Source organism: Aplidium turbinatum, chromosome 3 (genome assembly GCF_918807975.1).
Source record: "Aplidium turbinatum chromosome 3, kaAplTurb1.1, whole genome shotgun sequence".
Taxonomy (NCBI): domain Eukaryota; kingdom Metazoa; phylum Chordata; class Ascidiacea; order Aplousobranchia; family Polyclinidae; genus Aplidium; species Aplidium turbinatum.
The window spans coordinates 37,542,256-37,614,344 of record NC_137474.1 but is presented as its reverse complement, the minus strand read 5'-3'; the positions used below and the strand labels follow the sequence as shown (position 1 = coordinate 37,614,344).

General features: G+C 36.8%; 2 protein-coding genes across 2 annotated transcripts; both read left to right on the top strand.

The window, feature by feature from the left end:
* The first annotated feature begins 21,005 nt into the window (after positions 1-21,005).
* Positions 21,006-30,079, top strand: LOC145767236 (uncharacterized). The gene is made up of 3 exons (XM_082579025.1): positions 21,006-21,112; positions 22,024-22,194; positions 27,801-30,079. Exons 1-3 carry the CDS (start codon positions 21,063-21,065, stop codon positions 28,399-28,401), a joined length of 822 nt encoding a protein of 273 aa, XP_082435151.1. The 5' UTR covers positions 21,006-21,062; the 3' UTR covers positions 28,402-30,079.
* A 1,673-nt stretch (positions 30,080-31,752) lies between these two features.
* Positions 31,753-67,508, top strand: LOC145766773 (uncharacterized). The gene is made up of 21 exons (XM_082578479.1): positions 31,753-31,895; positions 33,091-33,192; positions 34,395-34,456; positions 35,833-35,937; positions 37,283-37,362; positions 39,898-39,977; positions 41,660-41,839; positions 42,423-42,541; positions 44,874-44,979; positions 46,973-47,007; positions 50,283-50,374; positions 51,479-51,587; positions 52,546-52,728; positions 53,033-53,149; positions 57,221-57,429; positions 58,736-58,851; positions 60,430-60,637; positions 62,098-62,199; positions 64,024-64,111; positions 65,384-65,471; positions 65,922-67,508. The coding sequence occupies exons 1-21, from the start codon at positions 31,865-31,867 to the stop codon at positions 65,972-65,974; spliced, it is 2,265 nt and encodes a 754-aa protein (XP_082434605.1). The 5' UTR covers positions 31,753-31,864; the 3' UTR covers positions 65,975-67,508.
* Positions 67,509-72,089: the final 4,581 nt, after the last annotated feature.

The following is a 72,089-nucleotide window of genomic DNA, read 5'->3' as shown; positions in this document are numbered from 1 at the left end:
ATGCTTCGACTTGACTTTAACGGCGTTTCGCTCCAATTATTCTTCCAAAGAGAAGAAATTGAAATGGTGGAACACAAGAACCATTACTGTACCAAGTTAGTGGTCTTACAGAAAAAAATTGCTTAACCATTTTTACTTTTTAACGTTATCCATCCAAGGTTTCTTAAGCTGGTAGGACTGAGTGCCGAACAGGGGCGAGTTTAACTTATGGGGGGCCCGGGGCACTTTTAAATCGGGGGGGCTCCCGTGCGAAAAACTTTACAAGGTAACTTGAAAGTCACCCACACCGTTGCTAATGTCTTTACGCCAAGCTCAGTCGCAATCTTGTGATTAAAAATTAACCTTGAAAGAAAAAGGAGGCATTTTGAAGAAACTTCAAAGGCTGAGAGAAAATAATAACACAAAATCACATTTTTCCTTATCGGAGGGCCCTTCAAAAAGGAGACTCGGGGCAACTGCACGCTCTGCCCCTCTCTAAATCCCGGCCTGGTGGCGAACCTTACTCTGTGTTGTTAATGTTTTTTCGGACTTTATTGAGAGATCATTCCAGGCAAACAGACCTCTTCGTTTAGTGGAGTAAGTTTTGTTTAGATTGAAAGCGGACATGGCTAGCAGACAATATTTTGTACATGTTAGCAGTGGCGTAGCAACGCAATATGCCGCCCTTGGGTTTTTGCACGAAACGCCGCCCCTACTCCACCGGAAAAAATTAGGCTAACTTAAAAAAATTGCAACTTAAATCTTGTTCTGGAATCTGCAGCACACTAGTTAAAAACAATAACCATAATTGCAAATTTGCTGAGTTAAGCTAAGTGATCTATTTCAGACCTGAAACTTTAAACCTTTCACTAACCTAACCCATCTTCACACTTGAAGGTGGACGAATCCCGTCTATCTACCACAGACAGATAGTAGGCCTAAAAAGGTGGCAGTTGACTCGATGACCTCACGGTCCATTCCTGCCTCCTCCTGAAAGTGAAATAAACGTAAAACTAATCTGAACTTAACTACCGTACCAAACCAAAATTGACTGAACAATGCCATAGCTTACAAATTACAATTACACGACATTCTATCATTACTTCAACAGCATGAGTAGGCTATCATTAAACAGTCACAAATACCACATGGTGAGGCATAATCTAAAAAAGTTGAAAATTAGTTTATAGGCATAACTTGTTTAATTTTTTAGTTTCACTTAGATCAGTGTTAACTTAGGTGGTTAGTCTGAGTCTCTCCGAGAATAAATTAATGTGACTGTCTTTGTTCGTTTAAACTTCAAAACGTTATCACATTTTGCCGCCCCCTGGATTTATCCACAAGATCCAATGGGTAGTTACGCCACTGCATGTTAGTTGGCCTGTACATTTATTGAATGGACAGAATTTACAAAGATGCATGTTTTAGTGCAAAGGGTTCACTTTACAAAAGAATAAGTTTCATCCAAATGCAAAACAAAATCATTCTTTAACGGAAAATTACTCAGCGTCATCCTTGCATAAAAAAAAATCACATTTGATAGCTGCAGTTTATCGTATTGTTTTAGATTCACCCAGTTGCTCAAAAAGATGTACAGTATATGTAAAATTTTGAAGTTATGCTATTTATTTTCGTAAAAATACCTGGTTATCATCTTGATCAAAATTTCACGACTTGTTTTTAATTAAAATTTTTTCCTTAATGATGTTAATAAGCTAAAGTGATATCTTTTTGCAGCTGCCATCAAGGCCATTGGCATTTGGACGTAGTCGAGATCGATATTGTAAGCTTAAAGTGGATATCTGTGGATTTTCCACACACCAGCATCGAAGCCCTTGCCGATGGATCGTATTTCCCTTCAGAAGCTGGCGCGCTTATCGCAGCTGTAAGCGTGTCGCGAGGATATCAATGTGGCAGTCAGGTCCTTTCTGCATCTATGATAGTGCATAAAGCTCTTGATCTAACAACGCATCATAACCATCCGGAAGATTGGCAGATAAATATCCATTTCTATGCTATCGAAGTGCAACCATTTTTAGTGACTGGAAGCACCATCAAAGATCCTATTCTGTGCAAGTAAGTTTGTTTTCAACAACGTTTAGAAAAATTGATTTGCATTAAACTACTGTAGCATTTAAAATTTTTAAACAAAGTGACAGAAATGTTAATTCATATTTGAATAATTGTATCTTTAATAAACGTTACAACGTATGACATAATCTTATTGTAAAACCACAATATTTAATCATAGTGTAGTGGACTATTTTAGACAAGCATGAATGCTAAGACGAATATTTGTTCCTTGTTGTTCTTTTAGTGTGGTAGCCGTTAACTTGTGATGTCTTTTTTTTGTGAGCATTGTTTCTGTGTGCATGTTTGTAGATGCATAACATCTTCACAAAAAGATATACTATTTTAGAAACGCTTTGTTTAATTTGAAGTGCTTGCTGATGCCAGGCGCTGCTTGTTTTTTATACAGCCATGATCACAAGCGTAGCTGTTAGACCACTTAGTTTCTTTAGCTGTGTAGTTTAATTAAAAGTCAAATTTATTTTACGATTTTTCATTTTATGTATATTGCAGATTTAATTCTTGATGAGGACACACGTACGTGTCGAAAACGTTTGAGTTTATTTTAATTATGTTATATTTTTGTGTGTAATAAAGTATGTTAAACCCGCTAAGGTTACTATGTTTTATTTCTCTATGGTTTAATTAATCTATCATTTAAAAAGTTTTGGATTAAATTTAACAATTAGCTTTTGTGTGTTTTCTAGAGATGTTACCGTCTTTGTGGTATGTGTTGTCGTGCTCCCTCTCGTGTACTTTGCGATCTTCATCATTATTTATCAGATCAAAGATCGTTATGGAGGTTTTTCTTATTTCAACCGGAAGATGTTTACAGAGGATCTACACAGATGCTGCAATCCTTGCAATAAGTGCTCTGAAAGTTCCAAGTTGAACAGAGCACCTTCTGATTGCAAACCATTCATGTCTCCCATCAAATCTAGTGCAGTAACAATTTAATAAGCGTCTTTGGTAACTTTACTTAATTATACATTTCAAAGAAAGCGGACAATGCACAATAACTAGCACATGTTTGATTGAATGATCCAACACGGTATGATGCAGCTTTGATATGCTGTAGTGCTCATACGAGGGTCCAAAGCAGGGCTTTTCAAACTTTTTTATTGTGCAACCCGATTTCAGAAAATAATATCTCAACCCATGGTTTGGGATGCCTCGATCCAGAAGGTAATTTTGGACTGTGGCCTGAGATGATTGTAAGGGCCAGGATTGTTTCTATGGAGGTCTTTGGAATACTACTGTTGTTTTTATATATGTTTGGGTTAGGGGACGTGGGTCTCTTATTAGTATCTAGCCCGTTATCCTCTCAACGACTCTGCTTATTTCTAACACACGTGTTCTAATCCTTTATTTTTAGTTGGTGGACTCTAATTGTGTTCACTTTTTGTAGCTAAAACTGCAGTGTCTGGGAGAAAGTGTTTATAAATATATTTTATCTCTTTTTTAGTGTTTCTTTTTGTTGATATTATTTACTTAATATACTTTACATACTGCGTACAAAGCAATGAATCGAAAATAGAATCTATTACAAATGCTTGAAACTTACACATTAATTAAGCTTTTTCTTAGCACTTCTAATTTGGAATAGTGTGACTTCTAATGTGTTTGCTTTGTGTGTTAATTGCTGTGATAGCATGTTTCCACTAATCGGAAAAACGCATTAGTGCTTTATGATTTTATGAAAATATGCCATTTTTATGGTCAGCATTGCTTCAGTGTTAAGCTTAGACTAGTTTTTGTCACATTGAACCCTTGCTAGTTTTATCATTTATTTTTAGTTTAGTGAACACCTGTTTAAGAAGAAAACATGTTTAGTTTGAAATCGGCGTTTTAAGGAAGTACCACGAGGAAAAAGTAGATAAACTTAGTTCTAAGAACTATTTTAAAGAAATCTCAATGTACCGGTAGATGTAAAATCAGCTATTTTTCGTTACTTGTAAATGGCTAACATGAGTAATGTGCATGGCCGAAAACGTTCGTAGTTTATAGTGTGTGTTCACTTTAATGTATTATGTTAAATGCCGTGTGGTTGCGTGGTTTCATCGGTCTATGGTTGAAGAAAGTCACATCTTTACCAAAATTGTATTCTAAAGAACGACTGTACTATATTAAATACTAAAGAAAAAGAACTAGGCTTGTCTATTACTTTGTGCTGTACTTGCTTAAAACGCTGACTTCAAAGTATTTATGTTTTCTTTTTTAACACGTGTTTACTTAACTAAAAGTAATACGTTTAACGTAAAGGTAAACTACAAAGAGTTCAATGTGGCAAGACAAGAAAGAGTTTATTCAACGTTGTAGACCAGCAATCAGATGTGGACGAGAAACATACATGTAATTAGCACGCTGAGAAGCGTGAAACAGGCTGTTAAGGTTTTTAGTGAGTAGTAACTGAATTTTATGTAATTACTACGTTGTATGTTTGTAGTTAAAGTATCTTAGCTACTGTAATTTGAAAACAATTAACAAGACATTAGGCTAACTAATTACTAATCGGGTACTGAATATTTTTTGTGTATCATTACACTGTCAATAAAAATAGTCATCTGAAGAAATTATACTGTAAATCATGTAGGCTATCATAACTGTATCATTTTTCAAACGTAATTATAAAATTGGAGAAAACAAAAAATTGAGCCATCTAGCGGTAGAGATGTATAGATTTGCCTTCCGCTAGAAAGTTAACATAACCTGTTGAATAAACAACTTCTAGTGGGCACGCGAGGTTAGCGATACTATTGCAAACTGGTAAAACTTTTATCAGCTCTAATACTTTTCCGTATGCTTATAAAACAAAAGACTTATATTTAATAGTGCTGCAGGTAAACATAAAAATCTTCAGAGCTCTATTGACCACAGTAAAGGAACACCATTAAACGATTCTTACAGATTTAAAGTTAGTAATAGCCTAATACAATAACGTTTTGGTAGGTCACATAGCTTACTATGCTGGTACCCTCAGCCTCAGAAGTATATAAATTTATGTTTAGACTAATCTTTGTTTTGTCGGAGAAGCGAATGGTGTGGTAAACCACCACGACTACAATATACAGTACACTATAATTATCCAACAATTTAAACAAGTATTTTTGACCAAGGCAAGACTCTAACTTTCAATTAAACCTTTCATGAATCAGTTATGTTCTTCTTTACTGTAAGGAACCGACCGTCAGTAATACTGCCCACTGCACTCGACGCTTTCCTGCTACCATATAAGTGCATTGCATCTACTTCTTTCACTTTCCTCCTCGTGACATAAAGGATACAACTTATCACTTTTCAGCCCTGTCATGAGGCCTTTATGAATGCTATGCACTTATTCCAGCCAGCAAAATGGGAATTTTCTGAATTGATTTTGCGTTTGGAAACTTTCAAGTAATGTATAAAGTTGACTAGTCTTGTTGCTATAACGGTGAGTTGACATTCTTGCTTAACTGAAGCATCTCTAATTTTAAAATGCAGTATCAGTTCAGCTTGCTTTTATTTCAGACTTTTTGTTTATTGTAGCCGAATAACAAAAGCAATCTATTGTATATATCGAAACCTGACTAATATGCTTGCTTGATCAGCGCTAAAGGTGGTTTAAATCAGAGACGCAGCTTCGAGGGCGCTTGAGGGGCAACCGGCCTCCCAAAGTTTTATCTTTCCCACCAAAAAAGTGTTTTAATTAGGTTTTAAAACATACCATTATAATTCATGTTGAATGACGTTTGCTCCCCCCCCCCAAGCAATTGCTTTTGCCGTCTCGATTATTTTTTCTAGCGGCGGCTCTGGCTTAAATGTGATAGTAGTTTTGAGGTTAATTTATTATAGTTTCTGAATTGTCGAATTGTAAAATCAAACTACAACCAAGCCTTTGATTTATTTATAGCTCTAATGGACGTTTTCAACCACAACTCATTCAATATTTACCAGATATTTTCACTGTCAAACGTCAAGCAAGAATGAGATTAGTTTTCAAGCGATTTGTGGAAATACTTTTTCAAATTTAGCTGACTCAAAAATGAATCTTTTAAAACAATATTTTGTACCGTTGGTGTTTGCGTTGATCTTGAATCAAGATGACGTTTCAAATTGAAGCTGGAAGGCTACACAACTTAATAAATACGATGGAACTACTTCGAAGATGTCTATCTTCAATAGCTTCAGAAATAAACAGCGAGCCATGCAGTAAGATCAAGTGACGAGCGTTGAACTCTCAGCACGTGCACTTTTGTAACACTTGCTGTTTTTTGCAAAACCTTGCAAAATTTTCATCCTCGCCACCTGGTGCATCAAAGGGCTTTTTGTTTATTTTATGACATATGTGACAACCATGGGCGTCCGCAGGTTTTCGGTTAGGGGGGGTCAAGGTGGGTTCACTCTGCCCTTTTCGGCCGGATGAAAAATTGTTTTGAAATTTTGACCATTACACCAGTGGCATAGCCAGAAAAAAAAATTGGGGGGGGTGGCAAACATTTAATGAATTGAAGAGAACGACAAAGTGTTTGATTTAAGACATCACCACCTGATGTGCAGTGGCGTATCCTGGTGGGTGAAGCAAGGGAAGCAATAAAGGTAGTGGGGGGTTAGAGCGTGCCGAAGGCACGCATATTCTAGGGGGTCCGGGGGCATGGTCCCCCGGAAAATTTTTGCAAAATTACACTAAAATAATGGATTATAGCGCTTTCTGGAAACACTTTCAGGGTAATTTAATATTTGTATGAAATTTATTAGAAGATAAACAGTATTAACTTATTAAAGGTAGCTGCTACACAGGAACGGGCAAAAACTCCGGCTAAAATTAGAGATCGCAAAAAATACACATAAACACAACAGAGTAAGCGATTCTGAAATTGCTTCCACAGATTATTTAAAAAAAGAGTAAATCGCGTAAACTTTGCGCGATTTACAATTTGCAAAATTTATTGGTGTCTTTCTGTGTGTCTAAAACAAGCCCTGGGGGGTGTTAATAGCCAGATGTCTTGGAAAACGATATAAATTTCTACAAATTATATTATATTTTCAACAAAGGGTTCAATTTCGGAATCCAAACTTTGAAAATTTGGGGAGGGGGGCATGGCCCCTTTCGCCCCTCTCTCCCTGGCTATGCCTATGCATTTCACCATCCAGACAATTTATCAATTTTATCAGTGTTTACATTTCTACGCATTTTTATCAAAATTGGCCAGAGATTCATCCAAAAAGTCATCGAAAAATTCAGCAAAGACCCACGTCGATTTCACTTTTTATTCAAGAACTGGTTAACTAAACTGGTGGATGATTGTTCTTTTCTGTATGATTCAATGTTACGAACAGCTTCATTGAATTCACGAAATACGAGATGATTTTATCTGAACCTGTGAATATCCTTTTTCAGATTTATGTGAGATAAAGCCAATTCCCGCACTAGTAATGTGGTTCTGAGAGTACAGGAGCTAAAGTTGTCGAATTTTGAGATTACGGGTAGCTCGTAGGTATCTTCGTAAATTAATAGAGAAAGTGGGATACTCCCGAAGAAGGGTGATATCACAATCGGAGAGCTTGACCAGCCAGTCATCATTCGTATCACCTTCATCCCTCCCACCCCTTTCAGAAAATTGCCTATTTTTGCATGTTCTCGCTTTTTCATTTTTCATCCAACAATTTTCCAGGGGGGGTCAGCTGACCCCATTTGCCCCTATGTGCGGACGCCCATGGTGACAACAAAACATTGTTTCTTCAAGTGATTAGCAGAATTTTGTTGGGATAAAATCGAAAAGAAACGTTTCAAAACAGGTCAGTTTGCTGGGAAACCATCGCTATCGCTTTGATGAAATCATAAGAAACGATCAGAAGTTGAACAAGTAATAAACTTTTAATGGTTTATTCTCCATAGTCGAGATTTTTAATGGTCTGCTCTTTAAGTTGTAGCCTACAATTAAATGGCGAAGCATTTTAGTTGCATTTTCAAAACGAAATACTTCAAAACATTTTTTGTTTCCAGCAGCCTCACTGCAGCCTATAGTGAACAATTCTACACTTTCTTATTGCAAAAACGTAGCCTACATTTTTTCTCGTTACAAGTTGTACAGTGATAAGCCTAAGCTAAGCAATCAATCAATCATTCAATCATTTTATTTTTCGTCATTAACGCGTCCGGGACGAAAAATAATACACAATAGAGAAAATTCCCGCATATGATGCAAAGCCGATGATAATTATGATGCATTTTAGGCTTAGGCCTACTTCTTGCAAGTGTAAGCAAGTAAACACGGCAGATAATTTAGAAAAAAAGTGGAAACACCAAAGTTTTAACAAAGTAAAATTTGTGAGAAAAATGTGCAATGTAAAAGTTGAGGTTTAAACAATATAGCAGTGTGGGTAAGGGGTCTGGGGGTCTTATTCCCAGAGAATTTTAACAAACTGAAATTATTAAAATAGGCTTGAGTGAACGAAGAGAGCTAAAAATGTGCAAAAAGAAGATAAACTACATGATTTTCTCGATTTTGGAAGGCACGAGATCAAGTGCCTCCTGCATCGTTATTGGGTAAACGACCCTCTTCATTAATACGCCTAATGTGGATGTGCAGACCGAGATTTAATTACATTCGGAACAAGCCTGCGCACATCCCAAACTTAATTTTTTGTTCTAGGAAGTTTGGTATAAGGCTGGGAATTAACACAACTGTTGCTAGTTTTTTGAAACGTTTAATCCCAGCATAAAATCTAGATGAGACAAAAATCCCTGATGGCTGTATGAGGTTATTACACTTTTTTATCCACCATGTTCAACAGAGCTACACGCTGCGGATGGTTGCCTAGTAGGGAGGGCCGTCAATGCACTTTTTTTTTCAAATCACTTAGCAACTCGGCTCAGATAGGAGGCTTAGGTCACAAACAAATAATCTGAAAACCTTTTTTAGATCGGGCCGCGGGAAGACGCCGCACAAAAAAATCAATATCACCCAAATAAAAAAATAAAAATAAAATTTCCAAAAAAAAAAGTATATAATTAAAAAAATAAAAAATACACAAAACGACGTAAACAGTCAAAAACAATCACAGAACGTAATCTTTCTTTGACTTAAAACGTGGACGCTGTGAACGAGCAGCAGTTCGCATCAGAATAAATTCATGTCTACGACGTAAAATACGACTACTATCATGGCCGATGACTTCATCGCTCACTTCGGTGGCGAGTTTGACTGCGCGCTCAACTGCTTGTGTGCAGCATGGAAAACTGTCAATCGATGTAGGAACATCAGTCTCGACGAAAAGCTCTGTGAGCTGTTGGATGCTAAAATCGCGTAGAATTGATGGCTCAGTGAGTTTCTGCTGACTCCACCGGATCAACGAGTATGTTGTCATTATTTGCATTCAATCAATCAACGTAAAATACGACTGGTAGGCTACCACTAGCACTATTACGAATTACTGTCCTGGATACCTGTAATAAATTGCGAATTGTGTTTTAAATTTCACTTCACTATTATGATTATATGTTTCATTGAAACAGAACCCAATTATGGTACTTGCTTCAGTCAGTAGGGTAACACCCTACCTGTTCTGCCTTCACTGAGCACTGATACTTATCTGATACCTGTGTCGTCCATATACCCTGACTTCACTTTTTATAGGCCCTATAGGCTACTAAGTAGCCTACTTACTTACATACCGTGCCTTCATCTTTTATATAGGCTACCAAGAAACCGACTTACGTGCATTTCATGCCTTCGCCTTTTATATAGACTACCAAATAGTCTACTTACTTGCATAGGCTACCCTGTCATCACCTTTTATATACGCTACCAAGTACTTAGGCTACTTGCATACCATGCCTTCACCATTTATATAGACCACCAAGTGGCCTACTTATTTACATACCATGCCTTCACCTTTTAAATAGGCTACTAGTAGCCTACTTGCATACCATGCCTTTACCATTTATATAGGCTACCAAGTGGCCTACTTACTTACATACCATGCCTTCACCTTTTATATAGGCTACCAAGTAGCCTACTTACTTGCATACCATGCCTTCACCTTTTATGTAGGCTACCAAGAAGCCTACTTACTTGCATACCATGCCTTTACCTTTTTTATATAGGCTACCAAGTAGCCTACTTACTTGCATACCCTGCCATCAACCTTTATATAGGCCACCAAGTACTTATAGGTTACTTGCATACCATGCCTTAATCATTTATATAGGCTGCTACCAAGTAGCCTACTTACTTACATACCATACCTTCACCATTTATATAGGGTATCAAGAAGCCTACTTACTTGCATAACATGCCTTCACCTTTTATGTAGGCTACCAAGCAGCCTACTTACTTGCATACCCTGCCATCACCTTTTATGTAGGCTACCGTACTTGTATACCCTGCCTTCATCATTTATATAGGCTACCAAGTAGCCTACTTACTTGCATACCATGCCTTCACCTTTTATGTAGGCTATCAAGTAGCCTACTTACTTACATACCATGCCTTCACCTTTTTTATAGGCTGCCAAGAGCCTAGCTACTTGCATACCAAACCTTCACCTTTTATATAGGCTACCAAGTACTTAGGCTACTTGTATACCCTGCCTTCACCATTTATATAGGCTACCAAGTAGCCTACTTGCATGTTTAACTGTATGATGATTGATGAATCAACCATGTTTGATGGGTGTGCGGCGTATACGCCACTGCAATATCCAGGGTTGCCATCGACATGGACCCCAAAATAACAACAACAGAAAAAATAAATTTTCATACAAAATAAAACAAACGTTTTTGAACAAATCTCAGCATTTATACGAGCCATTATATATCACATGCCATATTGTTTGCCAGAAACAATGTGTTCCAGCAACTCATTGTTCGTGAAAAAATACTATGTGCAATTGTGCATTTCACGACAACTCAGGTCTAGGTTGACTTTTACTGTAGTGGGGATTTGGCTGTCATTCCACTAAGTTTATTCACTAATTGTTGAAAATAAGACAAAATAAGGACTCAAATCAAAAATAAGGACGTTTCCTAGCAATAAGGACAGTAATATTTTCTAAGATAGAGTTCTTCAAAAGGACAAATCTTAGAATTAAGGACGGTATGGCAACTCTTGCAATATCCCTGGAATGGGGTGATTTACCGATTAGATCCGTGTTGTGCGCCGTCTTCCTGGCGTTCAATTAAAAAATGGTTTTTCGATTTCGCCATTTACTCGACAAACCTCCTAAGAAACTCGAGTTGCTAAGCGATCTGTTTCCGACGGCCCTCCCTATTGCCTAGCCAAGCTCCAAAAGTTGTGCAGCAAAAAAGCTAAAATCTGCTTTCAAATGTTCAGTTTGAATATACCCTTGAAACTAAAAGTTTAGCTTTTTACTTGGAAAACTATTGATTGGACTTTTTGCTGTATGGTTTAAACTTAAAGAGAAACTGCCTTCATCCAGCTTTCTTGCAGCTGAGTAATGTTAATGTTATGATTTTATTTATTGTCGCTCTACAACAGCTAAGGTCTTTTAGCGACAGGGCTCATTTTTAATTTGTATCAGGTTTACGATGTTATATCACATTATTACCCAACTCATTCTCACTGCGCTATGCAGGATAGAACACAATCGGTACCGTTTTTAAAGTCTTTGGTTTGACCCGACCTGGAATCGATCTCAGATCTACCAGCACCAGAGCCGAAGGCGAAACCACTCGGCCACTGAGCTGGTATGCAGCTGAGTAATTATACACACCACGTGATGAATGACATCTGCTGCTTGATTGCATTGTCATCTGCACGAGAGTACGCGAAATGCTTCAGGCAAGATATGCGATAGGAACAAGTAGTTTAGTTTACAAAGCTTGCTGCAGTGATTTCTCACTTTTCTTCATTGCAGCGAATATCCAGCGAAATACATGCAACCACAAGCAACTTTTAGGTTTCTTTAGTTCGTCCGAGATTCAAGTTCTTGTATCTTTTTAAAACAATTGCACATTGTACACTTGTACAGTTTTAACAGCGCTGATTATAGTGCAATTGTAGACCTAAGGGTGGTCATTTTATTCAGTGTGTTGGTGGCATTGAAAAAATAGGGAAGACCACTGCAGTGTCAAAACAGTCACTTGCTACCCTGATACAGTAACAGGTAAATGGAAAAGTGGAATATGCCTATAGGCGCATTAGGACGATTGAAAATAACCATGCAGAAATGAACGATGGCAGGACAATTCAGAAACAAAAACTAAAGTGAAAGCAGGAAAGTTTAGCAGGGAATGAAGGTAGGAATGCAACAGAATGCTTTGGACTAGCCAATGCTGGTAACATGTCTGACTAAACAATTTTCCATAACAGATTGGCGATTCAACATGTGAATGTTTGTTAACATGTTTGAAAGGGATTAGATTTAGAAGTTTACACAAGCGTTTGATTTACGATGGCGACATAATTTGCGTCTTTATGGTAGTAAGAATAAATTCGTCTCCCAGTATGTTTGCTCGTAGACAGGGCATAGACGGGCTTTTGTATAGCAAAATAAATAGAATAAGGCTTCGATAACATTTCCAATATATTTGCATAGTATTTTAAAATTTGTCCAATTCCGTGTAATTTTACAACTTCTAGTCTAGTGACTGTTAATGCTGTAATCCCTATGACGCTGCCTTGCTGTTAGTTCGAAGCAGACAGAATAACTGAGATTTCCTTTGGTCATGCGAGCTGCAGTTCTCATGGAATCAATAAATAATCTTAAAATATGTTGTAGAAAAGAAATGCATGCTCAATACAGTGCGTATCTCCTTGCCTATATGAGAAGTGAGTTTAGGCTAATGCAGTGTCTGTAATCAAGACAATGGTTGTGGTGTCAGGAAATATCAGCTTGGAGATATCGATATGTTACGCTAGGCATGACAAAAACTAAATCTATTGTTGTCTTGGCAGGGATTAGGCAAAAAAATAAACTGGACTAGTCTATACTTACACAAAATGATTTACAAAAATCTCGTTGCTGTGAGTATAATATTGGTAAATCAAATCAGCATCTTGTGTCGTTTAATGGTAGTTGATCTAAAATCGCTTGAAAACATGAATGCATCAAAAACACAAGTCTAACATTAAGAGTTGCTTTGGAATTATTAAAATTTGAGTCTTTGATGCAGCTTACAGAACGGTTAAAAAGAACATTATTTCTGGAATGACAGAAGTATAGATCTTAACGTGCTCCTGCGATTTTGGCGATCGATCGGTTAAAGAGCATCCAAAGTGTGTTCAAGGTTATATCATTTTTTGTCTTTATTGTAAGCTTTACATTGCATTTACAATAACGAACGAGCTATTTGATTTTCTATAGATGCTGTGAAAATACTATGCGATAAACTCTCTCTCTCTGAAGAAATGGTAGCACGAACGTATTTTCGTCAGTCGACTGCAGCCTCCAAAGAAATTATGGTAGCTTTAGTAGATTTGTGTTTTAGACTGAGGGGAGGGTTTATTTGGCAAAACTTTTTCTAATAACAACTTTTGTAAAGTGCAAAATAATATTTGAAATCAGATGACATAAGCAAAAAGTGACCCAAATACAATACGAGTCCATTTTGTGGCGTAGTAAACTTTGTCCTTACCGAGAAATAATTTTTGGGTAGGGCAGAGTTTTGAAAAGAAACTCAAAACAATTCTACCACAGAATATCCTGTTGTAGCTTACATTACCTGAAAATTAGGGCTAAGGTTGAATTTAATATCAACACCTTCCTCCCCTACTCACGTAATTTATGTCACAAGCAAATGGCCAGGGGTATTTTTCTAAAAAAAAAACTGGCCGAAGCCTATTAAAACTTAGCAGTGTTTTTATAGGCAAAGTATATGGGCTATAAGTTCTCGGAGTAAGCAAGTGGCAGTATAATTAAACAGTCAACGTACAATCGGAAATAGGAGCCATAACATGACATCTCCCCTCCATTTCTCGTAATCTTTGCTCTGCTCCCTTTCTTGCAATGGAACTTCCATTGCAGCAGGCCATAACTTGAATATGAATAGAATAGCAGAGCATGAATAAACCAAAACAAATCCATATTACGTTTAAAAAAAGCATAGTCTCTACGTCGAGCTTAGAACTGGTCCAACGGAATGCTTCTGAAGGAGTAGTTTTCATTACTTTCAGGACTCGATTTAACTTCTTCAAACAAATACTTTTGTATTTAACAGCATTTTAGTTGAAATAGAGAATTAACGGTCCGCTTAATGTGACGATGTGCTACTAGGCCTACGAAGTAGGTTATATAGGGCTAGGCTACTCCCAATCTGGAGAGCTTCTGACAAAATGTTTGAAACGTTTTTCATCTGAATTCTAAATCACAGAAATGTCTTTTCGAACAGAAAAACAGAGCTTTGATAGATAGTTTATTTTGTTGTAAGCCACCACCTGAAGGAAAAGAATAATCGATGAATCCGAACATTGCTTTCACTTCGAATTTAATGCAGCATTTCGTTCAGTGATTCACTGGACACACTGAACGAAATACTTGCGGGAAGTGACAACCACACGTCATGCATTCTACGTAGGCCACTCTTTTTATAACTTCCTGCTTAGGCTACTACTTGCACAGTGAAGATTTTTTCAGCGCTGTTTCGTTCATGAACTGCTTGCTGTCACGACCTATTCAACAGACATATCAACTGAATTTATCTTGCTGTATTTCTCCAGGTGGAGTGGATTGTCAAAAATAGACGTTTGTTAGAACACGGGTCAGCAATAAACTTCGGGAATAGTTTTGAAACATACAATAGTGTAGGCTGCAGTAGCCTACATAGTTTATTCAGGATACACTGAATGGTATGATAGTTGTTAATGGGATCATTAGAATTTAGACAATCCGAATAGGTGGGGCGGGATTTAGCTAAGTTCAGAAAATCTCTAATCTGAGTTTAACAATCACTTAAGTCTCAATTTGGAAGTTTCAATTACTGTAGTGTTTAGTTGATAGTCAAGTTTCATACTATATACTGTAATTAAATAATCAAGGCATTCTTTTTTTGTTATAGCCTAAAGCAGGGGTCACCAACTGGCGGCCCGTGGGCCGCATGCGGCCCACCACGCTGTTATGTGCGGCCCGCGGAAGGTATCAGCGTACAAGTATAAACAAAAATACTTTTCTTGAAGAGTTAAAGAACATGAGGGCAAAAATACTTTGCGGGAAGCGTATTTTCACTTTAGTCGGTCGGTGAAATCGTATGCAATCAGATTGTAGTTCTAGGTGGGGTCGCTTAAAGTTATTCCAATGCGATGTCCAGCCCCACTGTCTCAGTGGTTGATCAAAACGTTTGTTTTCGAAATTGTCTGTGAGCATAGGATTGCTTATTTTAAGTTTTTAAATGTCATGTAAACTCTAGTGTGCGTTTCACCGTTATTGTGTTTTCCGAGCAGTGTTCCCTTTATGCAAGTTTTTGTTGGCAAAATAGGTCAGTGTGCCAACTCAATTTATAATAAATTGACAAAAAATTATGTATAAATCTCTGGTTGTATTATGAAAATATTTAGCTTAGTACTTCAAAATGTTGTTAATCAATAATTCTTGCCATGCTGATAAGCACCGCAAGTGACATTTGTCTAATAATCAAAGAAAGACGATTTTATAGACTCAAACAGGATGAAAAACCAACTCATTGCTTTTTTAGAGGGAACGCTGTTCATGAGTTACGATAGAAACGTTTTTTCGGTAATTTCAACAAGCGTTAATTGTTTCATGGTGTAGGGTTTCTTTCTCTCTTTTATTGGATCCTATTTTTGCTGATATGTTTGCAAGTTACTATATTGTTGCCTGTATTGCGATGTGTCAAATATTTCCTTGTTCACTGAAACTGTTAATGGCAAGATATCTTTTGTGAAGAGAAGTGAAAACACCACGTACTCTTGCTTGGCGATGAATGTTCTGATAAAACTGCTCGCCTCGCTATACTGCAAGTGAGCACAACAAGTGGCCTCGTTTATAAGGCATTGTTAAAGAAGTCAAAAGTGTTGTTGAAGGAGCTTGGCCTTGCAGTAACGTTGTTCGACTAATTTTGTTGCTGCGGTATTTCAAGATAAATATTAACAACATGTAACGCTGAATATCCCAATAAGTCAATCTTTGTGTCCACCTTCAGGCATGTCTTTAATTTAAAAGTTTTGCCAAAGACACAACCACATGCTCTTGAGATCAGGCGACTTTTCAAACGCCGAGCCGCACTCATGACATAACCCACTATATCAAGCTGTTAGCCTACAGCAGGGGTCACCAACTGCGTTCTTTTCCAGCATAAGAGTCAACCTACCTAAAATTTTATTAGTGCGGCCCGCCACAGCTCTCCTTAGTGCCAAAGTGGCCCGCATGCAAAAAGGTTGGTGACCCCTGGCCTAAAGGTTTGTTTTGGAAAAGGATTTATTTTTTCATCGTCAACCCGTAAAATGTCCTTCAAACGGTGTTGGTTATAGCTTTACAATTTTCTATCTGTCTTTTTCTCAAAAACGGTCTTTTCTAATCAACTTCACTCTGTCAATCTCGGTGACCGGGCCTGCGTCAGTGATTCAAAGCCTCTACAAGTATGCGAAACTGCCAGGATTAAGCTCTGCAAGAAGCTTTCCCAGTCCGAGGATAAAGATTCAATCAATCAATCAATCAATCAATCAACTAGTTACACTCATCTGGCTTTCCTTCACTTGCCCTGTAATCTGAACAATCCTGTTTCACGCGAAACAGGAAGACGTTTAACTCAAGTCTTGAAATGTAGAACAATTTTCTGTTGTTTGTGTAGAGGTGAAGGACTTGTGTTTACCAGGCATTTAATTATAAAATATTTTCTTGCGTCCTTCTTGTGACTGTAAACTAACAAGTTACAACAAGATGTTAAAAATGGTACCTAGCTGTATTTCCAACGTTTCGTCAGTCATCACAGCTGACTTTATCAAGGGGGACTGAACAGGTAAAAAGTACTTGTTTATAGTTATCATTCATTTTGATGTTCTTACGCTGCTTGTTTGCTCCCCACAGTCGTGCTAACTGGCGAAGCGTCGGAAATAAAAATAGTTATCATTTTCGACATTTTGTGGTAGTTACCAAATAGTTTGTAGCGTTTTTCTCATGAATGCGAACTGGGCTACCATAAACATTGTAAATGATGTCCAGCCTTATTTTCGACGTCATCATTTTTAACATCTTGTGGTAAGCCTAGTTTGCAGTCACCAAAAGAACTCAAAAACCTATTTTACAATCGAATGCTTGGCAAACAGTTTCATTCTGTATCTTGTACCGGCAGTAGGCCACTAACGTTAACGAGAGAAAATAAAGAAAGTCTACCAATGCTGTAATTTTTTATAGCATGATTTTCTATTTGTCATTCTTTTGGTTACGCAACAAAATATTTCATACTAGAAAACTGACCTATAGATCAGGGCTTCCCAAAATTTTTTGCTTGCGACCCCTTTTGGACAAGTTACCGGTAGGCCTAGCTCACTACTTGACACGTAGCCTAATGCATTGGAAGCAAAACCAAAAAGCAATTCAGTGTGATGGGTGCTACTGCTTTCTGTTAGAAAGTAAATCCAGCCGTAACTCAATGTTTAATAATGCTGGTCTCAAAGCGGTTTTAATTTTGCTTAGGCAGGAACGGTAGGCCTATTTTGTTTATATTGACGGCAAAGTTGGAAACCTTGACTAGCACAAATACTTGGAGACAAACGCAGGAGTGCGGTTACTGCTGAATGAGATAATGATAGATAATTCGATCTAATGTTCAAGCGCAACTTTGAATCAAAAGACAGATCAGCAAGTTTTTTCTGAGATTTAAGAGAAATGTGCTTGGTAGGCCTACTTTGTTGTTGTTTTTTTGGATCCAATCTAATTTGGTAATGTCAAATTCTGGAGGAAAATATACTTTTGAAACTGTTTTAACGTAAGCTATTTGACAAATGGTTAGTAGCCAGAGGTTTAAATAATGTTTTGATTTCACATCATTGTTCTTCAAAAACTCTTGAGTAATTGAAAACATTTCACATAAATACAAACGGATTTATTTTCACACGACTCAGTTTAATCATAAACAGCTAAAAATCGATTTCGAGCAGCTAGCAGCTACAGATCATCTTCAGTTAAGTTGAAATGATTGAACTGACTCGTGTGAAAATAAATTCCTTTGTATTACAAGACATGTAACAGAGTCGTTCATACCAAGCATTGTTGTGGGTTTGACACCTGCCAGAAGATATTTCATTTTATTGATTCATTTCTCATAAATCATTTTGAACCTTTTGTTTGTTTGATGAACGTACCAATTTTAGATTTTAATGATAATTTTAATGACATTGATGCTTTCTCATAAGAGGACAAATTAAGTTCGTTCAGTTTTTCGAGAAAATCTGACATTTGGCATTATTTCAAAAGTCAGATGTCATTGCGAAAATGATGGACCAAGTCTGAATTTTATTCCATTAGAAAAAATTACTACTTCATTTTTCAACATTAACAGCCTCTTTAAAGCTTTGATTCGTGAAAGCCACCTCACTTGACAACGTAGTAAAAGGGCTTTACTGCGATTCCATTGCACCACATAATCTTGCAAAAAAGTGGCATTGAGTGCCTACGACTCTTAATAAAGTTAATAACTTTCGCATGATCTTGCACAGAAGTGGAAATATGCAGTACTTTGTATAAAATTGGTAGGCTATACTCTCTGCGACCCCTAAAGTTCGTTACGCGACCCATGGGGGTGGCGACCCCCAGTTTGGGAAGCCCTGCTATAGACAATCTACAACAACGTTAAACTTTCTCTATTTCCTTGCGTTAGTAGCCTACTTGTAGTCTATGTGCCTACAGCTACCTAACAAAAAACAATCGTTTCTACCAGGCTTCACTGTCAGCAGTCAGTGAATCAGTTTAGAAAAAACGAATTTCGCAACTGGGTAGGCTACCTGGTTATAAAACGATGCCGAATGAAGCGGAAGCATTTGTTGCAGAGTTTACAATGATAGGAAATTAACGGACTGGCAGAAAAAGATTATGCTTGAAATTACTCAGGACAAGAATGGATTCTCAGAATGAAAAAAACCAAGAGCTGTAACTTGCATGTTCTGTAAATATCGTAACTGTTGCTTCTAGTAAAGTTTTGTTTCACAGCCGTGCTAATAAGCACATTCTACTGTGTTTCAGAACCTAATTCTAAATTGATAAATTAGAAAATTCACTTTGAAAAGCTGTTTTATTAAACTTGAAACGTTATTATTTACAATGAAAGAGTTAGTAGTTTAAGCTTTAGTCGTAGCATCGTCAGATTAATTGCAATGAAGAACATTCTAGCGTCACCTGTTGGTAATGGATAAGCCATGGACTTCTAAATAGTAGCATCTGGACTGGAAACGCAGTGACCAACAAAAGGCCAAACAGTTGGTACAACAGTTGGCCAACAGTGGGCCAACAGGGTTAGTTACTTGGCTGTTGGCCAACTGTTGTACCAACTGTTTGGCCTTTTGTTGGTCACTGCGTTTCCAGTTCAGATGCTACTATTTAGAAGTCCATGGATAAACGGTAAGGGACGTTATCGTTAGTTGATTAGTTTTTAGGAAGCAGTCTGAATCTTTGAGAGGAATCAATAATTCGCAAATGCGTGGCATATGCTAATACAGAAAAGGTAGAGTGAAAACCCTATACGCTATGGCTGCACACGCTGATTTAAAACGAGTAAAAGTTGAATGTGTGGTATTGCAAACGCAATGGTTTCATGGAACTGGCTTACAAAACGCAAAATCGCTTCTTGCAATATTAAAAATTCTTGATTAACTGTGGTTGTGGCTAAGGGCTACCAGAAACAAAACAGGCTTTATGTTTCTCGGCAGCCGATTGTAACGAGAATTAACAGCGATAGACACTGTGTTTCGCCCTTTTTGTTTCGGTTTAGTTTCGTTTTATTTTAAAATAAAAGCAACTTCATTTTGTTGTCAATTCAAAACGGTTTCGGAATTATTCAAGCAGCGTTCAACACAAACTATTTTGGTTAGTTTTCGCTTTCTAATAGTTTCCACACAAGATTTTTTGTTTTGATTTTGTTTCGCATCAACTTCTTAGTCTCGACTCAAGAAAAAAGATTTCTCTAAGTTGACGATTCATCGCGCAGCAGGTTGTTAACAACAGGAAAAATTTAACAGCGGCATGTCGTTTAAATTCTCTTGTGAATTTCAGTGCAAAAACTGTTTAGGATCAACTTTCCAATACAATACCTGTTTGCTGACGAGTTGTCATAAGTCTAGCTTGGATACATTTTCTGAGTTGTTGTTCAGTTACTTTAGGGGTATGAGCATTGAGCAATGTAGGAGCTAATGTAACTCAATATAATCTATTTCTAATCATTGCAGTTTTTGTAATTCACATTTGTCAAATAGAACATCACAAAAAAGCAATATTTAGATAATCTAAGCATGTTTGACCGACGCAAACGCACGGTAAATTTACGATGCCTATTGCATGCATAAATCTACCATAACTTGGAATACTATAATCCATATAGTACAGTAATAGCCGGTCAGCAAATACAGCACATTGTAGCCATTTGTGAAGTCAGCATTAGGAGAATACTGACTTCAAGAGCTGAAAAAAAGGGGAAATTAAGATCTCTTTAGATAAATTTAGATAAAAAGGCCATGTCTTCATCTTTCGATTAAAAGTTGGTTAACCAGTGTAATTGTTTTACTTTTAATTGATTTTAGAAAGCTACAAGGTGAGGTAACTACTGTAAGCTATTGCTTTAGCCTGAACTTTATTTAAATCTGATTGGACATGAAACGCCTTCTTTTCGTCAATCTACAACACGCGTTGTTTTGTTGATAGGTGCAAAACTTGTAGTTGTAGCTGTGATTGCTTTTTGTAAAAAAACAAACTACAACAAAGCGGCTAAAGCTTCACCGGCAATGAAGATCTTCGGGTCACAATGGTGCTTCTTTTGCAGTCTATTCAGTTACTGGCTTCAACACGTGTCGTGTGATGCCAACACCTACAACTTTATTGGTCGAGATTTTCGAAACACACAAACAAAGATGCTGTGTCTTCTTGCAAGTCTTAACGTAGAGTTTGAAATAACTCACAGGTTGGTAAACTGCTTAAGTGCTTAACAGTTTTTCCTAAACGCCAATAGAAAAGATTCATCCTTCATCTTCCGTTTTTTGACTTACAGATTCCTGGTTTGACCATAAAATGGTTCAATAACTTTCGGTTGGCAGTTTTCAATCAACATAAAACTAAAATGTTTTTTGATTAATCCATCCTCTGAAAACTCTTTAGGACTACACTACAGTATAAACTAGAAATAATTGTGTTAGGCAACAAAATATTCATCCCCGTTACTACTAACTTATTTGTAACATTTTTAGATGGATGAAGTTTGTGTTTCTATGAGTATAATTCCTTTTTCATAAAAGCAATTAGGACTACTCGCTGTTGACCTGAGACGAACATTCAGTGTTCTCACAATAGCAAACGCAAAATTCCCAAAATTGCATCAAAATTCTCTAAAACTGCAAAAAAAAGAACTTGGTGTAGTGTTACAGCAATATCGATTTAAAGGCCGGAAATCTTTAATCACACATACAAGGACTATTAGGAATGCTCCAGTTCTAGTCTCAACTGTTACTCCACTACTGTAGCCCAAAGTTTACCTTCTTACAGTCCCTATTGTTGATTAAAATTGATGTGGGAGGCTGAGGTAGATGAATCAGTTCAAAAAAATGTAAAAAATCAAGTGCAGTTTAGCAGATTCAGCACAAACCACACTATGTTCAATCAGTGAAGCAAGTGAACCACTGCAAGAAATTTTCCTGAATTGCTAATTTCCCTAGCTTTGTCTCTAAGTAGGCATAAAATTCTTAATTTATGGAAAATTTTTCTAAAAATGAGAACACTGGTAACATTTTCCACCAGAAAACATAACAAAGACATATTTTAAAAACGTATCAGTTCATTGCTTTTCCACTAAAACGACATGTTTTTATTATATTACAGTGGAATAAAAGAAGAATTCTCTTTACCTCCCACAGCGGACAATAGTCACAGTCAGTGCGACTACAAGTTTTTGTCCATACTTCGGCTGGATTTCCCAGGGGCTATGTTCCAGTTGTCTTTCCAACGTGACATAGTCGAAACACTATCAACGCAAAGGAGTTATTGCGATCAGTAAGTCATCTGTTAAAGACATACTAAATGAAATTTTCAAAAGGGAATTAACCATTAAAATGCGTAAACTGAACATTCAAGAATACATTTCATAAAAAATTACTGAAAAAAAATTGTTTTCAATGGTGCTGGCTAGGGATTGTAGAACATAGGGATGCGAAACTTCATCCGCTTTTGGCTTATCCGCAACACTAGAAGGGTTACGTTTTTTTGTAATTTACAAAATATTTTACTTTTTATGGATTATATAAGAAGAGTGAAGTTGGTTTTAAAGTAATTTAAGGTTTTTAGTTGAAAGCAAGCCAGCAGTAAAGCGTAAAAAAATTGTCAAATTGGCAATTGACCCTTCTAATGTTGAAGGAACAACGGAGTTGCGCGTCCCGTAATGTACCGTCCCTAGTGCTGGCAAGGCGCAAAGTCCAGTGTTTCATTTATTTTTTATTTTTTGCAAAATGACCAAGAAGTGGAAAAACTGCTCGAGAATTACGTCACAAGCGACTCCAGCAGCATTATCAAAAGTGTTTTCCCGCGTTGGGTTGGAAAGTTCAAACGTGTTGCGTTTCAAGAATTTTCACATTGATTCAAGGCCTGGAAACGTTGAATCCATGTAAAAAATGCTGATTACTCCGCGCCTTCTGAATTGCCTAACTGAAATTGTTTCACATGCCTTTGTGGAGTTTGCCTTCAAAAACTTGTTTTTTTACATTTTCATTTTACATTGATTGAAGGCCTGAATACGTTGAATCTATGTAAAAGAAGCTGATTTACTGTTTGAAGAACAAGATCTGCCATTTGAAACTCACGCAGTAAAAACTCTTGCCGGATCAACGGATTGCTAGTCGCTTGTGACGTAGACTGTATGATCGCACGCAGGGCCGTTGACAGGATTTCTCGGGCCCGGTACCCATTTGTTTCCGGGCCCCCTTCATCGACAATGTTATGAATATAATAATATCAGGTTGTGTAGAAACGTTTGTTGATGTGCTGTTAAAATGAGGATAACGCATGCAAATGGCAAATTCTGTTACATGTACGAAATGCAAGAAATGGGTGCATGGAAGATGTGCAAAGATGAAGAGAGTGACATGCAGATCTGGAGATGGTTTTGAATGTGAAAGATGCAAGAAGATTGAGGAAGGAATGATTGGTCCTGTTGAAAAGCTGAATGACGAAGTTGAATCAGTAAATGCCTTTTGCTATCTAGGAGATAGATTGAATGCCAGTGGTGGTTGTGAAGCGGCAGTGACTGCAAGAGGAAGGTTTGGTTGGGTGAAATTCAGAGAGTGTCTAGAGTTGTTATGTGGCAGAAGATTTCCGTTGAAAATGAGAGGAAGAATTTATACTAGTTGTGTGAGATCTGCAATGCTGTATGGAAGTGAGACATGGTGCTTACGGGAAAACGAATTGGCGATTTTAAGAAGAACTGAGAGAGCGATGATGAGAGCAATGTGTGGTGTAAAGCTGATGGACAAAAGGAATACCGAAGAACTTATGAGCTTGCTTGGGTTGAATGAGAGTGTTGATAAGTTGGCAAAAGCGAATGGAGTGAGGTGGTATGGGCATGTTTTGAGAAGGGATGAAGATGATGTTTTGAGAAGAGCGCTGGAGTTGCGAGTGGAGGGTTGTAGAAAACCAGGAAGACCAAAGAAAACATGGAAAAAGCAAGTTGAGGAGGAAAGCAGCAAGGTAGGCTTGACAAGAGAGGACGCGCTAGACAGATCGATGTGGAGGCAGGGTGTGAAGACGATTGCGGGACTTGGAGATGAATCCGGCCACCCTCGGTAACGGGGACATCACCGGATTAAAACTGGACTACTACTACATGCCGTTCAAAGTAGAAAATTGAGAGGAATATCATTTATATATTCTCAAAGATTTGTTGTATCCACGAATTTCCTCAACTGTGCAATTACGCATTAAGGATTTCTCCATAAACCACAAAATCCTTGCTCTCAATCATGATCTTCGTCAGTATGTTTAAAATTGTTGGAGTTTTCGGCTAAAATTAATTCTTTGTAAAGTAGAGTAACCGTAGGAGAGTAAAACATTTGGGGGAGCGAACATAATTTGCCCAAATTTTGTCTTTGCGTATATATTTTCAAAACTACTAAATTACTCACAATCTCTGAGAGTCATCAACTTGACCGTGTACGCAACACAAGCAAAAAAATGTATATACAACAGCAAAACAAGGCTGAACTTACTTTAATCTACTTTCATAGACCTGTCTGTGTCCCATTTAAATAAACCATCAAATTAAAACACTCTTGTGTATCATAAAAAAATATTCAGTATATTAAGCCTAACTGGATTCAAAAAAATTTGAACTGAGACTTCACCAATAACTGGATAACAATAATTGCTGAGTATTCATGTCACCAGATTATATGAAAATCTCCAGCCCAACTTCAATAAAAGACTTGATCAAAAGTACCGGTAGCTTAATCTTTTCAATTCAGAGATAGTCCAAAGATTCAATGTTTGTACATTTGCATTGAAAAAAACTAAAATGACAATCCGTTTACTTATCAAACCAGTAACATTACTTAATCCATGCTGCTTCAAATCCTACAGCCTGAAAAGAATTGGACAGTTTACCATGCTATTGCTATGTGCATCAAACTTCCCCCTTTGAACAAAACTAATTTTGATACCAAAAATATTGATATTATATTACAATGAAATAGTCAATGTTTTTTCAGAAGATCATTACAAAGATAATCTTACTTCACAATGAAGCAGCTAGGCCTACTCAAATCACAAGCACTGAAGAAAAATCACTCCCAGATAATAACTTCAAACTCAATCGTTGCCACAAAATACAAACCACATTACCAAAACATGACACAAAAATAGCACTGTTTACATTGCCTGATATAGTAATTGCATGAATTGGATGACAAAATAACATGTGTCTTTATATTTGATTGTTGTTGCTCTAATACTGTGTCATAGATAGTAAATAGCTGAGCATATCAACCTTAGGACTGGCAAAGACAAACAGCAGTTTATATAAAAAAAATTCAATGCTGAAAACAGTTAAACCATAGCTCATAAAAACATGAAATTAAATACAGGAAAATTCACAAGTTGTTTTCATTTAATATACTTTTTCACTTTGTACATAACTATACTTAGTGGCCGGGATCAATGCTCACAAAAGTGGTGTATATATATGTGGACTCACAACTGTTGATTATTAAAGTTTATAACACATACTTATTTTGTTTGACCATATCTAAAAATGATAAGCTATCTTTCTTTGTAGTATTTTAGTCAAGTTTTGCGAGCATAGCATAACTCATGGTAAAATTGACTTATCCAATAATTGGATATTTTTACCCAAATATTTTTACAAACAACTACATTAGTGGCATATAGAGAAAAAACAAAAACTTCATAAGCTCACCAGAACCCAGCAAGGTTTCAAAATTCTACCAATAAAGAAATGTAGGCTAGCGTGATGAAATGAACATCTGTAATAAGCTTATCTCAGCTTGTCGAAGCATTTTTTTCTGCAAATACTGAATCGAAACTTAACATTCTGCCCAAATTTTAATACCAAATATAAAAGTTTTCAAAATCGTCGATACTCTGTTTTACATTCAAAGCAACATGTTTTTTATACAAAGTGCAACACTATAAAGTTATTAAACTGGTAGAATGTTGAAAACTTATGGTAAGAATTGATTTGTCCAAATAACTAGACATTTTTGCCCAAATGATTTTTATAATCAATTTGATACTGAGAAAAAACATGATAACAAACATATAATCAACCTAATATTGATAAAAAACAAAAAATCGCATAAAGTTAGCAGTACCCAGTAGGCTTTTAAATCTTACCCATGAAGAAATGCAGCCTACATGTTAGTGAATATCAGTAATAAGCTTACCTCTGTTTCCCCAACTGTGCTTTTTTACAGTTCTATTTTGCAGTTGTCGAATCAAAACTTATCATTCTGCCCAGATTGCAATACCGCATGCAACAGTTTTCAAAGTAGGTGACAATACATTTACATTCATTGGAAAATATAAATGTATCTTATAAATTACAACAATTATGTAAAGTTTCTAAACAGGTGAGGCGTCGAAACATTAAGGTAAGATTGATTTGCCCAAATAACTGGACATTTTTGCCCAAATTTGCGACATTTTTTTTTTAGCGGGGGAGCGACTGCCCCCCCCATCTCCTACGGCTATGAATTGTAGATGCAAGTAGCTAGAACTGATTACCACCAAAAAATATATATATTCAGAATTAAAGAGTGGGTGAAGAAAAATATTTTGTGTTTTTGAAAAAAAATTGTGGTTAGGGAAATCACTAGGCTATACACGGAAGGGGGCCCGGACCCGGTACTTTACCATCTGACGGCTGAAGTGGCTGTTTTAACCTCTGGTCGCAATTCCTTTAGATCTGATTATAGTAAGATCTTGATAATGTTTGAAGTCGCGGGGAATCTTTTAAATCCGGGCCTCCTAAATATTCCGGGCCCGGGTCCAAAAGTACCACCTAGACCCCCCTGTCAACGCCCCTGATCGCACGCTTCGCTGCTCAAGCCCATTCCGGTTTTGAAACCTCTGACAAAAGCACGCGCGCAATGGTGGTCAGACAGCAATGGGGCCAAATTTTTTTCAAAATCGTTTTGAGGTAGCAAGTTAAACACAAAGAACGTGGAAAATCGCCAAGTCAGGTTTTTCCTTTAGAATGACTTTAAGAAAGTTAAGCAGGCCACTGTGAACGTTTTGGCGGTTGCAGCGATTTCAATCGATATTTTCAAATACAAATAGTTTTCTCGCATTCCTTAGAAAAAAGAATGGTTTGTCACGTCCTTCTAAATTTTGTAGATTTAAAATGTAACTGACCTATCTTAGCCATGATCGATTTACAAATTTTCTTGGAAGAAATTCATGGTTAAATTAAGAAAATCTTTTGGTTTGGGTTTAAACTTCAGTGACATCAAGGATATCTCAATGGATAAATACTTGGCTTTGCAAACAAAAAAATGGAAAGAAGCCACGTTGGTTCCAACTCTAGGGCGTGTGCTTGAGAAGCGTACTTAAAGTACAACTCTCCATTCAACTGCACTTGGTGGATAAGATAATCTGCAAACAACACTTCATTAAAAACGAAAACCTAGTATATTTTAAAAATTGTTGTGCCAAAAAAATAAGCTTAAACTATTAAAAAGTATTTCATCATCTGAAGATGCATAATAATTGAACACAATGCGAAAACTTCAAAACATTGTATTGAAAAACAGCTTGTAGGCTAATAAGCAACGTATCATTATAGACTTGACTTTGTTGCAGTATTTATGTTGTTTTTTTTTAAACATATCAAATGTCGCTCTATGAATTGTGAAATACATTGATTGATGTAAGTCGTGATTAAATGTTATTATTCTAAAATCGTAGACCAGTTTTACATCATCTTTCGTCGATAAATGATTGTTTAAATTTATTCATCCACCAAATCTCGCAGTTTTTTAAGTAATTTGATGACCCAAGTGATCAATATAACTTAAGGTATAAGAGTTATTAATCCCAGAGTTATAAATATCTTTGGATGCCTTCATGCTTTTAACAAAACATCTTATCTTCAGATGCGATAATGGAAATTGGATACTTGGAGATATTAAACTTCATATTAAAAACACCTCTGTCATAACAGACAAATTTCCAAGCACAAATATTGTAGCCAGTGTTAGTGGGGATAAACTGTCTGGGGAAACCGGTGGATTGACATCTGGGATCAGCGTTATTCGTGGATACAATTGCTCGGATCAAATTCTTTCTGCCTCGCTGGTTGTGCGCAAAGCAGTCGACTTATCAACTCTAAGCAACTCTACAGAAAATTGGGATTTAAAAGTTAAATTTTATGCTTTTGCGGTACAACCATTTTTAGTCACAAATGAAGTGATTAAAGATCCGGTTTTGTGTAAAGATGTTTCTGTCTTCATCGCTCTCATCATCGCCATCCCTTTGATCTACTTTTTCTTCTTCATTTTGATTTATCGGATGAAAGAAAGGTTTGGATGTCCTCCAGACTGGAAAAAGAAGCTTTTAATTAACGAATCTGAAGCTAAAACAGAGATAAGTGAAATCCCACCCGATTGCAAGCTGGTGGACAGTAGTTCGATGAAGTCCGACCATGTTCGTATTACTTGCACTTCTCCAGACGAAAATCAAAAACCGATTTTGTGAAAGGTGTGACTCTCTGCTGTCATCTAGCAGACAAATATATTTACTTGTGCTGTAAGTTGTGTCTAGCTTCTAAACTTCTGAGCCATGTTGACAAGACGCAACCTAGACAGCAAATGAGCCCCTTTTTTTACATTGATTCAACGTCTGCAGATCTTGAATCAATGTAAAAAACGGCTGCTTTGCTGTTTGAGAACCCATGCTTGGTAGAAAACAAAATGTGACCATCGCCGATTGTTTGTTTAGATGTATTGATTCAATGAGCAAAGACTATGAAGAACTTGTAAACTCGTTCGGTGGTATTGGCCTATTAAAGTGAAACGTAAGATATGACAATGTAATGAAAAAATGGGGTTTATCAGGCTATGGATATATTTTCTAAATAGTCAGTAAGATAAGTTCTAAAACTTTCAAAATTTGATTAAACTCATAAACAAAAAAGAGCAATGCAAAACTTTCAAACAAGCAAAGATAATTTATTGCTTATTGTGTTAATTTACTTTTTTTAATTTCTTGTGGCTTCGAAAAACCCCAGTACTTTTTATTGCTTTGCCCTTGCGAGTTAATAATGAAGTCAGCCATATGTAAAAAACGGGTTAATGATATTCATAAATAGGTAGGTTTTCTATTTAGATATTTGGTATGACGTAAGTAAAGCTTCTCCCCACATGTCAACGTCATCACAACAACACGTCACCAATGCATATTTGCCAAATTTGATCAAGTGTAATCTTTTTCAATGCTGCAAAGCTTTTCTGTGTATTTAATTTGTCCTACTGGTGTTTACTCATTTGTTTAGCTTGCAATGAGCAAAGGTGTTTAAATCTTTCCAGATGCACTTACACAATACACGACATGGAGGGAGCAATGCACATATTGACTCGGGTTTTGACTTGGTCTACATGAATGTTTCCCTTTCGGTGTCAATATTGTATAGCAAAAATAATATAGATAAAATATCTACCTGACTTTGCGTTATGCCCAAGGTTGTTGAGAGGATAATTTGGACTCAGTACCTACCCATTAAGATCCTCGTACACCAAGTTCAAACACTTCTAAGAAAAATGCACCATATCCAACGAATACGAAAACTTTAAGTTTCCGGGAGTTTCCGGGCATCTTGAAGTTTCCGGGTTTCTTGAAGTTTCCGGGTTTCTTGAAGTTTCCGGGTTTCTTGAAGTTTCCGGGTTTCTTGAAGTTTCCGGGTTGCTTGAAGTTTCCGGGTTTCTTGAAGTTTCCGGGTTTCTTGAAGGTTCCGGGTTTCTTGAAGTTTCTGGGTCCCTTGGAAAGGTTATGGACCCCTAAAACCATGCTGGGTCTGGGTCCAAAGTATCCCTGAACCCCCTAGTCAACGCCCCTGGTTATACCAGCAAAGCAACAAACTTTTAAGTAAAGAGCAAACAGCCGACCACTTCTGCTATGGACTCGCCTTTCGCTTCTGTTGAAGAAGTACGACTGTGCTGTGGCAGTTCTATTTATGTTTAGTAGTTGCGCTTTGTATTGTGATCACCAATTGATTAAATCAAAATTAAAATAATTTAAAACTTTTTTTGTGTTATTTGGTGTTCTTTTTACAGTGTTATCTTGCAGTGACCTATTATGCACATAACCTACAATAAATTTGCTCAACGTTTTTGCTTTTTTGTAGTTACAAAACTGTAAAAATACACATTGTATGTCTTGTAAATTGTGTGGTGAACTTAGCTGTTAATACAAGATAGCCTATTGCAATTAGTTTTGTCCGAGCTTTTGCAGTACAATATAATTTTTTTTCAGGAAATGTTGTTTCGCTTTCACAAAAAAGTGTGTTCTCGTGGGTTGATGGCAGCAGTAGTGTTGCCAGATCAAAAACCAGATTCCTGTACAGCAGGTAAATGTCCACTTAGAGGCAATTCATCATAAACTGGCAGTTTTTGGTCCAGCTTATCTCGTGCGTGGCACGTAAGAATTACTAGCAACGATATCGGCCGGTTATCTGGCCCACAGTACAGGCCTAAACTGCGTAAAATTTGGTCGACTTAAGTCGCCCTTCGCAGTTATGCTATTGTGCGTTTTCGTTTTTTTTTAAAGCCCTTGTGCAAAACAAAACCTTGCCAATTTGAAATTTAATCTGCTTCACAAGCCATCAAGCTCTTTTTAAATGAATACAAATAGATAAACGACATTTTCATTCACTTGATAGCTCCAAGTGATCACGAACAATGAAAGAAACAGTCTGAAAGCAGGGCAAGAAAAATAGTATGTAAATTCGTCGATGAAAACACTCGTTGTGATATAGTAGACGCTGATGTCGTAACTTCTGTTCCGGTTTCTCGACGTTATTGAGGATGAACAGTTACAGAAGGATCCTTCATTTAGGAAGCAACCGAACGGTTAAACAAGTAAATTTTTAACTTGGCTGATTATTATGTGTACTTGCTAAAAACACGTTGGTCAGGTTATCTTAAAACGATGGCAGTTGGAGTTGATAATCTTGTCAGTCATCCTATTGTTTTGTTTATTACAGTAGCCTACAAGTAAGTCCTAATGGCTTATCTTCCTAAAAAAGTATCCATTCTAGTTATGACGAGAGCTATTTCTAACTTTCAAAAAGACCTCCAGTGGTTGGCCAATACTCTCCGGTGTTGATTTCTTTAATGTACTCTCGGCAGCAAACCATTTTTTTATATTGATTCGACGTCTGCAGACGCGTTCTTTCGTATGGAGTTGCGCTCTTGATCTTACAATAACCTATCAAATGCTTCAGAACAACTACAACAGCCTAAATGATAACTAATTCTTCTAGATTTTATTCAATACTTCATCTTCTTTTCAATCAAAGATTCATTTCAGTTTTTTAAAAAACTTTGTACACGTTTGTCTAACTTGTTAGACCCGATCACGCCTATAAACGTTACCGTGGGTACTTTGGACGTTGCTCACACAAGCGAATTATCTTTGCTTCATTATTTCGCACACACCCACAGTCCTACAGCATTATGTCATATATTTTACTACGGCGTTTAGCCCATCGTTTGAGACATATATACGGTCGCAGTATTGTGGTTACTTATTTGTTTAATTGTATTTTTTTTCAAATATGTTATCTTTGAATATTTTGTGTTGTGTCGGTACAACCTAAGCTACTTGTCAAATCATGCACACACATGTTGTTACTTTTCTTTACATGTAGCCTATAGGTTGTGCCGACAACAATAGAAAACATTCAAAGATAAGATACTTGAAAAAATGAAACAATTAGACAAATAAGTAAACACAATGTGATTGGTATCAAGTTCCAGCGGCACGACGCTGCTCGTGGCTTGTGAATGCAGATACTTCTCAGGGTTTTGAGGCTTTGTTGGGTTAAGAAGATAGAGTATTTGTTCTGAAATAGCCTACTTTAAGTCGAGGCACCGTCTTATAACTGTGCATAGACAATGAACAAAACTTAGAACGAAAGGTTCAGCAATCTGAAAAAACAAAAATGCCATCCAATGTCGTTCATGCAGAGGAAGGTAAGTTTTATTTGACTGATTTGTTTGTTTGTTTGTTTGTTTATCTTTATCCTGCATTGCGGGAAAGCGGACTTGAGCGCTATGCATCGGTGTACGCCTTCCGACATACACCTGACCCACGCTGCAGCCGACGGCAATGTCTGTTTCCGGTTGTCTACTCTACTTATGACTTAAATTTGGTACTACCCATTACTCGAAATCGATGACTGGGTAGAGGCAATTATCGTAAAGTTTCTTGCCCAGAGAAACAACAGCAAGTGCGGGTGGCTGGAGTCGAACATGCAGGCTCTCGACTGCGAGCCCAACGCACTAACCACTCGGCCACTGCTAACCACTCGGCCATTTGTATACTGCTTTTATTCACAAAAATTCTAAATTTTCAAGAACCCAGTAAACTCTAGTGAGGTCATCTGGTAAAATATTATCCTTACGCAAAAGACTATCCGGAATTTATACATTGCTTCGTTTATGAAATTACACTCCTGGGAAATATCAATCTCATAATGTACTCAGTTGCGCCTCTATACAGCTGTATTGACACTGCCTGCTTTGTAAAGCGCTGAGGAGCAACGCATTCTGCGTTGGATACAGCGCTATATAAAAACTAACATTATCATTATTATTATTATATAATTTCTAACTCAGTCCTAATTAGCCTACAACCCTAGGTATAATAATATAGACTCGGTTTATACAGTAGCCTACTCGGAAGTTGGAACACTATAAAAAAATTCAAATTTTAGGCTGCTAACTACTGCTTGCTATATACATGTTGGCTACTGTTACTACTGTTTCAAAGGCAAATCTATTTTTAAGGTTTCTTTTCAACCACGGAGCAATGCTACAAAGTAGAAAAGCTTTGTTATCTACGTTAATTGCACAGTTGTCAATTACACACATGCGCAAATTGGAGATAGACCTACATACTTTACACGAAATACCAAGAAATTCTCAATTTGAATATTTAGGATTAGCCTACTTAGTTCATTTTTAACTTTTGTGTAACTTTTAGACCTAACCTGATCCCACAGTAATTCTATTTCTTAGTTTTGGCTTACTAACAGTAATTTGTTTGACAGAGTTTTTGTTGAAAATAAATGCATCTGTTCATATTTTAATATGTAAATAAAAAACATTTTCTTGATTACGTGCGTGAATTGAAAACCACTTCTAAAATAATCTTACAAAACTTTAGGTCGGTACGAACGCAAGGACAGGCAAGCTGAGACTAAAAGAAGTGGAAGGAGTTCCTCGCGGAGAAGGATGAATGAAAAGCATAAAGATTATTACAGTCTAAGTGAGTTAAGCAAAATAATCGATACATATTGTATACATTTCCTTTACAGAAAGTGGAGCTTACACAAAATAGCAATATGTTAAATTTGTTTGAAAATATGTTGGTAAATATCAGTAGTATTCCGAATATCTATGGGTGATTAACTGTCTATAGTGACAAAATGTCAGTCATGAGCCTACGTACTTATTATGGACTTGTGGCGTACGCAAGAGGGTTTCGAGGATACAATAGAAACATTTAGAGACTATAAGTTCAATGTGGGGTCAATGTTTTTCCCGTTTTGAGGGGTATTTAACTAAGTGCTTCTCTTGTATCCGCTACTGCACCAAGCCATTGGCAAGAAGAGTCAACTATCTTTTGTTTCATTATAGAACTTTTCCGCTTGATTTTATGATAATAAAAGCAAAACTAGTTAAGCTAACCTTTCTGTAATTGCAGGGTGCATTTTTTTCTTGGAGTGATAAAGGCAATGACTCATACATATATAGAGAAAGACAAACAAGGCTGCAATTTTATGTCTTGATTTTTGTTTTTCTTCACTTGAACCGCATAATTATCTTTTTCTAAAAGCGTTTCCATCCCATTTTTTGAAAATTTCCAACAAACATTGATATAGTGATAGAGCAGCCTCAATCCACTTGAGATTGTGTCGAACTGTCTTATGGTTCCTTATGCGCCGCTGCTGTTTGCGTATACTGCAGTATGTTTTTTTCAAATTTGTGCATTTTTTTGTTCAAATATGGACATTTTTGCCTGAGATAAATAAATAATAATAAAAGACAAATGAAACTTTCTGTCCAGAATTTAAATAGCATTCGTATTATGAAATGGAATTAAACTTATCATTAATAGGCAGCAGTGGCCGAGTGGTTAGTGCGTTGGGCTCGCAGTCAAGAGCCTGCATGTTCGACTCCAGTCACCCGCACTTGCTGTTGTTTCTCTGGGCAAGAAACTTTACGATAATTGCCTCTACCCAGTGATCGATTTCGAGTAATGGGTAGTACCAAATTTAAGTCATAAGTAGAGTAGACAACCGGAAACAGACATTGCCGTCGGCTGCAGCGTGGGTCAGGTTTACGTCGGAAGGCGTACACCGATGCATAGCGCTCTAGGCCGCTTTCCCGCAATGCAGGATAAACATATGAAAAACAAACAAACAATATTTTGAGCTTGATGTTTTTCATCGTTTTATTCTGTTCTAGGACAATCGTTGGAAAGAGTTTATAAGAAGTACATAGAGAAGCCCGATGACGTCGATTCAAAGGTATGGAAGATACGAATATCATTTAAAATGCATAACCTTTGAATTTTCAGTTTGCTAGTATATTCAGCTATGGCAGGGGTTCTCAAACTTTTTTGATTGCGCCCGCTTGGTGTCACTTGTAAAGCTTTGTGTCCCTTTTTTGCTTAAGTTTTCAATCAAAGTCAAATTAATTAAATTTAACATGTTTTGGGTTTTAAAACAAATTTTATTTTTTATTTTCATCTTACATAAATCAAAAGACTATATACTTTTCTTCGCAATAATGAGAAAGATGTACCGTAGCTGCTTTTTTTAAGTCAGCTGTTTAATTCGCGGCGTAGTTGAATACAATGTACAGTTGTACACCGCATGTCAGGTTCACAGTTAAATTTGTTTTAAATCTAAGCTTATGTCTTCACACTTGCAAGTGCAGTAAAGCCATTCGCACAAAATAATGTCACAAACAGCGATTGCTACTGCGCAATGGACTAAACAACAACTGCAAGAATAAGCGCTGGAAACTAAACCCAAAACTAGTTCACATTACCAGTCAATAATCGTAACACAATGCATAAGGTGTTAGCAACATTTCTGTTTGCGACTTTTACAGTAGCCTACAATAGCATACTAGTGCATTAGAGCAACAATCTGCCACCGTTGCACCTCTCTTGGAGAATCTTCATCCCCCCCCAAGGGGGGCACGCCCCTCAGCTCAAGAATCATTGAGCTATATAGATATCAGAGCAACGTCAAAGCATTTAGGTGGCTTATTTTTCTAAAATAATAATGTTCCGAGCGCTATTTGGTTGAAATTGAAACAACTACCGAATGAAACTGAATTTAAATCCAGAAGTTCCAGTATCCAAATTTGAAGCTCCAGACCAAGTTTGCATCAATTTGAGAAACATCCGTTGTCTTGATTTGGTTGTGTTTAAGCATTAAATTTTTTTGAAGATTTTCGCTCCATTGCCGTCGTCAGTTATAATATTCATTTCAAACAGCAAAAACTGCAACATACGAGAAATTTCAGAATTGCCGCGCCGGGCAAAAACTTTATGGATTTACAGACAGAATTTGCCTTTGCTTTCTGATTTTTTTTACAATAAAGAATATTTTCTATTGATAAAAATTTTTCTGCCTTTTGATTTGTTAACGTTTTCATAAAGAGCACGCCAACTTTACAAATTTACATTTTAGCTTTGAGTTCATAATCATCTTAGTGAAAATTCTTGCTACAGTATTACAGTATAGCCCATTTTTCTGGTTCAGGATGGTTGCAATTTGTTAAATGTGTTTTTTTTTTAATAATTTAATTTAACCCTGTCTATGTATATTGTCGGTTTACTTGGTGTAACATGTTTAAACTTTTAAAAAAAAAACTTTTTGTTTTATTTCAGCAAACCTTCATTTCAAAGTTAGACTCCATCAAACATGAAAATATTGATGTCAATGACATTGTATTCGACCTCGGGAGAGAAAGCAAACATTCAATTTTGCACCAAGTAAGTAATTGCCGTTAAAAATTAAATTATTTCACATTGGGCTTATTAATCACTCTTGAAATCCATCATATCATCCGAAACTTCAAGACAACTCTACTTTCATTTCACTGAAGAGCTGAAGAGATCGAAACATTGGCCACTGTCAACATTTAAAAATGTATTTTAGACATTATCTTTTAAATCCACTAAGTATTGCAGCTTCGAAAAAAATTCAGTGTTAAACTTTCTGTTTTCTGTTCATTAACTCAGCAACCTTTTGCTTTTCGTGACATATTCATGATATTCAGATATCATGCGTCCTCTGTTCATGTTTACTCCACGTGATTAAGGTAAAGGGCGAGACCCATATTTGAATCCTAGCACCGGGGGATGAGACGATAATGTTTTCATTATCCGAAACATTCGGCACTGACGAGAGTAGGGTGGCCAGTTCCAATCTTCGTGTACATCTTCTAACATGGTTTACTGACTTGCCGAAGCACAATCAAAAAATCTCGATGGTGTTATATCAAACTTTGTTTAAATATTAAGTGGAAATCTTCCCTTCTTCCCCACAAAATTATGCAAGTTGTAGAACTATGTCAGGTACATTTAAAATTCTAAACTTGGTTGCCGTTAAAGGGTCAGAAAAGTGGTTAAACTGCAAATTAATCTACACATTTTTGTTTGTAAAAATTTGGCAATCACATAAGACCGGTAAAAATGATTTCCAAGTATTAAATTCATTTAAAGCTTGTCCGAAACTGATTGAAGTTCATTTTCAACATTATTATGTTTTACTTGTAAGAATGTTTTTTTTTTATTATTCAATTCTTTTTTAACAAACAGATTAAATTACCAATACGTTTTGTAGTTCAACGTATTGATTTGGCTTCAAATTTGTCTTAAAACTGATATGAGCACGCATTTGAAGTTTTATACTGTTGAAAAAGCATAGCAAAGTGATCTGCGTTAAGCTGACACCAATCCTTCTGGATCACTTTTAGTCTGCATACAACTTTCTTTTTGCAACCAGTTGTTTACAGAAAACATATGGTGTTTAAGCTACACTTTTTCTCTGCCGTAACAAACATTGGATTATATAAAATTCATAAATATGTTCAATTCTTTTGATTGAAACTAAAACGTAAAGATAAAACTTTTCGTGTGAGTTGTGATGTAGCCTACAAATACTCATTTACAAACTAATGTAGGTTAAAGCTATCTTGATATTTCGAAATTGAAAAGCTTTACATTCAAATGAGCGTGAAGTAACTTGCAGTAATCACAAGCTGACACATGAGAAAAAAATCTCTAAAATACTAACCAAGCAATTCCAGTTTCAAGTTTCTATATATTTTTTAAGATTGCTGGACGAGATAAAGACCCAAAGGTACTTGGAATCTTAATGCGACGTTTCAGGGCAAACCCAAATCTTCTTGACGAGTAAGCTTGTAAACCTACCTACGATAGCCTATACAAGCTAGTCTACAAAAGCTAAGGGCAAGCATTTAAACGTTTATAGAAATGTATACACAACCAAACTACATAAGCACTATCAGGGCCGTTGAGAGAACAATTTGGGATCGGTACACACGAGAAACCTGGGCCTCTTCAAACAAGAGACTACTAAAGATACTATTATACCTCTGAAATATACGCAGTGTTTTTTTCGTTTTTTAGACCCCATAAAACAATTTCAGATTCTTAAAGTGATCCCGGCCCGAGTCTACAACTATCTCCTGGAACCCCCTGTCCACGTTACTTCTCACTGTAGTTCCTATAGTGCAGCAATACTTATGTATAGGCTTAAGCAAAAACAATGCATTTCGATAAATATGTTTGCGTATCTCCCACGTAAGCCGTACAACTTTAAATTGACAATATGTTTTGCAAATTTTTTTATGTACACTTGGCTGCCGACCACATCTAGCAGGGCGTAACTACCGCCAGTGCATGCACCGGGCCCCCAGAGCAAGAGGGCTGTCCGTTGCTACATTTTATTGTAAACCATAGACAGATAAGTGATAACAGCTTTATAAGATTAAATTGCATAATTCAAAAAATAATATATAAAGCTACATAACTTTAAACGTTTTGGGCAAAACTTTCTGCCCTCGTCAAGAAAATACCTTAATTCATCTAAACAAAAACAAATATTGTGAAATGTTGATAATAAATGACTGAAATTAAATAAAACTGCATTGACCTGCGTATAAGCAACTGACGAACAAACACAAAAGGTGGTAACAATTTGCCAAAATATGTGGGAGTGTGGTCATGAGACAAGATAGTGAGCGGAACAACATAAAGGCAATCAAAGAAAAACCACTAAGCAACATAAAACAAACGTAATCTAATACAAATTCAACAAAAAAGATGCCCTTCCAGCGAATAATTGTTTGTTGAGCCTGGGGTTGTGCTACTTTATTTGGAGTGCCTCATGAATTTTAGTTTCAAACTCTGATTGACAGTTGCGAATCAGTTTGAAAGAATCCAATGCAAATTTGATGTTGGAACAAATACTGCAGTCATAAATGTGGTCTTTGATTGCACTGTGTTTGTTGATGTCTGTTAAATTTAGGTGTTCCGTTGCTCTTGTAACCAAGTCTTGTGGACATACCTATGTAATTATGTATGTCATGTTTGTGTCACACGAACAAGTGAACTTGTAGACAATGTTGGAACGAAGAGACTGCGGAACGGGAGATTTCAGCCAAAAATATTTACTTATTTTAAAAGCTTTGTACAGAGGAACAATGTCGATGTTAAATTTACACTTAAAGATTTTAGATAGTTTTTTAGCGTATACGAGTGATTCCTTTCCTATAGGAAAGGTATGGATATAGTAGAGTTATGGAAATTTATGACGTCATACTCAGTGAAGATGCTGAATTGAAACGTTGTAAAACCTTATCAAAAAACTGCCCGGAATATCCATTAGCAAATAACATAGATTTAATTTTGCCGATTTCATTCATGTAGTGGTATTTGTCTGAGCAGATAGAACGAGCACGATTAAGCAAACCTAAAACCAACCTATTATTAACATTTCACGAATATTTGTTTTTGTTTAGATGAATTAAGGTATTTTCCTGACGAGGGCAGAAAGTTTTGCCGAAAACGTTTAAAGTTATGTAGCTATTTTTATTTTATGTATTATTTTTTGAATTATGTAATTCAATCTTATAAAGCTGTTATCAATTATCTGTCTATGGTTTTCAAAAAGTATCTCTCTACCAAAGCTATAGCCTACCATTTTATTGTAAAATATTTCAGTAAAAACTAAAGTAACTTGGTATTATGATACCCAAAAGGTCAGAACAGAGGCATTCTGCGCAGCTATTTCTCTTTAATAATCCCATTTCGATTTTTCCACAAAATACACGAGACCTGATAAAATATGTCATAAGGCCTGAAGTGACTTGAGTTTAATGATTTCTAGACATCCATGCAGTTTATTCAATTAGTTATTGCGGCTTGTTTTTGCTTGGAAACTTCCGTGACTTTGTAACCATTGGTTTCTAAGATATTGAGCTCACAACTCTAGTGTCAATGGTATAATGGACAACATGAGACTTGTTTTTGCAAGATAAATGCTTTCGCAAGCTTAAGTTAAAAGCTAAATGTTAAACAGCAACAACCAAAGCTGATGTATGGGCTAAGTAAAGTTGCGGCTGCGTTGCTGAAATGTTGATAACCAAAAGTTGCTAAGTAACAATTTAAAGGGCTACCACAGTTAATCACGTGATATAAACGTGGTGTAAGTTATACTTGTAAAAGCAAACTTATTTTCACTCGATAAAAAACTAATAAGTTGCCCTCACTTACCTGACCACTGATTTGCATCAATTAATTAATTTATATGTTTGCATTTAACTTTAAAACGAAAACTTTTTATAGCGTAAACTTTTATACTGTATAAGACTAATTTTACTTGGTAAAGTGACTGAAGTTGTTTTACTTGTCTTAATTTTTTAGAAAAACACGTACCACACCTATGCATGAAGCAGCTGCGGCCAACCATGCCATGACAGTAAAACTTTTGCTAGCACACAAAGGTAACAGAGATTTCGTTCCAAAGTAATAATAAAGCATCTGTTAATACCAAAGAATTTGTTGATTAAATTTATATATACAATAGTATTGTATATAATATTATATACAACAATGGACGTATTGTACTTGTACATTTTAAATTGCTCACTGGTTGCAGTTTGAGCACTTTGGCAAGGTTGGCGAAAGTACGATTGTGTAGTTTTTTACGTACGTGGGGTTAGTTGGATAGTGGGGTTAGTTTTAAAAATATTATTTTTGTAACTCTCGATAAACTTTTTAAATATTTACTGCCACCATATAATATAATTTATACAAATACATAATCCATGTTAGATTTGATTTGTTGAGTACAGGTATGCCTGTTTGACTGGTAATTTTGTATTTTTTACTTTCGAAGTAAAATTTTTAGCATTTTGAATAACATTTTATGCGTCAATGTCGTTAAAGATAGGCAGACGATTTTGGGTGTGTGTCAGCTGTAGATGTTCTATAACACTAAGAAATAAACAAATTTTAGTCAAATGAACCATAGTTGAATATTTTAGGAAAATTGCGTGTCATGTGCTCATGGGGCTAGTTGAAAAACTGTAGATGGGGTTAGTTGGAAAATGCCTTAATAGTAGCATGGCTATGTAGTATAATATGCGTATGTCGTCGTTGTATGATAGTAAGTAGTGGGATATAAATCACGAGAGCTTTTATTGGGTCCGTGAAGACTTAAGACTTCTTTTCTCCTTGGCAAGTCTACAGCCAGTATTGGTTCCATTCGTGATGAGAATGAAAACTGTTTTAAATGGCAACTTTAATACTGTTGTGTTCTTTGGTGTTGGGGGCGTGTTCAATTATTTTTCGTATGGGTGCGTTTTTTGGTAGAAGATAAAGGTTTTTGATCGTCTTTGCTGAGAACAGTATGTTGAGGGAAATCTTCTTTTGATTAACACGTTGGTGAGAGCTGTGGCGCTCCAGTGACAGGTACGCATTTTGGGAGTGAGATTCCCTCAACGTTGAAAGATAGTATCTTTATCTGTTTGCCTATTTTAGGCACAGTGTTCGTGATTTGGCCTTACTAATTTTTTTTAATCTCTCAGGCTCCGATTTTTGGCAAAAGGAAACTGAGTGTTTTTATGCTGGGCCTTATTTGGTCCGGTGTGTGATTGGTTGGTGGGCGTTTGTATAGATAGATGTGTGCCTGGGAGGTCGTTGTGCCGTCCAGGCACCGGTTGTGAACTTAGTCTTTGCCTGAGGTGTCATTTTGTTGAAATAGAGATACCCACACATACTTCCACACCGCGACAACGTGCTAAGTCCGTCGTCAGTGCACCTACTGCATTGATGAAGCCTTTAGGCTAAAACTGTGTGCCACCGTCTGCAGTTTTTCGCCCAACTTCACAGTTATGCTAATGCATTTTAAACTAATGAAGTCCTGGGCAACAGAAATGCAATCCAGCACACTTTAGATTTGGATGGTAACAAGTAACACCTTGAAATAATTTCGACTATATTGACTTCAGTAGACCTAGCAATCAACATTGTTGTATTAAGGTACTTCTCTTGAAATGATGATCGGTCATTCCTAAACGTTTTTATAATTTTGTTGCAAACCAAGACGACATTGTTCATCAAAAATTTATCAACTTTACCACGTAAAGCTAAAGAAATTTGACTTGTTTATTAATCCCTGCAGCTAAAGATAACAACGTCCAGAATAAGTTACAACAAACCCCGCTTCATTGGGCCGCAAAATTCAATGCAGTAGACGCTATCAGAGCAATCTTGGAAAATCGTCTTGGTCACGACAGAAAGAATCTTATGGAAGCCAAAGACGCTAGCAAACGTACTGCACTATTCATTGCAGCTGAGTACGGTAAGTGCTGGCGCTATTTCGTGAGACTGTTACAAGACAAAGTAAAAAGAAGCGAAATTTTGTTCTTTGAGCTAGTGTTTCTCAAACCTTTTTTTAATTCGGCCCAAAATTCATTTATTTGTTGCTGAAATGCCTCCAGAGGCCAAACTTCGCTTTGTACTGAATTTCAATGCAATTCCTTTGCAATCAAATTCAGTGACCCAAATTCAATCAATTAGCATCTCAAATTTGGGAAATCCTTTCTTCATTAGTAATGACCTACTTTCTTGAATGCTTTTGATATTTGCCTTTTCATTGCTGGTTTTGGCACACTATTTCGTTCGTTTCTATAAAACGTTTTTACACCTTCAGACAAAAAAAATATGTATATACTATATAGCTGAATACTGAAAAGTTTGGGTGTTCATCAGGACAATTATCGTTTCTAGCACTAGTGTGCGAAACGTCAGTGAAGCAATAAACCATCTTGTTTGTTGTTAAACCATCTTGTTTGTTGTTAATTTTACTTTCAATTTCATCAGATGAACGTAGCAACTAGTGCTAGAAACGATACTATATAGCTGTGATGCTACTGCACTTTCAGGTAGAGCTGAAGCGGCTGCTTGCTTGTTGGCGTTTGGGGCTGATCCAACTGTGCAATCTGATGAAAAATCTGATCCGGAGATGTGCTTGAGCTTCATGATTGAAAACATGGAGTCAGTGGTGAGAGTTTGTGGAGGGGTTGTGATAGCATTAGTATGACTAATCGTAAGTTATGCGATACTCCTGCTGTTGAGTTATATATAAAATTATCACAACAATATAGGGCTGTGGAGTCGGAAGGACTTTGGCGTGTCCGGAGTCGGAGTCGTCAAACAAAGGTCGATTCTGATTTCGGCTTGATACAAAACAATAACATTTTTTTTGCAATTTTTTTTTAAATGTTGTTTCTTGCTCTCCGTATTAAACTCTACAACTTCACCAGAAAATAAAAGTTTTTGTTCTTGTTACTTTTTATGAAAGTCGCCGTTTCAATTTCTATCACAACTTAAAGTGAAATTAAATTTAAAAAAAAATAAAAAAGGACAGATATAAAAAATCTGGTAACCCTCCAAAATCTGGCAACACTGAAGCCGGAGTCGTTGGCCAGTTATAAATCGAGAAGTCAGAGTCGTACATTTTTTGCCCAACTCCACAGCCCTGAAGTGAATAAAATATCAACGTCATTCCAGTAAAATAATTTTTCGTCTATCCGCCAAAAAAGATGATCCGTAAATTGAAATTACGGCATAAAATACAAGCTATAAACATTAGGAAAATAACGTCAGTAAAAGCACATTCCCCTACTTGTTTGCATGCATCGTGTTCAGTGTTAAATTTCTATTCCAGGTGTGTGTAGTTGTAGTTCAAGGTGCGCAATATGATATAACTTCCAGAATGTCACGATTATTTCTATCTCTTACCAGGAAAGAGACTTGGAAAGGTTCAATGACGTAGTTTAATGCAGGGAAGTTGACAGGGGGGTCTAGGTGGTACTTTTGGACCGAGAATATTTAAGGGGCCCGGATTTTAAAAGATTCCCCGTGACTTCAAACATTATCAAGGTCTTAATATAATCAGATCTGAAGGAATTGCCATCAGAGGTTAAAACAGCCATTTCAGCCGTCAGATAGTAAAGTACCGGGCCCCCTTCTGGGTACCGGGCCCACTTCAGCTTTCTGATGGTAAAATAGCCACTTTTGCCACCAAACAGTAAAATAAGAATTGAGTCTATATAGTGATTTCCCTAACCACGAATATTACCCGAAACACGAATTTCAAAATAAACAAGCTAATATTTGTTCAAACTCAAAAACTGAAATTGCACAGGTAAGAAGATTACTATCCCTATTTTTGCACTAAAAATTAGACCAAAACCGCTTTTCAGATTGCAGCAATCAGCAAATGTTTGACCTAGACCCAAACACCTTTCCCAAATCAAATTGAAAACTTTCTGACTGTCTGCAGTGTTGTAACTTCTCCTCTGGTAAGCCTAGAATGACCAGTGAAACATCAATAGAATCGGGAAGTAATACTCTAGCGCCATGTTACAAATAAAAGTTCAAAAAAAGCAACCGCTAGATAGAGATAGTAAGTTTTGCGGTTCAAGAAATTTTAAGATTGTGCAAGATTTGTTAAATGACCATGCTTAAACGACGTCAATAAAAGTTTGTACACAACCTTTATGTTCATAACTTTGTCGATGAAGGGGGCCCGAAAATAAATTGGTACAGGGCCCGAGAAATCCTTTCAACGGCCCTGCTTGCAGTAGGTTTAAAGTACCGGAGTCATGGACCATTAACCCATGCAGTAGGATTAAAGGACCGGAGACATTTAGGCTATTTCAGAAAATGCGAGGTCATGAAAGCTCCTCTCGTCATGCCGAGACGTGTGTCCTATATGATCAATGGTCTTTTTCATCGTGTGATCCTTTGCCCCTCTAAGGGTCGAGGAGATCTGCCTTTTACCACCTTTGAGCAGTTGCGGTAACTCGGGCTAGATGTTTGGGCAGGTGTCGAACAGCCACCGAATTGATTCGTCATCCAGTTCGGCAGACCAATAGAAGAAGCGTTGCAGAATTTTTTTATTGAAAACATGTATAGGCTAAAGAAAAAAACGGGGGCCCATATTGGATGTTTTGCACCGGGGTCCCAGCTAACGAGGTTACGGCTATTCCTCTGAAAAGGAAATATCATACTGAACACGATGTATGTGAAGGGTAAGAGAATATGTTTCGAAATACACTTTTATTTGAAGTTTATTTTATCGGTAGGCTATATCGCAGTTTTGTATGCCGCTGTTTTTACAGACATTTTCTTTAGGTGAATGGCCAGAAACTATTCTGCCAGAATGACGGTGGCTATGAAATTATTGTAATCAAAGCATAGAGACCAAAGTAACTTTAACAGCACATGTACTTGCCACTAGTTTGCTCAGCGTTGCGTTTGACTAGGCTACTTTGTAATATTAGCCTATACATGCCTCATTTTCATACTCCTTTGTGAATTGCATTTAGGCTTCACGTGCATTAGATAGTTCATACTATTACACAAAAGATATTGCCAGAAGAGAAGAAACATACTTTTTGAATAAACTTGAACCTGAACACTTGCGATGGACAGGCGAGTATATTTGGCAAAGTAATAAATATTGTTAATTTATAGACTTGATATCATTGCAGTGTTTTTCGCAGTAGGCCTACATAGAGCTATACGGTAGCTATTTTATTAGAAAATATCTGAAACACAAAATTTAACTGTTCAAATCAGGTTCGAACAGTGACAAGTTTCTGAATGTATAATTTTTTGAATGTTTGGTAGTCACAGATCCCAAGAGGGTGTCTTTCTAGCTATCAACAGTGAAGTTGTTTCTACCGACTACTGTACAATAAGCTTAGTTTTTATTGACTTCTTCGGGGGGTGGGCTAGATCAGGTGATTAAGCTACCTGTTTAGCATGGAAAAACACATTAGCCTACCTGATCTAGTCCTCTGAAGAAGTCAGTCGTGTCTGATGACCAAACATCGGAATAAACGCAAATTATCACTTTACACATCTTGTGATATAATTTAACTTGTAGTTTACACCAAAAGAACGTATCATGTTATAGAACAGGGCTACTCAACTGGCGGACCGCGGTCCGAATCCGGACCTTCTGAGTGTTTATAGTGGACCTCAGGCTTTCGGAAGAATAACCTCATTGCCACGTTTTGGGCTTCTTTAAACAGATTTCTACTAGGAGAAAGCATTTTTTTTCTGTGATTATCCTGCTGGGGAGGGGCCCCCCAACACTTTGTCAAAAATCCTAGAGGAGTTACATTTTACCTAAAAAAAAATGGTTCGTTACTATCATTGATACTTTAACTTTCGTGGTTGCGTATGAAATAATTTATTCACCGGACCGCTAACAGCATTCAATTTGTCACACTGGACCTTTATTAACATTAGTTGAGTAACCCTGTTATAGAACTACATGCCTGGTGAACAGCCTCATTTAATTTTTATCTGAAAAACTGTTTAATCTTCCATTGTCTTAATCTTTTAAAAGCATCAGTGTTTTTCAAAACTTTTCAAAGTTGTTACTCTTCCCCAACACGCATTATCTTCAACATCTGCTCTACCGTCTTGAAATCTTTTGATCCATTTGTAAACGCAACTTTTCTTCGGAGAATATTCCCCATTAATGTTCTACAATACCTGAACGATCTCCATTTCTTTCCAACCAAGTTTCACCAAAAAGTAAAACCCATCAGCTTAATCACTCACTGACAAATTGCAGTAGGCCTTATTCGGAAAGCCTGCATAGTGCACTGGTGATTAATAAAATGGTGTAATGCTTACTGTCCAACACTCACTAACAACTATATTAGATAAGGTCTTACAACCATCAACTAAGCAGTGTACAGAAAACAACACAAATGCAACTAATAGCTAACACAGATCTATTCAAGTCATAGCCTAAATTATCTTCTCAGTGGAAAAGTGCACGCAGTGAACTTTACCGTCTAAAATAAACACGTTTGATTTTGAATTCTAGGCTAAGTGTAGCCTACTTTATATCCCTTTAAAATGATAATTTTAAGAATTGAAATTGTCAAAGTGTAGCTAGGCCTAATTTGAGAAAAATGTGAATACTATAATATTAACGACGACCTTTTAGAGTATATGTTAATTCAAACAGAAAAGAAAATGATTGGTAGTGGCTGTTAAGCCAGGACCTGTGAAATTCTTCCTTTGAACCCTTTGAAATTTTTCTGTTGTATATCGCGATTTCGGGTATTGAACCCTCTTCAGTACAACTTTATCAACAGCATAGTACGGTACAGTAAAATTACAGCAGTTACAGTTGTAGGCCTAATCACTGATTTTCAAACGAGTGCAAAACTTCTACTCCTTCTCACTTTCAAAAATGACAAATCTTTTCCAGTTAACATACCAGCGTTGCCAGATGCTTTTCGGATAATTATCAACTACTAATCAACTTATACAAGCAATTATGACTGTTATCAAGCGTAGCATATGAGCATCCAGTAAAATTTGAAGCTTGCACATTGGCATGGCCTGTATATAATGGTTGCCATGCTCTGGTGTTACGGTAACTGCATTATACTTTTAGGTAAAACCAATCACAATCACAACGCAAGATTACCGGTAAGTGCAAATTGTATTTAATTAATTGCTGCGTTTAGCCTACTTTATAAAATTTGTATAATTATGGTTTTGCAGCAAAAGACAAGGGAACAAAGTAAGTAAATCGGGCTGTAACCTTAACCAAATATTAACCCTAAATAACTCTAACCCAGGGGTTCTTAACCAGGGGTAAATTTACCCTCTGGGGGTAAATTTCACTTGTAGAGGGGGTAAATTTACTGAATCATAAATTAAAGCAAACTTCATCATCATCATCGTCTTTTCAAAGTGGTTTGTGATTAGATAAGATCAGAACACTCTGTTCTCCTTTATCACACCGAAGTTCGGTGGCTCTCTAGGGGTCTTGTTTTGTCTCGAGTTTTCGAACTACATGGTGAAATCGAGATTTTTCTTCGAGAATGCAAATCCCTGTTGAGTAAGCATTTTGGCGTCAACAAATATATTGGTGCATTGGCTTACTTGACAGATTTATTTTCAAGTTTGAACCAGCTCAATATGCAAATGCAAGGAAAAAGTGTTACCATTATGGATGTACATAATAAAATTCAGGGCTTTCAGACAGAATTAGATGTGTGGAGTAGAAGAGTTCAAAAAGGAATTTACGCAAATTTTCCAACATTTGATGATTGGAAAGTCAGTAGAAGTCGCAACGAGATTTCTGACCTCGAAGTCGAAATATACCAGCACCTTGCGCCTTAAAAAAGAACTTTGACGGTTACTTCGAAAATGAAAGTTTCATCAGTAGCCTACTGCTCTTTGGATAACTCATCCCTTCGAAGCCAAGTTAGGAAGTATTGCTGATAATGATCTTTGCAAAGATGAATTGATTGATCTTCAATGTTCAATAACAATGTTCCAAATTCTTATCGTGTAATGGTGACTTTTCCAAGTTTTGGTGTGGATTAGTCGAAGAGTTTCCTATGCTGACTAAGGGTGCATTTGAAGTTATTATACTTTTTCCTACTACTTATCTGTGTGAAGCAGGGTTCTCTTCATTGTTGACTAGTATTAAAACAAAACATCGATCTCGCTTAGTTCCCAAAGACGACATGCTAGTAGCTCTTTCAACGACTGTTCTAAGAATCTCCAAAATTGTTCGTGGAAAGCAAGCACAAATGTCTCACTAATTGACTTTTGAAATTGCGTGTCAATTATTAATAAAAGAAAAAAAATTAAACATTCTTGTGTGCTTTTATCATAGTTAAAGGACATTTGAGTAGACATTATTTTTCACAGGTCCCCGTCAAGAAAAATCGTGTCTTCGGCAAATAAACAGCTTGTTTTTGATATTTGTCAAGGTAAATTCAGACAAAAAAGGATGTTTCGCATTTCTTCGCATGGTTGACTGGATACGATGGCATCACAAGGGGCCACCAAAACGGTTGGGGTAAATTTTACTTTTTTCATTTGGCAAGGGGTAAACGAGACAAAAAAGGTTAAGAACCCCTGCTCTAACCCTTATACCCTCAAAATATTTTGTTTTTTGAATTTTGATTTTACTATCAAGTCTTGTATAACTTCGCTTCTCGAAAAAAAAATAATAATGAGAGAGAGAAACCTTTTATTTTGTCTGTTGCGAGTATAGTACGGCACACAATACGAATAAAATAGCATCATAGCGATCTAGATACCGCACAACAGACAGGAAGCAACGAAAGACTATATCAGTCATCGAGTCAGCTTGCCCATACCATTGCCTGCTTGATCATTTCTAAACAAGAAAGTCACCTCTGTATGCTGTTTTAATTGAAAATGATTATACTAAAACTGGGTTGAGGTTAATTTTAATATCAACGTTAGCCACAATTTTAGGATACAACAAGACATTCTAAAACCTCTGGCATATTTTTTTTTAAATTCTTATCCAACTTCCACTCCCACCCTTAAAATTATCGTTTAAAAGGGTTATATTTGGGTCGCATAAAAATTTCCTCCTATTACTTTTGTTTATGGCATAGTTCGGGCATTATTGGCTACTTTACTAAAAGTCGCACTAAAACATTGCAAGCCTCAAACAGTTTTTCAGGGCTAAGGCTTTATCGCAAAACCCAGTAAAGATTTCATTTTGATTTGTGCGCACCTCGCTTTTTGAGTCGGCATGTCGCAAAATAGCATACCTTTACTCCATTGATTTTGAACTTCTGCTAACAACTAAAAGACAAAACTTTAAAGTGACCGAAAAACCATAATGATGCTAATTTCACTAATGATGTATTCTTGGAATTTCAATGCCATTTCTTTAACTTTCATTTGAGTTTATTTTTTGCTCTACCCATTTTCCCTTTATGCTTTAATAGACTACCCATAGCCTTTTTATTTATTATTTCACTCCACATTGCTCTTAACTCTCTTCTCCTTGAATACATTTGAAACGTTGCAACTTTTACTTCTCTTGACGCATTGCCCAGCTTCCGTAACCATAAGCTGATGATACTACACCGATTATTCTACTGGCCTAATTAGCATATTAAAAGTATTAAACAATATTAACACTATGTAATTTTTGCATAGTAGGCTATTACAAGTATCGCATTGTGGATTTGTTCTCAGATCTTTAGAAAGAAATATTTCAGGACAGCCGTATAGTAGCCTATAGGTCAGGGCTACTCAACTGGCGGACCGCGGTCCGAATCCGGACCTTCTGGGTGTTGATGGTGGACCTTGAGCTTTTGAAAGAATAACCTCATTGCCACGTTTCAGGACTTTTTAAACAGAATTCTACTGGGAGGAAGCAATTTGTATTGTGATTATCCTAGTTGCTGGGGGGATTCTCCCCCCGGATTCCCCAACACTTTTTCAAACTGGACCTTTGTTAACATTACTTGAGTAACCTTTCTATATAGGTAGGCTACAAATGATTATTACTTTGACTCTATTCCTTCAATGCTGAGCTAAGCGAGAACGAAATTTAACGCTACTTGTAAAAGTTTTTTGATATGACTCTAGGACGTCTAGGTATGAGTATGATTTTTATATTATGGTATGAGTATGAGTTGAACAGTGGTGGCATTCAATCTACTTAGCAACTGGTTTGTTTTGACGATAATTAGCCACATCTGGCAACCCCTCTTTCGGTGATTGTATAGCACGTCCACTCGAAAAAAGTTGACCAGGAATCGGTTCTGCAAACTTTTTTTTATTTTAGGAAGAGGTAGGCTACGCGAGAACCGGTGCAAACCGGTCGAATCCCACCACTGGGATTTATCCATCCTCGTTATTCTAATGAAAACTGCCGACACAGTATTGAGCACGTTGATGAGCAACTTCTTTTTTAGCTTGAAGCGATCATATTTTCAAGAAGATTGAAGCTGATTCAGCATCCAGTGATCCAGCGCTTGATAGAATTCAAGTGGAAGATGTTTGGAAAGTGAGTAAGAAACAATATAGCTAACAAAGAATTCATTAACACAAAGACTGTGGAGCCCAAAAAATCAGAATGCGAAACCAATTACTTTATTTGTTGAAACTGTGGTTAATGCGGCACTGTGATTAGGAGTGTTTTAAGCTGATACCAAAATTTCTAATCACTCATCTACAGAAAGTGACAGCATATTTTTTGTTATATTGATGTAAGCAAAGCACGTTTGTAAACTACTCTCGAACGGCTTTCTTTTTATCTCTCTTAGCCTGCCAAACGGGCTTAATTTCAGAGAAAATTAACATTTTTACTGTAATTTTGTTTCTGAATTGTTCTTTTGTTTGGTGGTTTTCCCAGTGCGCAACATAATGATGTTGCCAATGTTAATATAAAGAATTGCTAAAAGTTGTGCGTATATAAACGACACTCGTCTTTTTGTCAACAATCAAAATGCGTATATATACGTCATCCGTCTTATTGCAAAACTTTTCTCGCGCATATTTACAGTACACGTTCAGGGGCCCCGGAAACGGGGGGACTGGGGGGGCGGATGCCCCCCTGCCCTCAATTATTTTGTAGATGGAGGGGGGCAATGGTGCCCTTTTAAGGTCATGTAAGCTACTGCACATTTTGCAATATAACAATTTCTGCTATTCGCTTTTAGCCCAATTATAATCTTTCATTTTTGCCTTAAAATAATATTCATGGCACAAAATTCTGCAACACAGTAGGTTACAATAATTGTAACCGTTACATCATTAGGCCTATAACATAGCATGATGATGCTCTTGTTTGTATACCGGACACTTGTATCATTACTCAATAGAGAGCTGATAGATGAGCATTATCGCTATATCTTATCTTTAAATTTTTCAAAAAAATTGGCCTTTCAGCAACAAAAGTGCCCTTTTTTCATAATCCTGCCCCCCAGTCAAAAATCGTTCCGGCGCCCCTGTACACGTTATCCGTTCGCAAGTGGCTGGATACCAAGACACCATTAACTAGTATAGTTTTACTGCACTTTATTAAAAACAGCCATGTTAGTTTTGAATTTTTACGTTCACGTTGGAAAATTGTTTTCACAGCGATTTAACTGTCGCTTCAAATTTTCAGACGATACACCTTGATTAAGCTCATGATAGATTTCATTTATGTTTTGTTGTGGAGTGCTCTGGGATTATTTGTAAGATGGAATGAAAGACCCTTCTACAGCTTTCCACAGGTAATTATAGCATGACCTTCTGATTAATAGACTGTTTCTAAAAGTAAAAAAGGCCTAGAAGGGGCTTGCCACCTCGAACAATTTTTGCTATTTTATTATGTGTTGGTCGCTTTTTACGTATTTTCAAGTAAAATTAAAAAAAAAAGATCAAGTAAATAATAATAATAAAATCAAGTAAAATCCCAGAAAAACACCCTTGGATAAGACGAATAGGTAGGCTACGGTACTGGTAAGTAGCCAATGAAAAGATTGCTGTAATGGCACTGTTTGCCATGGTTTTTAAAAACGTTTTGGATGAAGATTTCAATATAAACATTTTTATTCAATTTTTTTGGTTGCAATAGGCTAAGGTAGACCTGCAATAAAGTAGGACCCATAAAACTTGTCACTATTTGTACAGATACCCTACTGTATGTTCATAGAAGAATATGATAGTAGGCCGTAGGCCTACTTACAATGCTGGTTGGTTGATTTTGAATCTTTATCCTCGGACTGACAAAGTCTTAATAGGTTATTCCTGGTAGTTTCGCATACTTGTAGAAGCTCTTGACACAGGGCCGGTTACCGAGATTGGCAGAGTGAAGTTTCCGATTGTTGAAGTGTTGTTGCCGGGGAATTATTCCATCCATTAGGTGACGCTGAATGGAGAGCAGTCCGTAGAATGCGTTGCTCAAGCGCACACCCCGAGAGTCGAACCAGTGTGCCAGCGTGATCTTGAGTCGGGCGCATAACCACTGAGCTATAGGGGCAGGCTGACAAAGTGCTTCCAGTTTTTTCAACATTTTAATAACCTCTTATTTTAATTTTGTTGGCTTAAATCTGCTACTGGTTATCAAAAAGAAACAACAGGCTAAAGGTATCAATAAAACTGCTTCAACATTCTCCCTGGGTTGTTTTATCATCTACTTTTGTGTCCGTTTTCTATCCAAATGAAAATAATCTTTTAATTTGTTTTCAGGACATATGGAGGGTACTTTTACAAGTTTTTGGCTTGCTCTTCACATTTGGCTTTGTATGCATGGAAATTAGACATCTGTACAAATCTCACAACTATTTTGGAAAATGGAAGAAATCGCAAATAGATCACTTGACGACAGACGGAAAAAATCTTACTATGTCAAATACTTCACTGCAACAAGCGGTTATTTTTTATTTCTTTGTGTGATAGGCAATATAACTGTCATTTGCACCATCCCAATAACTGACACAAGCATTCTTTCATTTGTGCATAAGCAAAAACTGCTTTTTTCCATAGTAGTTAATAAAACTAAGAAAATGTCAAAACAAGAGTATACCGGAAACTATCATAGATTTGCATCAAATCACCTTCATCTATAACACTCAATCTTAACAGTGCACTGTAAAAAGAACCACAGTTTGTCGCGCACCTATGCTTGAATAATAATCATTGACCTCACATTTTCAACAATTTATTTTGTTTTAAGGAGGAAAATTTTGTTAAAAAGAAAATTGAAACTCTGCAACATGAGTGGTCCCCTTACCTGAAGGATAACTGGAATATATTTGATTGGGTTGTCATTTTCCTAGTAATCGTTGTCGAGGTATTGTAAATGTATATTAATTTATCTCTGTTTTGTCAATGAAGAAATTAGTAGAACATTTTCTTTTGTGCCTCCAGCTTGCCACCCAAGTGCACCAAGTGAGACCTTCCAATATACAACTCTGTCTAAAAAAATATGTCGATCTGTGGTGTATGAATCAAGTTTAGAATACTCAATAGAAGAATGAAGAAGTTAATTTTAAGATAATTTTTCGGCTTATACAAAGTTTATTGATTAACTGGTAGGCTGATACTCTTTATAACTTTGATATAAACTTTGTAACTTATATAGACGTCCAATGAATACATGATTTTCATTTATGCTACACATCGCGACAGGGTTATCTACCAGTTTTTAGTACTTTTAGCCTTTTATATGTACAAAGCAAAGAAAAAAGTACACCGGGCCTGTTGCTTTTAAATTAAATTGGCAAAATACAATCCGAAAAACGACTTAGAATTTCACTGATAGCTCTTCGTTTATTACTTTAATTGAACAAGTTGTCGACATGACCTACTTTCTGCATGAAGAATCTGCTCACACACGTATTTTTCGAGACTCGTACTGGTCCTTACATTCATGCAATCTTTTGTACGAATTTATTGCAGTGGTTCTCAATCTCTGTCTTTACGGACCCCTTTCGGTTCCGTCGAAATGGTTGAGGAGCACTAAAAAAATTATTTCAAATTGTATTATATCGTGTCTCTTAACAGAAACAAAATGCTTTTAACTTTCGAAGCGACATGCTTATGACGATTGATGACATTGACGAAGTTATGTTATGTTGGCACACAGGATCAATAACCGGTAGTCTACAGTGTAAGATACTTACTGTCTTTCGATTAATTCTATAATGCTTTTCTATAAATTTGATTGAAAATTAATAGAATTTTTGCAACCTTCACAAAGACTTTTATTTTTTTCATCTATAACACTGGTCTACAAATTTCAACTTTTTTTTTCAGGTTTGGGTTTTGACAACTGCTTTTGGCTAACTTTGGGGCGCTGAATCCGAAAATGAACTCAGATTTTCTCTATCACATCAAGTTTTCTTTCTATCGTTGCCATTATTAATGAAATTGACCAATTTTTACCCTTTTTAGTGCAGTAAAATGTCAAATATAATTATTTTCTGACAGCTATAAACTTTCAAACATAGAGATATTTTTACACTAAATTCATAAATTGGTTCAGATTTCCTTTAAAATAAAAAAAATTCCTGTTATGATAATAATCGTAATAGGACATAGTGGAGATTGGTAGCTTTGAGTTTTTCCATGCTGGCTTGAACTCCCTGTCTTGGCTTCTCAGGCGTTATCTGTGGGTCAGCTGCTATCTCTGTGCAGCAGGGTTACCAGATGTAAATTTGGCAAGGAGCCAACTGCACGTTCTAAAAAGGCCAAAAAAGAGCCAACTTTTTAAACAAGGGGCCCAATTTCGTTTATTGCAACAATATAGAAGGGCTTCTTCTAGAAATGGGATTACCACAGTATGATGCAGACGAATGGAGACTTTTCATTGATAGCTCCAAACGAAGTTTGAAGTGTGTTCTACTTCACAATGGTAACGTGTACGGTTCTATTCCGATAGGACATTCGGTGACAATGAAAGAAGAGTATCAGGAAATCAAAACCTTTCTTGAAAAGTTAAAGTACCATGAGCAATTGAGCATGGTTGGCTCATCTGTGTAGATTTAAAAATGGTGAACTTTTTGCTGGGGCAACAAAGTGGCTACACCAAATACCCATGTTTCCTATGCTACTGGGACAGCAGGGCCAAGGATCAGCACTGGAACAAAGAAGAGTGGCCTCCAAGGCTCACCTTGACACCTAGAAACAAAAATATCATACGTGATCAGTTAGTTGATATCAAAAAGATCCTCTTGCCTCCTCTTCACATCAAATTTGGTCTCATGAAACAATATGTAAAAGCTTTGGATCATGAAGGAGAGTGTTTTAAGTATATATGTTATGCTTTTCCTGGTCTCAGTGAAGAGAAAAAAAGAGCTGGGATTTTCAATGGACCACAAATCAGGCAATTGTTAAAGGATGAAAATTTTGTAAAATCAATGTTGCCATTCGAGGCTAGAGCTTGGAATGCTTTCGGTGCTGTTGTGAGAAATTTTTTGGGAAACAGAAAAGCAGAAAATTATAAAGATCTTTTAAGGGAGCTACTGCTTAGTTTTGAAGATTTGAGATGCAGGATGAGCATCAAAGTTCACTCTTTGAAAAGCCATGCGGATGAGTTTCCAGAAAACCTTGAGAAAGTTAGTGAAGAACAGGGTGAACGTTTCCACCAGGATATTAAAATTATGCAGGAACGTTATCAAGGTCGGTGGGATTGTCATGATGGCCGACTATTGTTGTAGTTTTAAAAGAGAAATTCCAGATGCTGCTCATAAAAGAAAGTCCCTCAAAAGAGCCTTTTTAAGCTTATAAGTGAAGAGTTCATATTTATGAAAGCTCTTTTTTTGACTGTTTCTGAACTCGCCCTGCACAAGTCCCTTTGAGTCAATCTTTATTTTGGCACTTTGCTATTTCTGTGTGTGTCTTCAGAATTTCTGCACTCCATTGGAATGTCTATGTGCATATTGTGTGAACTGTAGGCTATAATTCAGAAAATACCTTGTCACTGTCCTATCGACATGTTCGTCAGCATAATGTAGCGTTTGATGTTATTATGGTTGCTCTTTTGCATGCCTATTTTTTATTCCAATGCATGAAATTTTAATAAAGACAACGCAAATTTGTGTGAATATAATATAGAATGCTTGTTTGTTCATTAAAGCTAGATTATTGCAGGTAAAACAGTGTTTATTGCATCAGAATTCCTTGTTTTGACAACAGAGGGGGGGCAAAAATTGATTTTTTTCAAAAACTAGGGATATTTCATATCTCAAAAACGTGATGTGATAGAGAAAATCTGAGTTCATTTTCGGATTCAGCGCCCCAAAATTAGCTAAAATAGGTTGTCAAAACCCAAACCTGAAATTTTGTGTAGACCAGTGTAATCGATACTTTATTGTAATCACAGACATGGCGAACGTGTGAGTGCTAATAGGCTGCTCATTAACGTTTCCGTTTCTAAACTAAGCATTGATCAACAACCTGCTGTCTCAGAAAAATCAAATTGAACATACACAGCCTTATAAAAAAATTTAACTCTTTTATATGAAACTTTTTTTTAGTTAGGAAACTGAATCTTTGTGGGATACCCTTTGATATTTCAAACGGCACACCAAGACGCGAGACGCATATAGCTTGAGAACACTGTAGCCTAATACAGAAATAATTCACTACCAATTTTTAAATGTCGTAATTTATTCATAATGCTGCAAAATTCAAAAACTTTTCCGGATCCTTTGAAAACATTTCGTGGACCCCCGTTGAGAACCACTGGCCTATAGCTTATAGGCTACAGTCTACTTTTGGGCCACAGATCAGGTATTGATAATTTGCTACAACCCCAACTTGTCTGACAACTTGTTTCACAGTATGACGATTCGAAAGAATTTTGTTACAGAAACATAAAAAACAAACAAAAGTTTCGAATCTGAGTTCTCAGTCAAACAAATTTCGTTTTGTTTTATTTCAAAATGGAAGAAAATTTGTTTCCCTGTAAGGCCAAGAGGAAAAGTATAAAATAAGCGACTACAATTTTAGAATACAGAAGATCGTAATGTTTATAGCGTGTTCTTGCGTATGACTTTGTGCCGTTTTTCTTGGACATTTACAAATTATTTATTAAATGTGCTAAGAAGCGCTGTAACAAATGTACCGGCAATTAAAAAGACGGATAAAAAGAAATTTAATTTGTTAAATAAATACTGTTATCGTGTCTACGTCATACGTGTACGTTTCAGTGTTTCCGATCCTTCCACAGAACAGTGCTCGCCTGATTTCTGACCGGTCCACAATCAAGTTTCCTATATGCAATGTTCTTTAACTTTTTTTGTTTAATCCGCCCCTGTTTATAAAACTAAACTTGTATCCACAGCATACTAAAAACACTGCTTGTTTGTATTGTATTCTTGTCTTTTCTGATTGACAGGTAATGATAAGTTGCTTTTAGATAACACACTTCATCGATGTCTCAATTGTCAATCGCGTACCACCATGTTGCCCTCTTGCTGACACAAATCCATGCAATGATACATCCGTCGCATCATGCTTGGATGGAAAAGTCAACAACAATAGTCTGAGTGTTTGGAACAATAGGATCATGGTGATAACTATAATTTTACTGTGGCTGCGACTACTAAAGTTTGTGAGGGCATTTAGGTGAGTACATAGCTAACCATTTTAGATCACATATTGTTATGTATGATACATCTACAGTACAGCAATAATAAGCTGACATACTCTGACTGGATTCGCTTTCGCGTAAGCATTTCTGACTAATCAATTGGCCAATGGCCTTTACTTCTTAATCATCCTTTAGTAATTGGAATAGTTTTTATTAGGTGTTGAGCGTGCCATCAAAAAACTGTGTCCTGTCATCTTTTCCTCACTTAAATGTATATCTGCTTTGAGAAACATTCTATCTCACATATTGAATGGGTTCACTAAATGGTATCACATAGGTCTACAACAAAACGTTTGAAAGAATACTGCGGTTTCGCATACCTGCTGTCAGCATTAGCGTAGCCAGCATTTTAAGGGGGCCAAATATTTTGACTTTAAGAGATTAACAAGAGGCGCCGTCCATCCAAGCATATTAGCTTAAACGAAAAATACTGCATTGGCAAACTACTAGATTTATCTTCTCTTCTTTGGTTCTTTCACGATGGGAATGAAGTACACACAAGTCTAAGAGGAGACCGCAAGTCATCGCTATCGTAGCCATGTCTTGACTCGTTTCTTGCACTAAAAAGATTTCTCGGCCTGAACTGTTGTTGCTAGTAACGCCACGATGATTTAGATTTGTGAATGGTTGCTTATAGGCTACAAACAAGCGACTTGTCATTGCTGTTGTACCATATACCCAGCACAAAATTTAGGGGAGGCAAATAAGTATTGTTTGCGCATGTTAGTGAGTCCATCGATTGAAGCTCGGTGACACACCCAAAGAAGGGCTGAGGAACCTTTCCCACAAAAATTTTGAAAAAAAATAACTTAAAATTTCTTATTCTAAGAGTACGTTTTGCCTAAATCAATAGCAAACCTGTTAAATAATTCTGTAACAAAGGGTGAAAAGTTTATTCAAGCTATATAAAACCAAAACAGCTGTAAAAATAAATAAAGTAGGCCTAGAACGGTTGGCTCAAAGGTAGGTTTGAGTTGGTCAACAAATACATTTTGCACAAAATACAGCACTGTACTTTTCGCTTTTAGTCACTTACTTTTCACTTTTAGTCGCCCACATGCCATCGTAACGTCATTTGTACTATACAAGCCTCGCCCCTTATAAAATAATCACATCTGAGAAATGATGTTTATCAAGTCACCAATTCAGCTTTTTTCTAGTTACCAATATTCTACAATGCAAAAAAAGGCTGAGTTGCTGGCTGATTGTGTGCTAGTAACTATAGCCTATTGTAATTTTATTACATGTGCACTTGTTTTATTTTTATTGTTGTATTCAAAGGTTCTTTGGAAGCTTTATAGCGTTACTTGCTTTCATGGGAAAAGACATATTTAGATTCGTCTGTCTATTTGTGACCTTTTACATACCGTTTTGTATTGGCTTCTGGATGACTTTCGGTAAGTTTTTGACAATTATAATCAAAGAAAATCACAAATTAAAAATTTTAAATTATTCAATTTTTCTGAAACTCGTGTCTGTTGCGCTTCATAACCTACTTTTCATTTTGGTATAGGACTGTAATTAGGTGGGGGGAGAGGGAGCTATTTGGTATTTTTTTAAATTTATGTTTAGCTTTGGTTTTAGGATACAAAGGTATATTCCAAGACCTCTGGTACACGATTGGAAATTGACAAAATGTTTCAAAAGTTTGAGATATAAAACACATTATCTGATGATTTTTACTCTGATTCTAAACTAGGAGTTCTTGACTGGCTAAACTGATGGCATTTTGTAACTGTATTCTCCATAGCAAATATTCAAAACTTATGAACTTGCTTGGGTTGAATGAGAATGTTGCTGTCGGCTGCATAGTGCATAGCAGAGTGGTGAGAGCCTTGTAACGACAATCGAAAGGGCACCGGTTCGACACCGCTCAAGAGCATGCTGCTGTGTCTTTGGCAGGACACTTAAAGGCATGCCTGAGGGTGGACACGAAGATTAGCGTCCTTGCCTTCCCGTTCACTTAATTTAAATCTTCAATCATCAGGTGTGAGCCTGGATACGACAAACTAACAAGAATGTTGGTAAGTTGGCGAAAGAGAACGATGTGAGGTAGTATGGGTATACTTTGAGGAAAGATGAAGATGATTTTTTGAGAAGAGCACTGGAGTTGCGAGTGGATGGTCGAAGGAAGACCCCGGAAAACAAAGAAAGGGCCAGTTGAAGAGGAAAGCAGCAAAGTTAGCTTGACAGGAGAGTACGCTTTGGGCAGGTCAATATAGAGGCAGGGTGAAGGTGTTTACATTGAGGTGGTTTCGGCCATCCTCAATAGCGGAGATCCAAACTAAGCTACTATACTGCATATTAGCAATATAGAGATTGTTGCATTCAAGATTCAGCAAGGGTTAAAGTTGAAACTAAACTTACCCTCTCCACCTTACTGAAATTTTACAAATTTATCAGCTTGACATTTGTTGGATTAGATATATTCAGCTTTTTTTTTAATAAATAATGATTTTTAAATAAATATTGTTGGTGATAAGAAGAGTTTTGCCATTCAAGGATTCTTAGTTCACAGCCAGATTAAAATCACAAGATGACGCGTTTTGTATCTTAAACTTTTGAATAGAAATTTTCAGAAAATTGTACCAGAAATCTTAAAATATCTTGTTGCATCCAAGATTCAGGAAATATTACTGAAATTTTAAGGAAATTTACTGAAATTTTACGAATCTATCAGCTTGACATTTGTTGGATTAGACAAAATAAGTTATAGTGCTTGTGAGCCTTGATCCTTTCGAAATGGAATTCCATAATTGTTTAAAACATGAATATATATGTGGTAGTTTCTACAAGTTACAGGACCCTTGAGAAAAAAAAAAGGACCCTTAAGAGCTCCTAAATTCACCCCGGGTCTAAAAGTACCTCCGGACCCTCCAGCGCTACTGCGCTAGCCCCTGACCGAAATATTTAATTAAACCTTTTTTAGACATCGAAGACAGCTCTGTTGCTATGGACTTTATTTGTCATTTCAGGCGCAGATTCAAGAATTCACAATTTGCACACTGTGGACCGTCTAATGTTTACTCTGTATCGAATGACTCTTGTGGATGAATACCCATACAATGAAATGCTCGAGTTTGACTTTTTGATGGCATACATTTTGATCGGACTGTACCTGGCAATATGTGCTATAGTTTTTATAAATATTTTCATTGCCTTGCTGTCTGACACCTACAAACGGTAAGAGTGGGAAAGTAGAACGACTACTTTATGTTTTGAGATCCACAAAGTTTTGATATAGTGATAGGCCTGATATACGATTAGAAGCTTTCAAAGTCGTTATAAAAATAGTTGGGCAAGAAATATAGTCCATAAGCTTGTACGTGTAATTTTACAAGGGTTTAATAGTTGTTAACTTTATTTTGTCTGTCCGTTTATACATCATTGTCGGAAATCCTTGACAGACATATACCGTCACTACAATTTTTCTTTCAAGTTGATAACAACCACAGCATAGAGCACATGTGTCAAACTCCCGGCCAGCGGGCCAAATTCAGCCTGGCCCCATTTCAGTCTGCAACACTTTTTAACCTACAAGGTGGTATTAAGTTCTTTTAGGATTTGGTTTGCCGATATTCTGCACCATTATACAACTTTGAGTTATAATTAATGATACACTTATAGAAACTAGCCTAAACTAAACAATAATAAATTTAACGTAATTAAAACTTAAGCACTGTAGACTGTGTTGTATAGCCTATTTGCACGAACTAAAGTCCTCGACAATGTGTGCTTTACCATGTTAACGTTAAGGCAGTAACCTAATTTATTGTTTATGTTAGTGATTTTTAATCGGTGTGACGCAAGAATAGATTTAATATATTTAATATATAGACTCCAAACGCAAAACATAAACGGCAATCTACAATTTTTTATAACTTTCTAGGTACAACCAGGGCCGGGTTTAGCTGATGGGGGGCCCGGGACACTTTAGATCGGGGGGCCCCGTGCAAAATTTTTTCGCGCCGATGGCGCGAAAAACCAACTCTACGTCTACAGTACCATTAATCCAGCACTGCACTGCATTTTGCAGAAAATTCACAGGCTAAAAGAAAAAAAAAACATAAAATCACATTTTTCCACGTCAGGGGCCCTTCAAAAGGAGGGCCCAGGGCACCTGCACCGTCTGCCCCCCTAAATCCGGCCCTGGGTACAACACTTATATCTTCCATACGCCCTGTAACGAAAAGAAAAACGTATTTTTAAATGAAAAAATTACTGCTTGGAAAATAAAACTATGATATAGAAGTAAACAAAAATATCAACTGGCGAAAAAAACATATTTCGGCTCCAGTCCGACTCTTGTTTTTGCCAAGAATTCCAGACTCCGACTCCACTCCCACTCTAGGCGAAAGCCAAGACTCCAGCTCTCAAATACTTGAAAACTCCGACTTCTATACACATCTTGTATGATGTTTACAGTACTCTCTTCTTGCAGTGTCCTGCACAAAAACCAAAAATACCGTAGTCTAACTGCACAATCGACTGCACCAAAATAGCCTAATTATATGGAATGTACCAAAATCCCAAGTGCAAAATCCTCTTGACAAAAGCATAGCTGATGTAATGATATGTAAAGTAATGTTGCTTGAAGTATTTGGAAGTAATATGAACCTTGAGATACCAGTTTTGCTTTGCAGTGTTTACGATGATGCAGTTGCCAATGGTTACATGGAGCAGGCCAAAATAATACAAGACATTGAGAGCGAGACTTTGTGTCGAAACACGAAAAAGTATCGAGAGTGAGTTGTTTGTAAATTGTGTGATTTTTTTCCGAGCTTTTGCTTAAGACTTTAGATTTTAACATCGTCTTTTATTTCATTATCAGTTGTGTGGACGAGTGGTGAAGAAACTTAACACAACACTCAAATTACGTCAGTTGGACGTCTCTAGTCCAGTACATGGTCAGACAGCAAAAATGACGGATTTTGCTCTTTGAGTCGGCAATGTTTTTGAAAAAACACAAATAGCATGCTTGAAGGTGGACACCGTTTGACTTCATTACCTTTCTAAGCGTAAATAGGACCAAAAATTTTATGTTACATGATACGATGAATGGGAGCATCCTAATACCTTTGTAAAGCGGACGTTGTTATAACATACAGTTAACGGTAGGCTATATATATTTTAAAGTCCTTGTTATGCCCAATGATGCAATGACGTTAATAAAATTGACATTACACCCAACCCAACGTTCATCTAATTGCAATGCCAGCCTCAAGTGTATTGAATCAATTAACATAAAAAGCAAATGATCTTGGACCAGCTGCTGTGGCCGAGTGGTTTCGCCTTCGGCTTTAGTGCTGGTAGATCTTAGATCGATTCCAGGTCGGGTCAAACCGAAGACTTAGAAAACAGTACCGATTGTGTTTTTTCTTGCATTACGCAGTGAGAATATGTCGGGTAATAATGTGATAGCATCGTAAATCATATAAAAAATTAAAAATTAGTTCTGTTGCAATTAAAAATTAGCTCTGTTGCTGTTACAATAAATAAAACCATAACATTTTTAAAAGATCTTGGACTCCAAACTGTTTTAATAATGAAAATGGGAATGGCTAAGAATTGGTAAGATATTTTGTCAATGCTACAAAGCCAGAACAGAGACCACCAACATATCGCAATTAAAACAAAAATCGCGGCGAATTTGGAAAACTTACACTTTCATAATTTTGACAACATTTTTTTAGGAAGTTAATTTTAGGTCGTTGCGTGTTTGACATTTTGTTAATATCACACAGCAGTTTACCGCACTGCATAGGCGTAGCCAGGGGGGGGCGAACGGGGCCATGGCCCCCCCCAAATTTTCAAAGTTTGGATTCCGAAGTTGAACCCTTTGTTGAAAATATAATATAATTTGTATAAATTTATATTGTTTTCCAAGACATCTGGCTATTAACACCTCCCAGGACGCGATTTACGCTTCTTTTAACTAATCTGTGAAAGCAATTTCAGAATCGCTTACTCTGTAGGGTTTTTGTGTAGCTGAGTTTTTTGTGTTCTCTAATTTTAGCCGCAGTTTTTGCCCGTTTGTGTGTAGATAAGAACTACCTTTAATAAGTTAATAGCTGTTTATCTGCTAATAAGTTCATACAAATATTACCCTGAAAAGTGTTTCCAGAAAGCGTTATAATCCATTATTTAAGTGTAATTTTGCAAAAAATTTCCGGGGGAGCATGCCCCCGGACCCCCCTAGAATACGCGTGCCTTCGGCACGCTCTAACCCCCACCAGCTTTATTGCTTCCCTTGCTTAACCCACCAGGATGCGCCACTGCACATCAGGTGGTGATGTCTTAAATCAAACATTTTGTCGTTCTCTTCAATTCATCAAATATTTGGCCCCCCCCAAAAAATTTTTCTGGCTACGCCACTGCCGCACTGCACTGAATATCTTTAATTTGTTCTGCTGGAATGCTTGGAAGGAACTGGCATCCAATATTTGATAATTTGCTTGCAAAAGAATTGATTTGATTTGCAAATATTTTTTTTTTTCAACTAGTTTGCTTGTCATGCGTTGTAGGGATTATAACTAACCTGCATTTTAGTCATTTTCTTGTTTGTTCAGGCAATTTAAAAAACTCTGTACCAGTTACAAGAAACCACTTAAATACGATTCTTCATTCAATCGACAACAGGAGACACTTGCCTTGCAGGTTCGAAATTTGAGAATGAAACTTAATCTGGTTAACTCAGTGGTTCTGAATTTTTTTTTATTCACAATTTCTCCCTTACAATACCAACTACTGTCAATTTCTTCCCAACAAAAATCATAACAAAAACCTAATTTCTACAATTTCACACTATTTGGATAATGGATATGGTTCCAGATGTGTGTTGAAAATTTAATTCAGGAATAAAATTGAATCATTGTTTAAAAAAAAAAAATGGTAAAAAAGCAATGTTACCAAACAAATAGCAGTAAGCTAATAAAAATTAGTGAAAACTGTGAGCCTTATGTTGAGAAGTTAACAAAGTACTGAGAAGAAATACCGTAAGTTGTTTGCTCCTGCACCATAGCTCGTTTGGCGTCCTTTGCACTGACTTGCAAATCCTAAAGTGATCGCGTAATCTGCCTTTTAAAAACTACTAAAAAATGTCAAACCGTTTATTTACCTGCCAAACGAGGAAAAACACTTCACATTTCCTGAAGTTTACAGTAAAAGAGCAAAACTGGCAATCCTGTGTAGGTAAATGGATTTGGCAATTACATTACCGGAAACAGTAGACGATCTTGAACCATATAGATTTTTTACAACGTGTAACTGCAGTTATAGTAAAACAACTTGACGTTGCACTCAATTTGGGAAAAGTTCAAGGTTGTTGAGGATAAAATTGAAATTGAGTAAATTTTTTTATTGGGAAAGCTGAAACGAGCAATGGGACCTGCCTCCAGAATAGGTGAAAACCTTTTTTTTAAATCAAACAAACAACTTTAAGTCATCCTAATTGTGCAATGTTTTATGTATGCTATAATAAACAAATCAAATAAAAGTTAAGTTTCTTTTTTTTATATTCTAAACAAATAAAAAAAACATTTTTTTTTCAGCCACAGCTTTTCTTTTTTGATTCTTCTCTGGAACCAATTTTCTCTCTCAAATTAAAAATTTCTTCTTTAGTGAGTTAAATGGCTCCGTTTGAGAACCACTGGTTTAACTGAATAGATTTTTATAGCTTTTTGCTTAATAAATCGTTAAAGAGTTCCGTGATTATCATGAAGATACGGAAACCACTGGTCTATGGTTAATAAGAGGTGATGCATTTTTTGGTTGGTGAAATGTAATTTTTTAGAAAAAATATTAGTCTGTTTAGATACTTAAAGAGTCTACATCATGTTAACTTTCCAGAAAGTGCCCAGGTTTAGCCAATCGTAGACAAAAATGTTTATTTCCGATTTCGGTTAATATTTTTGTTAATAACATTGGCAGGAAAACTACAGCAATGGAAAAATAAGTACAAGAGCAGACTACAACGGAGTAGGAACGACTGTTGGTAAACCTGCAGATCTACAGAAAGGTTTGGTTGTGTTAAGTTGTTCTTTGTTGCCAGTTTTTGTTAGGATTAAAGTTACTCAACTTCTTGCAATAACTCAGTGATATTTCCAAGTTTAACTTTTTAATTTGGCACTTATCTTAAAATTTAGCTCAGTAGTTACGCGCCCGGGTCAAGATCACGCGGCACTGGTTCGACTCTCGGGGTGTGCTCTTGAGCAACGCATTTCAGGACTGCTCTCCATTCAGCGGCACCTAGTGAATACAATAATTCCCCGGCAAAAAGACTTCAACAATTGGAACACTTCACTCTGCCAATTTCGGTAACCGGCCCTGCGTAGCAAAGAGTTAGAAGTCTGCGTGGCAATGCCCCCCAGCTGCTACGACAATCACAGATAATATTGCCCCTCCAGTTGAAATCTGTTATAAGAAGCCATGCTTCAGTCATAACTCTTCCTATTACTTTGTGTTGCAGATATCGCAGAAATTCAAAGGCTTTTAGATGGATTATCGAGAAGATTACTTTAGCACAAGTACAAAAACGTAGAGTCAGTTTACCTACTCCTATGTAACCAATTTCAGCGTGAGATTGAAAGACTTGAAACAAGTTAAATCCACTGGAATGACGCATCAAGAGTAGTCGTTCGAATACCGGTAGAACTGATGTACACTAGATTGAGTTTCTCTTTTAGCAGCACGATCTTTGTTTACTTCGCAATATACAGTATAGTATCAGTGAAGTAAGAGCTATTGTACTTTTCACTGTGCATTTAATTGTTTTTTTTTTATCGTATTTGAGGTATATTATTTGCAGTGTTGTACGCGTCAATGAAATAAATTGATGGCGTCAGCGTTAGCGCGAATTGCCTAAAAACTTTACGGCGTGAAGTACTGCGTCAGCTCTTAAAGAAATTGACGGCGTCAGCGCTAATTTCTAGCGCTATTTTACCCAGGGTATCACAAAACGGAAGTATTTTAACCAAGTTTAGGCAAACAATAGCTATAAATAAAGAGCAGGTATTATGTTTTGAGACTGTATTGTAATTAGCTGCTTTAGCTTATTAGTTATTTCTTTGTAGAAGCACAAGTGTTTCAAAACGTTTGTCTGACAATCTGTTGCGGTTGGGACGCATAATGTTCTTTCCAAGTGGAAACATGCTGGGCTCCACAGCAGCGCTGAATGGTATTGGTGTGTTGTATTTCAAAAACAAGTCTTTAAAACGTTTACTCGGAAAGGTATCACTGTTCCAAGCGTGCTGTAATTGCTTAGCGTATATAAATCTTTTAAAGAGGTCCACTGCACCAACATCGCTCTTTTCAGGGGCATAGAGCTCTTGAAATAAAGTATCTTCAACTTCCGCGATAACATTCATTGATTTTTCGCTTTCTCTCTCTGATCCCTCGTTCTCGATACTGCTCACGATATGAGTGATCACCCTTTGGTGAACTTCTTCCGCTTGTATTCCAGGTAGCCATATTCCAACCAACGCGAAAGTGGGTAATTCGGATGAGTCGCGCTGGCCAGAATACATTGTGAAACGAGATTTTCCATGAAAACAAAAAATGACGCCTAGCGCATGATGCTATCGGCAAAATAATTGACGGCGCTATCACTTCCGTCAACTAAAAAATAAACTGACGGCGCTAGCCTCCGCGTCAACTTTTTGTTTTTGTCAAATGGCGCCGTACAACACTGATTTTATTTGTTATAGCCTATTAGCGATGTTTTTGTTTTCATTACCACAACAAACTCAAACTATAATATTCTAGATAAATTACAGTTGTTATACAGTAGTTTTTTTGGGTCTTGCTAGCGTGACGCATTTGTCCGAAAGAATTTGTATGCTTTGTGTTATATTTTATATGTGCGTTTTATAAAGTTTTAGACAATGACTATGTAGCCTATTAGGCGAGTAAGAAGTGACATTGGACCCGGACATTTTTGATAACGACCATTTTTTGGTTGCAGGAAGCTTGTCTGGTAGTCAGACCGACAATTCCAAAATTCGGCAAAAATCGGACTTGGGGAACTGCCCCAAAACCGCATTTTAAATTTTTATAGCGCGCCATCTAGCGGTTGTAAATATTTGCTCTAAGTAAAATGCAACTTAGTAAGCATAAACGTAATTAACACTCACAAAAAGATAAGTGTAATAATATTTTTTTTAAAAAGGTTGTGATCATAGGTGTCGGCAGGGAAGGGGCACTTACCCCCTCCCTCAAGATTATGATTTACCTGTAATTTGCTCGAGAGTGCAATTTTCAAAAATTGTATTTGCCTTCCACGCAAACACTTTCTCATCAGGTTTTCAACCAATTCTACTTTAGTTTTTTTAATTTCTCTAAATAGTTTTGCGCCGTAGGCGCACCAACCACTTACATCATACGTTAATAGTAATTTTTTTCACAATTTTCGCACCTCATCACTCAAATGTTACTTTAAATTTACAACTTTTCTTACCTATGTTGCAGCATACAAGTTGTGTGCTTTCTTACAAGATGAATTTGGCTTCAAAAATTGTGCCCTCTCAACCCCCGCTTCTACCCCACCCCTGCATTTTTTCTGCCGACGCCCATATTTGTGACGTATTTGGCCATTTATTACAGTTTAATTATTATCACGCAATTATAATTGTCTACGTTAAAGTGTAATTCAATGTAGGCTATATGACACTTCAACAACATTAGCAACTGAAACAAGTGCTGATACAACGTTGGCAGATGTATAATCAACGTATAATAGAAAGATAAACATCAGCGATTTGAGTAATTAATGCTTATCTGGAGACCATACCATGTCCATTTCATGACCATTTCTACCCAGTGATCGATTTCGAGTAATGGGTAGTACCAAATTTAAGTCATAAGTAGAGTAGACAATCGGAAATAGACATTGCCGTCGGCTGCAGCGTGGGTCAGGTGTACGTCGGAAGGCGTACACCGATGCATAGCGCTCAAGTCCGCTTTCCCGCAATGCAGGGTAAATATATGAAAAAACAAACAAACAAATGTCGTTTATTCAGTAGCCTACTATTGCTTTGCTTCAACAGAAAAGGCAGCGTACATTTAATATATGGGTTCACTTTAATTTACAAATCATTCATTGCAAAAACATTTTACTTGCAAAAACTACCACAGTAACAATTTGAGGTCCCGTTCTAGGGATGCAACTATTTTTATTAAAGTAAATATACTTCTACACTCACAGCTTTTGGGTATCTAACACTCTAAAAGTGATGAATTTTTACACTGAGCTTCACAAGCACAGTGAATACTGCATTTAAAGCCTTTCTTGGAGCAACCACAAGATGTGCATAAACGCTTAGCGCTCCTGCAATTGCACCTAATTTCTTTCAAAAAAGTTTTGGGTGCACATTCATTATCTGTCATTATTGGGACCAGACCAGAAGCTATGTTTCCTTGTATCTATAGAAAGTAGGATTCAGCACAATTTTCAAACGACGCCACGTTGACACTTGATGATGCACACGAAGGCTGTAAAAGTAGCATGCTCTACTTGTTGGAGGCATTCTTTCAACTGATATATATTTTGGGGATAGGCTACAGCGTAATGGTAGCGCAATAAATTCAAAGTATTTATGGAAAACACTTGCTTGTACAGAATTTGGGAGAATTCTTCTCCAATTCTAGAAATGTCTTTTCTTTTAAAGTTTTCTTGTTTCCGAAGGCGGCACATTTACGTTGCACTTTGCCCAGACCTTTCAAGATTTCAAAAACTTTTACTTTTCCCGTTTCGTAAAAGCAGGATGTTGTATCGCATCCAGAGAACGCGTGGCAAAATAGCAAAGATGGGCACATATTTTTTCCGAGTGCAAGCTGAGCTTGACGAATGGAAATTTTCGCGTTAGACGTTTTCATTTAGCCTAAATGCTGTTTCCGCATGGTGCGAGATAAAGCAAAAGGATGAGTAGGCCTACATCAGTATCGTCAGCCATCACAATTAGCCTATACTTGACCAATTGACCATAGGTTTCATGTTCTTCCAGAACCTTACGGACGATAGCAACATTAGCGTCTTTTTCTCCTTTGGCCTTGTCCACAGTAATGCCATTACTACTAAGATTATCCTAGAGTAAGTTTATAAATTGTTACGTTTATTTGATAAAAACACGGGTGTATTTGCCGGGATTGGTGTGTTGCAAATTGTTACGTCGGGACGAGATGAGGTCAGCTTTGTGCGCTTTTGCTCTGCTCCTTTGGTTGTTTCAATATCACAATAAGTCGTCAAAAACAACTCTGATATTGGTATTTTCCCCGCGTAGAAGATATTGAATGAACATTTCAAGAAAATTTTTCATATTCCCAACTTTTGGCCAGGGAGTCGTTGAATGAGAGCACAGCCATCAAATACAATCGAAATACAAGATAATCGAGAATTAGTGCACAAAATATTCTCATTTTGCAAGATTATGTATTTGAACAATGCAGATGTCTGAGATTTCCGTATACTTCCGTCATCTGAGAAAAGTGATGGTGGAACATTGGCAAGTTCATACGAAAATTTGTCCGGTTCCAGTGACCCCTGCAAACAGGCTATGGACAGAAATCTGTGAAAGATTTCGGTGGATGACATGTGTATTGTGTATCTCTTTATCTCCATATTTTAAGGCTTTTCGCATAACGGCAAATGTACTTGCTTGGTCAGATCTTTTTAGAGAAATCTCTTTCAGTTTCTCTTTCCACATATTTTGCGAGTAATACCGTTACCAATAATTAAGGCGTTATCCACATTTACACGAGTATCAGCAATAATGCCCTGTTGAAACGTTGTAGCCTACATAACTTCTCCATCTTTTTTGGCAAAGATTTCGATGCATACACAGTTTTCCATAAATCATCTAAACCACTTCTTTCCGTCAGTTTGCACCCTGCTCCGAGAAAGAACATCAGTTGATGAAAACCACCAAGTCGTAAGGAAACATTTTTGAAATACCAAAATTATCCTGTTTAATTTTGAATGCTCTGAAGTAGAGGGGTTGGTCAAACGTTAGCGGTGTACAACGTATGCTCATTTTTCTCGCTTGGTCTTGAACGAATATCATTGTATTGTAAACAGCTTCATCTGTAGCGGGATTAAGCGCTATCATAGGATTAAATGATACTGACGAAACCTGAAACTCACCTTGAACTACATTAGCCATCAATCCTTGCCATTGTACTGGCTTAGATTTGAATATGTTTGAACACAGCCATTGAGTGTCAAGCAATTTATGGTGAGTAAATAACACGGAAGAGACGTTCAGCTGCTTGATTCGTATGTCTTTCCAAGTACCTTACCTGTCTTTGCACCAGTATACGACTTGTCTAAATTGCCTGATTCCAGTAGTTCAGTTGCACTGACGTGTTGTTTTTCAATAACTAGTGATTGAGTTGCCATTCTTGGACTGGTGTTTGACAATTTATAATGCCCATCACATGCGTTGTATCATGAGTTCATTACCTGTCAGAGTATCTTCGTTAAAATCGAAATTATCTGCTACCCACTGACAGAAAGAGCCGGGATGACTTGTAGAGTCCATTACCTCATCCGTATTAGCCTATCACCATTCGCTTGGCTTATAGTAGCTGATCGTTTAAACCAGTGGTTCTCAACGGGGGCGGTACCGCCCCCGGGGGGCGTTTTGATTTCGCAGGGGGGACGGTATGATTACCTCGGACTAAAGGGGGCGTTTTGATTATTTGGGGGCATTCTGGTTTAACCCATCTACCGCCCAGCGTAACGATTTCGTCAAAGAGCTCGTATCTTCGTGGTAACATTTCCTACCTCATACCTGGTGGAAAAGGGATTCAGCTGTGTTGTTCTGCTACATACCAAACAGCGAAACCCACTTGACATAAGAGGTGATCTTCGAATGTTTCTCACTGGCTTTACACAGGATGTGTAGAAACTGGCACTTTCTTACCAAGGTTCACATTGACTACCAGTATAATAGGCCTATGCTGTTTTCATGCTCGCCAATATATATTTCCTTTTCATCAAATATAGTTACCGGTAGTTATTAGTCTCTAAAACCCTTACAGCCTTTTTCACCCTAAAAGGGTGATCATCAAAAGGTCCTTATTGTATTAGAAATATAATTCTATTTGAATAAGGACCTTCTGATGATCCCCCTTTTAGGGTAAAACAGGCTGTAAGGGTTTTAGAGGCTGGTAACTAGCCTATATTTGATGTAATTCGCTCTGCTTGGCTTTTTGCTTGGCATTGAGCACTTTTTGTAGTATTAATAGTATTTATTGTTTTATATTCGCTGTTCGTAATTAATTGTTTTTGTTGGGGGGCGGTAAAAATTTGCCAGTTCATGAAGGGGGCTTTGGGCCAAAAAAGGTTGAGAAACACTGGTTTAAACGCTATTACTTGACCATAACTTGAACAAAGACCAAGGGATGATAGTACATCCAAGAGAATACTCGATCTTGTGACCTGATGTATAAAAATGCCAATTGACAATAAAAGTCTAGCGACATTGCATCGACGTTAGAATGACTACCTATGTAACGACCTATTTCTTCAGGTAAGTATTTTTGTGCAGCTTTGGCGATGATGCAATGGATTTAATGACTTGGCTGGTATGATGTTATAATTGTTATCCCACTCCTTAATTATGATTTTTCTGAAATATTC

Bases quoted from the DNA above. Each gene is read 5' to 3' on its own strand.
- LOC145767236 (XM_082579025.1), top strand. From the start codon at position 21,063: ATGCTGTGTCTTCTTGCAAGTCTTAACGTAGAGTTTGAAATAACTCAC. The intron at 21,113-22,023 runs GTTGGTAAACTG...ATTATATTACAG, and splicing joins GAGTTTGAAATAACTCACAG to TGGAATAAAAGAAGAATTCT. The intron at 22,195-27,800 runs GTAAGTCATCTG...TCTTATCTTCAG, and splicing joins CAAAGGAGTTATTGCGATCA to ATGCGATAATGGAAATTGGA.
- LOC145766773 (XM_082578479.1), top strand. From the start codon at position 31,865: ATGCCATCCAATGTCGTTCATGCAGAGGAAG. The intron at 57,430-58,735 runs GTGAGTACATAG...TTGTATTCAAAG, and splicing joins AAGTTTGTGAGGGCATTTAG to GTTCTTTGGAAGCTTTATAG. The intron at 64,112-65,383 runs GTTCGAAATTTG...TAACATTGGCAG, and splicing joins AGGAGACACTTGCCTTGCAG to GAAAACTACAGCAATGGAAA.